The 64,878-nt window shown below is 42.3% G+C and overlaps 1 protein-coding gene across 1 annotated transcript; it reads left to right on the top strand.

The window, feature by feature from the left end:
• The first annotated feature begins 9,153 nt into the window (after positions 1-9,153).
• On the top strand, positions 9,154-55,405 carry PRDM15 (PR/SET domain 15). The gene is made up of 24 exons (XM_065409474.1): positions 9,154-9,228; positions 20,116-20,161; positions 23,526-23,619; positions 26,365-26,518; positions 28,990-29,242; positions 32,961-33,059; positions 34,039-34,263; positions 36,535-36,670; positions 37,921-38,099; positions 38,678-38,772; positions 39,695-39,782; positions 42,045-42,212; positions 43,655-43,749; positions 44,679-44,810; positions 46,099-46,233; positions 47,889-48,052; positions 48,714-48,793; positions 49,740-49,859; positions 50,576-50,707; positions 51,168-51,251; positions 51,428-51,603; positions 52,777-52,857; positions 54,271-54,480; positions 54,929-55,405. The coding sequence occupies exons 2-24, from the start codon at positions 20,125-20,127 to the stop codon at positions 55,403-55,405; spliced, it is 3,414 nt and encodes a 1,137-aa protein (XP_065265546.1). The 5' UTR covers positions 9,154-9,228; positions 20,116-20,124.
• Positions 55,406-64,878: the final 9,473 nt, after the last annotated feature.

Genomic DNA, 64,878 nt, shown 5'->3' with positions numbered 1-64,878 from the left:
ACATTCCTTTGCCATATATGCATTCCCTGTTGAGAACATAGCACCCAATCCTGCTGTCTTTACCCAGGCAAACACGCCTGTTGCACCAATATCACCACTGATCTAAACTGATGCAATTCCATTGAAGTGAACAGAGTTGTGCCTGTTTCTGTCACTAGTGAATTTGGCCCAAAGACTTCAGTAAGACATTTGACTGAGTAAGGATGGCAGTATTGGGCCTTAGCCTTAAAGGCATATTTTCCCAAAATGGAAACTTGAATAATTGAACTAAGAGCTTTCAATACTTGTGGTAGGCTCCAAATTCCTTAGCAAAGATGTACTGAAGGGTATAAAACTTGGGGGGGGGGGTGAAATCTTTAGCAAAAAATAAAATATCCAAAGAAATGAACCACCAAATGCTTTTAACTGAGCCTCTAGTTCCAAATACATTTTATTTGGCCTAGTAATAGGACTGTGACAGTGACAGTCAACAGTCTTGCTGTATTTGTTGTTATAAATACTTGAAGGCATTTTTAAACACTATTTTAAAAAAATCTTAAATTTGTTGCAGTTGCAATTTTTTGTAATATAACTATGCACTCTACAGCTTTTGTGGGGTTTTTCTGTTGTGGGTGGTTGTTTTTTTTTAAATCCGAAATCATTATGGCTTTGGGATTAGGTTAAAGTCCTACTTTAACATATTTGAGACTGTTTCTCCTTTTTACTGACTTGCAAAAAAACGAGATTAGGATTCCATATCTACTTTACAACAGTTTATGCATCAGCACCAAAAGGCTGACCCTGCACTCCTTTGGTGCACACACAATTCCCCTTGACTTTGTTAGGTGTTGTTTGCACGTAATGGTAGGTAAAAGAGAGATCCCTGCCCTATTTAAAGTTTTTGATCTGGTCTACACTACAGACTTATATTGGTATAACTACGTTGCTCAGGGGTGTTTAAAAATCCACACCCTTGAGCAATGTAGTTATGCCAACCTACCTCTCCCCCTCCATGAAAGGCAGATTAATTATGCCGATTGGAGAGCTCTCCTGTAGTTTAGAGTGTCTTTATTTAAAGCACTATAGTGGCACAACTCAGTGCTGCCCTGATGCAGCGTTTTAAGTGTAAACTTGCCCTTAGTGATGCTATTTGCTGAAAGGAGGAAAAACAAAATTAAACCCTGAATGTCGTGGCCTTTCTAAACTCAAGTTTTCCTAAGGTGCATAGATATCACCATAGTATACAAGAACCTAGGAAGTGCAGGATTAGGCCCTGATGAGTGAAAGGAATCACTGATAGTAAACCAAACATTTGACACTAAATATGTAAAGTCTGTTAAATTACTGAGTTGGGATTTTTGTGTACAAAACCTTGTGTGGTTCATTTTTTAAATTGGTGTGAGGGATTACATTCATCTTGGCAGAATGCAAGCAGGAGGCTCCCTCCTGCACCCCCCAGGAGACCAGTAACTCTTCATTTTTATGGAAGTCTTGGATGACTGCCAAAATTTGAGTTTTGGTGGTGGGGAACTAAGGTGGAGATTAGAGTAGCCTATTCTCAAGATGGAGGGGACAAAGGCATTTGGGATAAAAGGGGGTCTTAATTTTTGTTGTTAAATTAAAAGCTTCTCAACGGCCCCTCCAAAATAGCCCTGTTCAGATGGATAGTGATTTAAGATTTGCCACATGGGGCTAGGTCATTTCCCCCTCTTCTAGAAATCACTGTAGATAGTGTTGAGAACATGTTAGCCATAGTCACTAGTTGTGAACCCAAACTGACAGTTCAAATCCTCAGTATTTCAAATGTTCAAAATTATGATCCAGACCCCCCACCCCCCCCAAAAAATTATGAGATTAAAAATAAATGTGAAGGGGTTATATGCCCTCTGGTTTCTGAGCCTTCAGGATGAACTCTGTCATGTTTTTCAAGCTTTCCTCTGCAACCATGAGGGCTAGGAACTTACTCTTATTTTTAAATGAAAGCTGAGATTCTCATGTAATCATTTTATTTCCAAGCATTGGGGCTTTAAATAAAATCTCATATTGGAAAGCTCACTGTTAAAATTGCAAGAGCTAGCAACACTCAATCCTATGGAAATAGATGGGCACATACCAGTAGTTCACCTACAGCCTGCTCCCATCTACGTGAAGATGAGTTTTGCCACAGAGTTCAGCAAGATTGAGCACTTAACGTTAACACTGGGTCCAATCCTCTCAAGTGCTGAATGCCTCCTGCAATGATCTGTGAAGAATACCAATGGGCATGGGGGCAGCACAGCACCTTGCAAGATCAGATCCAGCATGGTTCCCTAACTTTGGGGAAGGGCAGGGGTTGTAATATACAGAAACACATACCTTAATGATTTTAGTAGTTCAGCATTTGAGAAGGAATATCACATCACGCACCAAAACCCTTGCATTGTGTTATAGTTTTTCCTCATAATCAAATTATTTCAAAGCTGTATTGTGGAAATAATTCATGAAATCTTTTTGTGGTGTTTTTTTAATTCTTATTTATCCGTGCATTCTGTAAGCCAAAGAAAGTATACAGGGGTTGGTTTATTTGGGGTTTTCCCCCGTGTGTTTTCTCTTTATTGTTATGTAGAAATTGTAGAAGGAAACAGTGAAACTAACTATACTTTGTGCATTTGACAGCACTTCACCTTCCCACCCTCACTCCAAATTAGGGTGACCAGACAGCAAATGTGAAAAATCGGGACGGGGGTGGGGGTAATAGGTGCCTATATAAGAAAAAGACCCAAAAATCGGGACTGTCCCTATAAAATCGGGACATCTGGTCACCCTACTCCAAATTGTCCTTTTTAGTTCTAGTGATCCCTTAGGTGTTAGAGCAATAGTACTATAGGGTTTGGGGGGGTAGAGGAGGAATCATATAAATGTGACTTCTTTTTTTATTGCTTGCATCTCATTGAATATAAAGCCGAAAGTTAAGATACATGTGAGCAGGGTACCATAAAAAACCCAAGTACACCATAGCATAGGATTAAATGATTACTCGAAGGGAACAGAGCCTGGTAATACAGTCCATATTTACATGTAGCTGCCCTACTGGAAAAGCTATGATATAAAGAGCAGAGTTATTAATTAAACTGCTTTTAGCAACCAATGGCCTCACATTTACTCCTTGACATCCACATTGACTTCTGTGGGCCGATTCATGTACTTAAAGTAAGGTATGTGTTTAGGTACCTTGCTGACTCAGGGCCTTAATGATAAGGAAACTCTGAATACATTCAGTTAATCTTCCCACCATTCAATTAAGGGTGAGCGATGTATTACTCAGGACAGCTATACTGCTGTTGTGCAAGCTACTAGCGAGCTGCAAAAGTAGCCGGCATATATGGAACTGGTTATCTTGCCAATCTTGTTATTTTAACAGCCCTATATAAAAAGTGTAGCTGTTTACCAAGGGTGTAATATGCTTGCATATTCCAAACAGGGTGAAACATTTGCTCTTAGCACTCAGCTGTGATAACTTTTTTTAAATTTGTACACTAAAATAACTTGGTGCAATTAAGAGGACTGTGCTGTACAGATTTATTAGACTATCACTAATAAGCATGAAAAGAGGATGTCTTTTCTTTTTTTAAAAGAAATAACTACTGCTGTACATAAAACAATAAACACCAATTGTCTCTGTATAGTATCCTGTCATATGTGCCCAGGTCTTCCAGGTGTACCAGATCGTCTGTCTGCTCATCTGCATTAATAACAAGACTCCATGTTTACAGGGCCTCTTTACCTGTTTTCTTTTAGCAGCAAGCTCCTCCTAGCTGTGCCTGACCCTGTGTTGCTCAGTTCTTATTGTGCCTGAACCCATCGAGGAAGGATCCCTTGCTGCTCTATTAGGATGCATAGTAAAGCTGTGTTGGGAGGCAGCCTATTGGAGGGGATTGAGGGACTAGTGAATAATTTGAGCCTAAACTTTGATGTTTGCATAGTTTGTCCAGGTTTATGAACATGCCCAGCTCTTAATGGACAATTTGTTATATCCCAAAACCAACTATCACTTCATCATTTTTTTTTTTGTCAGAAAAGGTCCTTTAGCAGAACAGAATGTCCAGAAGTCACCTTGTGTGGAATCCTACAAAAGTAGGGCTGGGTGGCACCTCGACAGGTAATGTAGTCCAGCCCCGTGCACTGAGGCAGGATTATGTATACATAGTAGTATAGCAGTATTGGTTGTCAAGATGCAATGGTGTTTAGATGAACTGAATGGAGCTGTTTGTTTGCCTAAAGGATACTTAGTGTTCTGTGTGTTTAGTTTTTGTGTGTGTTTTAAAAAAAAAAAAACTGGAATTTTTTGATGTTCATTTTCCAAACATTAAAACTGGGATGAAATTGGGGTTTTAAAAAATTGGGGAAAGGGGAAAAAAATGTTCATAATATACACATTTTACTACAGTATAATTGAAACATTTTTATGTACAAAGATATTTTTGTCTCACTCAGAGCTAATAGTTTTTCCAGAAATCCTGATTTGCGTACGCTCATATAATTTTCTTCACAGTATCCTCACTCTTGTTGAGTCTCTTGCTGTCTTGGAGGTAGTCCAACTTTGAAAATAAGCACCCTGCATCAAGACATCCAGGGGGTACACTCAGAGCTCACCATGTCACTTGGCTGAAGTTGGGAAGTGTGTCTTGATGACTTCCAAAAAGCCAGCACATCCAGTTTCACATCAGGGTTAGGCATGTTCAGGTAAGTCAGTACCGGGTTTACAATGGTGCCATGGAGTCAGGTGCTTGCTCAGAAGAGGCCCTGGCCTGCTCCGCTTGCACTGAGCCCCCGCCAGCCTCTGGTTCCCTCTCCCCCGCCCACCACTTGCTCCTCTCGGCCTGCCTGCCGGTCGGCCAAGGGCTCCTCTCCACCCCCTGGCCCCACCTGCCAGCTCCTCTCTGCCTCCTGGTTGGACCCCAGTGCATCTCTGTCTCCAGGCAGACTCTTCTTTCCGTCATCTATGGGGCCCCACCTGTCTTCCCAGAGCTGAGCCGCCTGGGACTCGTGCAGAAGCCTGGCCAGTCTTGGCCAGTTGTGGGGGAGAGCCCTGGCCTGCCTGATCACGCCACTCCCGAGGAGCTGGAGTGATTCCCTGCCCCGGGACCAGCCCTGGCTGCGCTGCCGGCTCAGCCTGGCAGACACAGTCACCTCCCAGCAGGGAGTTGGGGAGTGGGTCTCTGGGGGGACTGAAGGGGAGCTGGGCTGTGAGGGGGTGGGGAAGATCTGTGTGTGTTGGGGCACTAGGGAGTGGAGGTTCTGTGTGGGGTGCTGGGCAGTTGTGGGGCTGTGGGCAGGGGGGCACTGGGCAGGGGTACTGTTGTGCAGGGTGCAGTGCATTTGTGGCAGGATCTGGGGGGGCGCTGGGCGTAGGAAATCAGAGGGGTATTCCCGTATTGTGTGGGTGAGCTCTGTGGCGTGGCATGGGCTCACCCCCGAGGGGAAGGGGCACGCTGACAGCACAGGGCCAGGCGGGCCATTGTGCGTCTGGCAACTACCGCTTTGTAAATAGTGCTCTCACACTGGGCTGGGTAGAGCGGGTCCCTGCCATGCCATGTCATGCCCCTGGCCAGCCCCTCACTCCAGGGACCGACCTCCACATGCCATGCTCCATTGCCTCCATGATGGCCCACAAATATGTTTGGGGCCAGGCCCACAAAAGGTTAATCCTGCCCTGAGGTAAGTAGTAAATTCTCCTTTTCAGATTTGAAATTCCATCTTTAGTGGCAAATGGTTGAAACACTCTGGCATAAGGGTCATAGTTACTGCAAAATTCACCATGAGAAACAGGTGCAACACCTGGATGATGTTCTAAAATGAATCTTCAGCACCAAACACTTCAGGGTTCATTGTGTTGAAGGTTTTGAACGCGGTTTTTTGTTTTCTTGTGTTCTGGGGTCGGAAGGATTTCTAAAAACAGCTGGGTTTTCTTGACGTATGTTTCTCCTGCAGCGTTTGTACTCAATTCAGCTGAAATTTTGGTTGTCAGGATATGGTAAATGTGTGTATTGGCAAACATGTTGGCAGTAGTCAGAAAAAACTCCTGTGCTTTCTATGTGTCACACAGTGATACCAAGTTTTCAACAATGAACGTTACCTTGGTGTGCAGAATCTGGTGATCATTTTGGTTATTTGCCAGTCTCGTCAGAGTTTCTGCTTTAGAACCAACAAACTCAGGATGATCTAGGAGACACATTAGTACAGTCCATGCGTTATTTACATGACCGGCAGCGCAGTACAAGCTCATCCAACGATGTGGCACAAAGGGGTACGTAATTGGCAGCCAGTTCTGCACTCATCTCCTACTGTGTAAAACGGAGCCTTCAACTTGTTCACAAACAGCCCCGAATCCAATGATGCATAATTTCATGTCTTTTATTTCTTCTGTAGCAAAAAAATAGGCAAGCAGCATCTCCTTGTGAGTCAATCATAGTACAATATTAACATTGTTTGATTTTCGACTTCCATCAGGTGTGTGTTCTGCGTTTTACACTGCAGAACTGCTTCAGTCTCAGCACTGCAGGACACAACAATTGCATAAAGCGTTAGTGTTTAACAAAAATAAGTACCTGAAAAAAATATTAACGGGGTGTAAGTCAGTAAAAAACCAAACTCCCTTAATTAAAAAAAATCTGGTAATTTGTCAATGAAAATTGGTAAAAACTGAAAACCCGGAACACTAAGGGTACTCAAGACCCCAGTCCTCGAATGAGCTCTGTGTGGGTGCTGGGGGCCATCTGAATGGAGCCCTTTGTAGAATTGGAGCCTAAAGTATTATTTTTAGTTCACTGGCCAAAATGAAAAATAAAGTTCTGGGTTGACCTGAAATGAACCATTTCATTTTTTTACTTTTTTTAATTTATTTTTAAAAAAAAGTAAATTTTGAAACAAAGTAATTTCAAATGAAAAAAATCAAAATGTTTTGGTTCAACTTTTCTTTAAAACAATTTTGAATTTTTCAGAATTTTTTTCAATCAAAACACTTGGGCAAATTTGACCTGTTCACAAAACATTGGGGGTCAACCCAAATCTGCATTGTTTGGTGACTAAAAGTTTTGTTTGAAAAATTTCACCCAGCTCTACTTCTGGATAATCCTGCCAGCCTTTTAGCAGCTTGAACGCACACTTTAGCGCTATAATTATTCACTATCCTCTTCTCTCAAAAGGTATGTAAATAGAACTTGTTTCTGAAAAGGATAGTTTTTTGATTTGTGTGGGGGTATAAAGCCAGGGAGGGGTTGATTGTAATGATTTTTCTATTTCCCTCCCCCCCCCCCCCCCACACACACACACTTTTTTCTGTGGTGACTCTCTGCCTAAACTGACTTTTTTTTCTATGGGTTTGGCCATACTGAACTATAAATCTATTCAATGGCCCCCAAAAATGCAGAGTTAGTGTTGCTTGGTGGTATGTCGTCCCGTCCAGTATATTAAGTTGGGCAAAACTCAAACTTCTGAAACAGGGTCTGGTATTGGGAAGAGCCAGGCAACTTTAAGCATGGCCAGTGCTTCCAGCCTCACCTGTAATAGCATTGTGGAAATCATTTAACAGCTTAATTTATTAATTCTGTGTAATGTTTCAACAGTCATATTACAGTAGCCATCCTACCTCTTTGTGAATGTGCTTTGTAACACGTGGCATAGTGGCTGGGACATGTGAGGGTGTGAGTAATGCCCCATTGTTTACACTAACCGTGCACTGTGGGAAGGCTCCAGCCTGTTTAGTAATGCAGAAGATCTCATGTTTGTGTTAGCATCTGTGGGTTTAATTGTATGGTGCCGGCGTTTAAATCCAGAGTATCCCAGTTAAAGCATAAAAGTATGTTTACACTACAGTAGAGGGTAGATCTTTGCTACAGTGAGGGAAGTAACTCCTGATACTGTAGTAAAGCCAGGGTGTCCCTTATTTTAAGATGTATTAAAACCGATAGCTTCCATTTAATATTTAAAATGGTATTTAACTGCATTGTATACAATAGAGTGGTGGAAATGTACACTGGAAAGAAGAATATGATATCCTAAGGGCAATGGTGTTTCCCTGACATGTCCTTTAAAACACAGTGTTGTCCTGTATTTTTCATGAGGTTTTCCCTTATTTCCATACACCACAGGTGGGCACCCTAATCCACCCCGTGAGGCAGGAGTTGGTCAATGGAAAAATTCTTCTGTGGCCCAAGCTGTGCCTACAGCAGGGGTTAGGTCTACCTACCTGCATCATTTCCACAGCTCTGAGCGATGGAGCAGGTGGCTGTAAGTCAGGGGTTCTCAAACTAGGGGTCAGGACCCCTTAGGGGGTTGCCAGGTTATTACATGGGGGGGTTGCAAGCTGTCAGCCTCTACCCCAAACTCTGCTTTGCATCCAGCATTTATAATGTTAAATAAATATATAAAAAAAGTGTTTAATGTATAAGGGGGGGTCGCACTGAGAGGCTTGCTGTGTGAAAGGGGTCACCAGTAAAAAAGTTTGAGACCCACTGTTGTAAGTGCTAGGGGCAGAGCAAGGCCGGTGTGTGGCAGCCCGTAGCACATTGGTTTGAGCACTGGCTGGGCTGCCCCGTGTGGGTGCACAGGATCCCCAGGTGTGCAGTGAGTGGGGGGGCCAAGAATAAGGAGAATCGTTGCAAGGGGACGGGGAGCGCTACCAAACCAGCTACAAAGCACTGAAATAAGGGAGGAAGTATCAGAGGGGTAGCCGTGTTAGTCTGGATCTGTAAAAAGCAACAGAGAGTCCTGTGGCACCTTTAAGACTAACAGCTGTATTGGAGCATAAGCTTTCGTCTGACGAAGTGGGCATTCACCCCCGAAAGCTTATGCTCCAATACATCTGTTAGTCTTAAAGGTGCCCCAGGACTCTCTGTTGAAATAAGGGAGGGTCCCTTAAACTGGGGCAGGCACCCCCCACCGCCCTGTGCTGCAGGCGAGCTTGCAGGGGCGGTGGCTGAGCTCTGGCAGGCAGCCTCCCTCGCCGGTGCGTACAGCGCCCTGCACAGGGGCCCGGGCCCTGCCGGCTGCGGCGGCCTCGGGGGGCGACTGCAACAACGCTAATTTATAGCCCCGCCCCCACAGCCCGGCGCGGCGCGGCGCGAGAGTAGGCGGCCCCCTCCGCGAACTACGACTCCCATGGTGCTTTGCTGGCGGCCGGCCGGGCCGGCTTCCGGTGGCGGGTGGTTTCCGGAGCGGATCGGAACCTGGAGTCCGGATTCGATCCGGGTCGGAACATTCCAAAAACAGGTAACGCAAATCCCCGCATTCCAGCGCGGCAAGCGGCGCTGCCCGCCCCTGGCCGGCGACCCCTCCCCACTCCTACTGCCCCACCACCGCGCCCCGCGCGGCCCCCGCCCCCCTGGGGCTGCCCCTGGCGCGCGGGGCCCCCGGTCCGGCTGTGCCGGAGCCGCCGCCGCCTCCATCTCCATCTCCAGGCCGCCTGTTCTTTGTTACAGCGGCCGCGCCGCCGCCGCCGCCGGGGGGGCCGGGCGGGTCCGAGGCAAAACCCGGCGGAGCCGCTCCCGGATCCCGGCCCAGCCGCCCGCCCCCCCGGCGCCTTGGAGCTGCAGCCCGGAGCCGGGAGCGGCCGGGTCAGCCCCGAAAGGGGCCGCGCGGAGCCCGGCTGGGGCTCGGCAGGTGCCGGGAGCCTGCAGGCCCCATGTCGCGCTCTGATGGCTCGTGTGCAGCCCACCCCCATTTCCCCGGAGCGCGGGGTGTAAATGATCCGTCCTCTCCCCCCGCTGCACACCACCCCCCTTGGTTCCCAAGCCCTTCCCAGGGCTGCAGCCGCTGTGAGCCCGGGCAGGAGCTAAAAGCTACTAAGTCCGATTTTAACTATAGCCACCCCCTCTCGCCCCTCCTGGAGAGCCAGGCACAGGCTCGCTGCTGAGACCGGAGAGAGATTTTATCTGTTGTCGCAGGGGTGAAATCACCATAACTTAGGTGTTGATGAACAGACTCTTTGTGAGTCTTTCCAATCCATAAATGCGCAAACTGATTATTTAAACAGCGTATTAAAATACAACGTGGAAACACTTTGCACGTCCACAGAGAGGCAGGATTTATTGTATATTTCCAGAGAGGGTTGTTATTACTTCTCTGTCTGGATACACAAGCCCTTTATGAGCTCTGTGCAGAGGTGAGATGTTTTGACTTCCAATTTTAAGGGGTTTGTTCTTCTGTCTTTGGGCTACACATTACCTAGACCTGAAAGGATTTAGCTGTGACAAAGCATTATTCTGCCACATAAAGTGAAACCTGTGCTAAAGACCCCACCTCCAGTGAGGGAAACCACTGCTGTCAGAAGAAGCCACTTCAAAATCTTTCCAATTTTCTTCAATCTTTAAAGGCCACGTCTACCAGGCTGTGGGGCTTTTTCTGGTTGGTCCCTTATATATTTTTGAAGGATGACTCACTACTCTCTTGCACTTAATGTAAACAGGATCTTCGTTGGCAATGTTAACAGATTGCTTTGGGCCCAATCCTATCTTAAAGTTAAATTGGATCAGGCCCTTTGTAAGCAGGTTGGGAAGTGGTCTCATTTAGGAAATTATTATTAAGTATTATTTATATAATACAGGTATTACCATCATGGTATTGATATATAAATTTCTTAGTCTTTTTACATTTAAAATAGCCCAGCTCTATTGGCCTCCAGGGGAAATTTACTTTTCAGGCAGTGGTGAGGATGAAAGTGGTATGGTCCTCTCCACCCTGTAACTGTCATGGTTAGTTCTGTATTGTCATTCTGGCCTGTGGAAATGGAAGACACTTGAAAGTTTTGCAGTAACCTTATTTTATTTAGTAACAGTTAGATTTTAGCCAAAAATGTAATATTGTGGCCCTATTAGTATCCCATCTATATTTCTTCAAAAACATTTATCTGCTTAGTGGGGTGCATCAAATGGTATAAATGAATGTATGTGATACCTAGGTTTATTGCTAAAGTATGTGCTTTAAAGGCATGATGAAAAGTCAGGAAGACAGGACTAAGGGAGGGCAAGATAACCTTTCATGTTACTAGGAAGTACTTTGAGTTTTCTGATGGCAGTTAACAATGTAATGTTATGGTTTTTTATTTCAAGCCATTTAAATTATAAAACATATTGGTCCTATCATTTTGATTCTGCTTTGTAAGTGCTGGCCTATAATTTAAGAACAAGGTGTGATGCTGTAGGTTGAATTATAAAGGAAAAATGCCCTTTTCCATGGTGCATTCAGTGCTGTTTCCTATAAAACATTAATTCCTTGCTGATGCCTTTCATTAAATACACTTTGAAGTTTACTTTTTCTTAGTACACACGAGTGATTATCGTGTTCACAGAGGGGCTAAATAAAATATGCTGTTTTTAAAAGGTACAACACAAACTCAGTACTTTACATTGTGCTAATCTGCACTCTAAATGATTGGGGCATAAAAAATAAGACATCCTTTCCCCATCTCTCAGAAAAAAAATTAACAGTAGAATTGTATACTGAAGCCTTGTGTTACTAAAACTTTATTACTTGAGAAAATATACTGCAAGATATCTTTAGTATGGTAAGAAGTATTATAAGTAAACTACACCGTGAAATAAGTGAACAAAGTAAATTTCTGATGAATTTTTCTTGTTTTATGTGTGTATTTGCAACCTTCATTCAGTTGTAGTGTGTTCCAATTATTTGTGCAAATTAGTGAAGTTCTACTGTAATGTAGAAAGGGAAACCTGTATCATACACTCTCATCCTCGTTTGTTTTCATAATGACAGGTATCCTCATAAATTCAGACAGAATTAAAGGTTTGAGTCTATGCATCTTATGCTTGAGTTTTAAAAAATGATATTGTTTCCCTTTATATCTAGGTTACCAGTTCAGTTTGTGAAACCAAAATTGCGCATCTTGCCACTATGACTTACATTTTCCAACTCTGTGTTTTAAATATGTAACAATATGCACTCACTCTGGTATGCTCAGATAAATGGAAATATTTTTATAAGAGCAATTTAAATATGTAGGTCCTGATCCTGCAACTGGCACCATGTGCCTGTATAGACCCTCAGTGGGGCTGACTTCAATGAGGCTCCACATGGATTTTATAGTTCGTGCATATGGAAAAGCTTTCAGGATCGGAGCCTTAATACAATTGGAAAAAGGGAGTTTACCTGGTTATGTTCTTAGAGCTCTTGCTTACATACAAAATTGCTCAGGTATAAAATCAGAAAATAGGCATCACCTACATTTACAATCTGCTGATGATTATTAGATTATTACAGTAATGCTGCAAACTTTTGAGGGGTGAGTAAAATTCTCCCATTTACTTACAAAATCTTAACTGGTTTAACATATAACTATTTATAGGATGCTATCTATCACTTGGGTATAGTTATATATATTGGTAACTGAAGGGACAAACCAACAGATTCTCTTCACTAACTATTATATTAAAAGTATATCAAGCTGATGATAGCTTGCTGTTTGTGGGCTGACAGAACTCGAATGCTCCTTGGTGTAGATAATTTGCTAAAGAAACTTGGCTGTTCACACATCATTTCTTCAACCCTTGACCCCCAAAGCAAGCGCAGGTCGGTAAGTCAAAAATCACCTATCAAGCTGATGTGAGTTCCTCGTCCTTTCTACTTAAAGGGTATACTGTCCTGCCCTTCCCGCATTGCTGAGGGTACACTCTGCACCTGTGATCTAATGGCCATTGTCCGCTTAGCTGAAACGATATTTGCAGAACTCCTCATGCATAGTGATGGGAACATTGCTGTTCATTTGCTTAGTCACCACTGAACTATTCCTGTCAGTGTCGTTGGGCTTTGCAGAAGTTCATTATCATCTCTATAAGAAGATAACTATGTGCAGTGGAATGAGTAACTTAATAGATTTCTCCACTAGTACGAATTTTAGTATCTTAGGGAGGAAATGAACATGGTCTTAGGGTTAGAGCAGAAACTGGGAGTAACAACTACTGGGTTCTATCTTCAGCTGTGCCACACAGTGTGACTTTGTACAAGTTTTTCCACCTCTTCAGGCCTCATTTACCTATGTGTTAAAGGAACATAATAACACATTTCAAAAGGGTATTATGAAAACTTACTTCAGGTTTGCAAAGACCTTTGAGGTCCTTGCCTGAAAAGTTCTATGTGAATGCAAAGAATCATCATCAATCCAGTTGTAGGGTTACGCTTCCTTCTTCGAATTTGGACAAACCAAAGATGTAGAGACTAGACAGAAATCTGTATCATGAGTGCATATAGTAATGTACAGTAGTCTTTGAGATCTCTCTCTGCACCTGAGGTGTTTCCTTTAGCAAATTTTATTAGCTCAGTCCCAATGGATATATTTACACAGCAGTTTTGAGTCTACTTGATACATAATTATGGCTTCTGGTTTTCAGGATTTTTTAATTTATTTTTCAGGGCTTATTTTTAGCAAGTTTTGAGTTCCATGTAGATGTCCAAAATTGTTTTTTGGGAGGGGCTTTCTCTTTGTACATATATGTAGTACTGTTTCAAAAACACTACGTTAAAGCGCACTAGGGGAACCTTTAGTGCACCCCAGCAGTCTACACCAGTGGTGGACAACCTGCAGCCTGCATGCTGCCCATCAGGGGAATCTGATTGCGGGCTGCGAGACATTTTGCTCACATTGACCGTTTGGAGGCACGGCCCCCTGCAGCTCCCAGTGGCCGTGGTTCGCCGTTCCCAGCTACTGGGAGCTGCGGGGGGCTGTGCCTGCAGACGGTCAATGTCAGCAAAATGTCTCGCGCCCTGCAATCAGATTACCGTGATGGGCCACACGTAGCCCACCACTGCCTTAGATACAAGCTGGGGAGCAGGGACGTTGCCTGTATAAACAAACTGCACTTGGAAAGGGGTGATGTCAACATGAATTGAGTAACCATTTCTGGTGTTTTTCTGGTGTTCATGGGATAAACAGCAATTTATTTAAGTGTTTCATTGGTGTTTGTTGGTGAAACCCTAAAATCATCAGCCTTATACATATTGCATTATCTGTTCTGTCAACATAATACAGTAGGTCATTGTGCTAAACTTGCTGAAAAGACCTCTGATGCAACAGAAATCATTGTGCTGTGTAGGAAACAAAAACACTTGTTTAGAAAGGTGGACATTAAGTTGATGTAAAACATTTACTGAGAGTTAGTACCTTCTTATCAATTAATTAATGAAGTGTATTTGGGTGACCTCTTGTTTTCTATCCTCATCTCCTTAAAGGGTAGCATTATGATGTTACTGTGTTCTCCCCTTTCTCTGTTAAATCACTCGCACTTTCCCAAAGCAAATAGCAGTTTTGGTTCTTCCACAACAGTACACATCTGCATCCTCATTATTATCAAAAACATGTTTTGATTTAATCTGCTGTTTGTGAAAAATGCCATTCTGATAGTCCTGGAGCCAGAGTTGCTTGCCCAACAAGTCTGACACAGGCAGTGTGCCACACCAATGAGTCTCAGCCCAATTCTATAGGGATTACTTTAGGACCCATCCACATGACGTATGGAAACCATTGCAAGGGCACAGACTATGTATAACCTAGAATTCCACAAGTGTCACAGCCATAGTCAGCACTGAACACACTAGGGAGAAGCTGTATGGGCTCTTTTACTCTAGAACAGTAGTTCTCAACCTATTTACCATTGTGGGCTACATATGCAGCTCTCTGTGCGTTATGTGGGCTGCATCCACACAATATATATACTATCTGTATGGCCCTGAGGATGTCACATGGGCTGCAGCTGTGTGCTGATTGGACCGTGGGTTGAGAACCACTGCACTGGAAGCACATTTCATTAAAGCTTGAATGAGTGGCAATGGTTGGAAGTGGTGTCTGGTGGAATTCATAAGGAGACTGTGGATATTCAGATTATCGACCCAGGGGGATGTTCCCTGGAGGACAGATCCAGGAGGAGTCCGAGTGACTGGACAATAGCGGCCCACCTTGTCCTCTTTCTTGCTATGGAACTTGCCCAGTGGAGTGTTAGCTCAGATCCACTTGGTAAGGAAACAATGTTGTGCCTAATTGATCGGAAATAGCTTCTTGATTTCAGAAGGAGGAAGGTCAAGTGAAAAAATTCTCTAAGTTATCTCTGTGCAGAGCTGACCCTGTGTTTCAGTGATCATCAATACGGCTGAGAGCTGTAGGGGAAATATCAGATATTGCTTTCTGGTACATATATGTGATACTGGCAAGTCTGCAGCTTGGGCTATTGTGCTAGGAGTGTGAATTGCAGGGAAGTCTTAAAAATATCCCGGAGGCTCAATAGAAAGAGTTGAGCATGAGTTGACCTCACTTACATGGTAGGGCTGTTGATAAGAATGGCCATACTGGGTCAGACCAAAGGTCCATCCAGCCCAGTATCCTGTCTGCCGACAGTGGCCAATGCCAGGTGCCCCAAGAGGGAGTAAACCTAACAGATAATGATCGAGTAATCTCTCTCCTGCCATCCATCTCCACCCTCTGACAAACAGAGGCTAGGGACACCATTCCTTACCCATCCTGGCTAATAGCCATTACTGGACTTAACCTCCATGAATTTATCTAGTTCTCTTTTAAACCCTGTTATAGTCGTAGCCTTCACAACCTCCTCAGGCAAGGAGTTCCACAGGTTGACTGTGCGCTGTGTGAAGAAGAACTTCCTTTTATTTGTTTTAAACCTGCTGCCCATTAATTTCATTTGGTGGCCCCTAGTTCTTATATTATGAGAACAAATAAATAACTTTTCCTTATTCACTTTCTCCACACCACTCATGATTTTATATACCTCTATCATATCCTTCTTTAGTCTCCTCTTTTCCAAGCTGAAAAGTCCTAGCCTCTTTAATCTCTCCTCATATGGGACCCATTCCAAACCCCTGATCATTTTAGTTGCCCTTCTCTGAACCTTTTCTAATGCCAGTATATCTTTTTTGAGATGAGGAGACCACATCTGTACGCAGTATTCAAAATGTTGGCGTACCATGGATTTATATAAGGGCAATAAGATATTCTCTGTCTTATTCTCTATCCCGTTTTTAGTGATTCCTAACATCCTGTTCGCTTTTTTGACTGCTGCTGCACACTGCATGGACGTCTTCAGAGAACTATCCACAATGACTCCAAGATCTCTTTCCTGATTAGTTGTAGCTAAATTAGCCCCCATTATATTGTATGTATAGTTGGGGTTATTTTTTCCAATGTGCATTACTTTACATTTATCCACATTAAATTTCATTTGCCACTTTGTTGCCCAATCACTTAGTTTTGTGAGATCTTTTTGAAATTCTTCACAGTCTGCTTTGGTCTTAACTATCTTGAGCAGTTTAGTATCGTCTGCAAACTTTGCCACCTCACTGTTTACCCTTTCTCCAGATCATTTATGAATAAGTTGAATAGGATTGGTCCTAGGACTGACCCTTGGGGAACACCACTAGTTACCCCTCTCCATTCTGAAAATTTACCATTAATTCCTACCCTTTGTTCCCTGTCTTTTAACCAGTTCTCAATCCATGAAGGGATCTTCCCTCTTATCCCATGACAACTTAATTTACGTAAGACACGATTTCCCTTTACAGAAACCATGTTGACTTTTGCCCAACAATTTATGTTCTTCTATGTGTCTGACAATTTTATTCTTTACTATTGTTTCAATTAATTTGCCCGGTACTGACGCTAGACTTACCGGTCTGTAATTGCCAGGATCACCTCTAGAGCCCTTTTTAAATATTGGTGTTACATTAGCTATCTTCCTATCTATCTAGACTGAAGCAAAGAATTCATTTAGTTTCTCCGCAATGACTTTGTCGTCTTTAGGTGCTCCTTTTGTATCTTGATCGTCCAGGGGCACCACTGGTCATTTAGCAGGCTTCCTGCTTCTGATGTACTTAAAAAACATTTTGTTATTACCTTTTGAGCTTTTGGCAAGGTGTTCTTCAACCTCCTTTTTGGCTTTTCTTATTACATTTTTACACTTAATTTGGCAGTGTTTATGCTCCTTTCTATTTACCTCATTAGGATTTGACTTCCACTTTTTAAAAGATGCCTTTTTATCTCTCACTGCTTCTTTTACATGCTTGTTAAGCCATGGTGGCTCTTTTTAAATTCTTTTACTGTGTTTTTTAATTTGGGGCATACATTAAAGTTGGGCCTCTATTATGGTGTCTTTGAAAAGTGTCCATGCAGCTTGCAGGGATTTCACTCTAGTCACTGTACCTTTTAATTTCTGTTTAACTAACCTCCTAATTTTTGCATAGTTCCCCTTTCTGAAATTAAATGCCAGAGTGTTGGGCTGTTGAGATGTTTTTCCCACCACAGGAATGTTAAATGTTGTTATATTATGGTCACTATTTCCAAGCGGTCCTGTTATAGTTACCTCTTGGACCAGATCCTGCGCTCCACTCAGGACTAGATCGAGAATTGCCTCTCCCCTTGTGAGTTCCTGTACCAGCTGCTCCAAGAAGCAGTCATTTAAAGTATCAAGAAATTTTGTCTCTGCATTCCGTCCTGAGGTGACATATACCCAGTCAATATGGGGATAATTGAGATCTCCCACTATTATTGAGTTCTTTATTTTGATAGCTTCTCTAATCTCCCCTAGCATTTCATAGTCACTATCACTGTCCTGGTCAGATGGTCAATAATAGATCCCTACTATTATATTCTTATTAGAGCACGGAATTACTATCCATAGAGATTCTATGGAACATGTGGCTTCATTTAAGATTTTTACTTCATTTGATTCTACATTTTCTTTCACATATAGTGCCACTCCCCCCACCCCCACCCTGCACGACCTGTTCTGTCCTTCCGATATATTTTGTACTCCAGAATGATTGTGTCCCATTGATTGTCCTCACTCCACCAGGTTTCTGTGATGCCTATTATATCAATATCCTCCTTTAACACAAGGCACTCTAGTTTACCCATCTTATTATTTAGACTTCTAGCATTTGTGTACAAGCACTTAAAAAACTTGTCACTGTTTATTTGTCTGCCCTGATGGAGCTTGCATGCTTATCCTATGCGCATTTTAGGAGCCATCACCCAGAATGACTATTGCTCCATTCAGAAGCAAGTGCTGGTGACTGTGAGATGGTTCTTGGATATTTCTGTTTGCTGGACAGGCAAAGTGCATGAAGCATGAATTTTTAAGAAATCTGGTTTGTACAAGAAGGGACAGTGTTTCCATTGTCAAGGGGGGCCCAGTTATAACAACTGACCATTGACAGTTTAGGTTATTTAGACATCAGTGAGAAGCAATTATCCAATGATTTTCATCCGTTAACACTCAAAGTGCTTTAGAAGTGAGGGTACGGGTTCTTAGCCTCATTCACTGGTGAGGGGAAACTTGTTTGCATAGAGGTCAGGTGACTTGAGTAAGTACAATCACACAAGTCAGTGGCAGAGCTTGGACTAGATTGTACGTTTCCTAACTCCCAGTACTTCGATTGTAAGCTCTCTGAGGTAGGGACTGTCTTTTGTTCTGTGTTTGTACTGCGTCTACCACCGTGGGATCCTGATCCATGACTGGGGCTCCCAGTAATAATAATACTGCATCCTCTCCATCAAAGCACGCTACCTCTCTGGACCAGATGTGCAAAGGCATACATGATTTACAGCCACCAAAATTTAACCCAAGCTTGTGGTTGGTGCGTATCAAAGAAGTAACTCTCCTCTCTCAAATAGAGTTTTTCCTTTGTTGTTCTGTAATACCAAAAATAAATCAAATAAAATCAGTCTTCCACAGCTGGGGTTGCCGTTTTTAGAATCCCAGCTCCTTAGCTCTCTGACCCATGACCAAAAAACCCAGCATCATGACTTGAGCATTGGGATTCACATTGCAGCATTTCTCCATTCTGCTTGCTCTCTCCAATCTTCTTAGTGAACAGAGGATTGGCGCTACGGATTCTTGTCATTTTCAGAATGTCTTCTTGTCTTGTCTCAGAAGAACGGTATTTGCAGGTGGAGGGAGGAATGATGTGACGTGACTGTGCCCCACACCAAAGCTGGCAGACCTCATTTCAGGCTTGTGAAGCAAAGGCATTGATAAATGAGTCTTCTACTTCATGCTCAACTTGACACTTTATGGCTGAGAGTTGTGTGGGATCTGAGCTCATTGTGTGAGGTTATGTACCATGTGCTGTACTGTCTAGATCAGGGGTAGGCAACCTATGGCACGTGCGCCGAAGGCAGCACGCGAGCTGATTTTCAGTGGCACTCACACTGCCCGGGTCTTGGTCACCTGTCCAGGGGGCTCTGCATTTTAATTTAATTTTAAATGAAGCTTCTTAAACATTTTAAAAACCTTATTTACTTTACATACAACAATAGTTTAGTTATATATTATAGACTTATAGAAAGAGACCGTCTAAAAACATTAAAATGTATGACTGGCACGCAAAACCTTAAATTAGAGTGAATAAATGAAGACTCTGCACAACACTTCTGAAAGGTTGCCTACCCCGGTCTAGATGATAGAGGGTATGAGTTCCTGAATAGTTGGTGCACACTTAAAACATTTGTGCTCCCTTTTCTGTGAACCTTGCCTTAGCTGACACATTACTAACAGGTGCTGTTGTAATGTATAGTGGAATGCACTTAGAGTAAACTCAGAGAGAAGGTCAGTTTATAGTGAAATGGAATAAAAATCCCACATTGTTTAGTGGGTGTCTATTCGTAGTGAGCCGTTATGTGGAAGGGAAAAAATACTTGACAATAAAAGAAAAAGTTACATTGTATTTATGTGCCTGCTTGTAAAGGTGTAATAGTGCATGAACTGGTGTGAACTGTTTGTTCATAAATGATTGTGTAAGGATTAAGGATTGAAGTAATGTATTTCCGTTCTTTTCATTAAAAAAAAACCCTGCATGAACAGAGTGGTTAGGAAAAGCATGATATTTAGCATAGGAGGGGTCTTGCAAGGCACCTGACATCACCCTTAATATAGACATTAGTGGATCATTAACCACTTTAATTTGTGTTTTACGTTCTATGAATGATATACTCTGCTAGGGTTCAGTAGTCTCTTTGCACACACATTGGGTCAGTTAATATTATCACTCAGTAGGTAACTCTTTCATTAGATCTGCACATTAGAACTGTGTCAGGAAGGAGCATTTACATTATGCTCAGTTTTCTCCTTTGTATTTTGACAGGTTTCAGAAATGGCAGAAGATGGCAGCGATGAGACCATGTTTATTTGTAAGTACTAGAAGAATAATGATGGAGTCATGATGTGACGTGTATTTACAGAGCATTAATTTTAAAGCTCAAACCCACTTACTCTTGTATTGTTTTCCCAAAGGTGATTATTTAAGGGAAATCTAAATAGTTTATGGCAGTGTGGAGGGAATCGCACTAAAGTTAAGAATACAAATTCTCAATTTTTTGTTGGGAAATGCAAGAAATGGCTAGATATTAATTAGTAGCTCAGCTTATTAATTGCTAGCCTCCAAGAGACTAAGGGTATGTCTACATTGCAATTAGGCACCTGTGACTGGCTCATGCCAGCTGTCTCAGGCTCACGGGACTCAGGCTAAGGGCTCTTTAACTGCAGTACAGGTGTTCCGGCTCAGGTTTGGACCCAGGCTCTAGGACCCTGCAGAATGGGAGAGTCCCAGAGCTGTGGCTCAGCTGGAGCGTGAATGTCTACACCGCAACTAAACAGCCCCTTAGCCTGAGCCCCTCGAGCCCAAGTCAGCTGGCATGGGCCAACCGTGGGTGTCTAACTGCAGTGTAGACATATCCTAAAAGCCTAAAGGTCATCCGTGGCTGAATAGTTTCCTTTAGGTTAGGTGGCTGCTGCCACTTTGTCTGACACACTGGGGAAGGAACCGAGGAGCTCCAGAGTTAAAAGCTTGAGCTGCTACAGCTTGGGCTAAAGAGTCAAGACTCTCTAGTGGGGGCTGTGACAGTGTTGCATCCTCTGTGGATATGGCACAGAGGTGGAACTGGAACTGGAACACACACTCACCAATGAGCTGCACTTACATAAGTGGACGAGACCTTGATCTATCTGGCGTGGGGAGATCAAGAGCAGAGAGTGCTGCCTTGATGGTATGTGTCATAGTCTCTTCCCCTCGCAGTCCCTGTAGGTGCACTTCAGGGTTGGGGCTCCAAAGGTCAGGACGGGACTGACTGGGACATCTTCTCGCTTTTCAAAATTTGCTGGGGTTCCCCCCCCAAACAGTAATGCTGATTCAGTTGATATAGTCTTACTTGGATTGTTCAACTCCAGAGGGAGCCTTCTTCCCTTGCCCCTCCTCAGAAGAGCTGTAGAAACTGGAGAGGACTAGGAAGCAGAGAAAAAGGCTCTGATCTCTATGGGTTTCGGGGGGCCAGTTATCTTGCCAGTTCCACAGATGGTGTATGTCAAACAACCCCCCTCCCCCAACGGGACAAGATGGATGAATTCATGAAGTTTCTTGCCTCCTATGTGAGATTTTTCCACAGAATTTAAGGGCCGCTTCTGTTTCAGAAAAGTGAATTTCTAGACCTGACATTGTGGGCTTCCATAGTTACTGACCATCAGTGAGTTTCATATCCAGTTACCTCAGTTTATAAGCCAGACAACTTGTTTCTAAAATGCCAGTTCTTACTGCTCAGTCTGGGGCCTGAAAATTGTGGCTGTCTCTTTCTGTTCCATGCAGCATCACCAGAAATAAGGGTTGACAGTCGTGTTGGTAAACCTGAGGCCAAATATAACATGCTCTTCAGCAATTATGATGACTTTGCAGTGCCAACAGCAGTGACACTTTTTCCTTTCTGCCAGCAAACTAAGCATGTGTGTCTGAAAAGATGCACCTAAAGTCCCGTACTTCGACTTCAGTGGGAGCAGGGAATTCTGTCTTTGAATTCAGTGGGAGCAGGATTGAGCTGTCATTAGGGAATAGGAATATGCAGTGGAGGGAGTTGTAGTCTAGTGGTTAGAGCTGGGAATTGGAAGCAGACTTCATGTGTTCTGTTCATAACTCTCCCAGTGACTGTGCCAAAGTTTACCCAGTTGCAAAATGGATGTAATACCCACCTCATATGTTACTAAGACTTAGTTGTTTGCAGAGTGCTCTGAGATCCTTGAATAAAAAGCACTATATAAATGCAAAATATATTAAGGTTTGTACTTTTAAAATATGTATTGATTAGAGTTATTCTTTTACCATAAACTCAATTTTAAAAGGCTTCTTCACTGCTAAAGCCCAACTGCATACACTCCCCTTAGAGAAATCTACGGTTTATCTCTTTGTGTCTGACTTTGTATTTCTTCTGTGGTCGTAAGCCCTTAAGTATCACATATGGTGAGCACTCCGATTCAGGGGAGGGTCTGGTATGAGGCATCCTGTACAGATTCTGTAGACTTCAGAGACATATGTCAGAAAACGCTAGAGTTCCCCACTTTGATGATCTTTAATCCTCTAGTGGATGAACAAAAATGATATATGCTTCTTGTACTCCTCAATAGTGCTGGACAATAAGAAATGTGGAGAGCCCAGGCTGTACAGTGTGTGCTATCTTTGCACAAGTTTCAGGCACTCTTAATTCGAATGCTGAACATTGAGTGAAAGCTTCAGCTACAGCAAATCCTTTAAGGAAGTGCTATGTAAGTTTCACAGACATGAACACTGCTGGTGAGAGTTTAGTTTCCCATTGTAAAAGCAAGGTGTTCTTTCTCACTAGTTACAGTCTGGAATTAAATTCTGTATCACATTAATTTACAAACATGTATGTAATAATATACTTGTGCAACCTTACTGAAGTCCTCAAGGTTCCCCACGTTTGACTTGAAGCAGAATTTGGCAGCTGGGGAATATCCCCTCAGTGATGACTTCTTGTCCTTATCCAATCAACTGGCTTCACAGTAACATTTTGACAACTCTATGACAGAAATGTTTGTTTCAACTAGTCCTAAATTGACTCTTACTTTATCATTATCCAGGGCTAAAGGTTGTTTCTTGGGATCCCTTTATCCCTGGATAACTTACAGTATTTTAAAATAAAAGTCAGATTAGGGAACTGAAAGCTTGTATTATTTTGCCCTGTAATAAAGAATTGCCAGATTACATTGGAAAGGGACCAGAGGTCCAGAAGAGCTGTTGCCATTGTGCCAAATTTCCCCCCCAGCCATACACATGCAAGGGAGGGTTGCATAGGTACAACTGTGGGCAGAGCTTGCTACCCAGGGTCTCTGAGAGCCCATCAGATTTTGACTATGCGTTTTAAACCCCTGGCTCCAGTGAACAGAATAGTGATTTTTTTAGCCGAGAGAGAGTAGCGCAGTGGTTGTTTTAAATCCTCCTGCCTTTAGACAAAATATTTACTAGAGTTTTGTTTAGCAAATATTTTCTTTAGGAAAATATTTACATTTTTAAAGTATCTTCTGGTAGTCCTAGGTATATGTTGAATGATACCTTTGATTCAATTGTGTATATCCTTTGGGGGCGCAGTAAAATTTACTACTTTATTGTATGTCATTAGTTTGGTGTTCGAATTTTCTGTCTGGCTGTTGACGGAGAGAGCACGGCCCGAGGACAGCATTTACCTTGCAGCTCTATGTGCTGTTTACTTACAGGGTGCGAGGATTGTGGTCAGTACCATGATTCGGAGTGTCCTGAGCTGGGCCCAGTGGTGACAGTCAAAGACTCCTTTGTGTTGAGCAGGGCAAGGTAAGTAACTTTAGCATGACTATATGGCTTGTTTGTTTTTTAAAGAGAATTTCGTCTTTGTGAAAGGTGCCAGACTGACAACTGAAAAATGAAGTCCTCTCTCGACAAAATAGATACAGCCTCAAGTAAACAAAGAATCGAAGCACATGCTTAAATGATTTGCTGAAACAAGGCCTAAGAGAGTCTGTTTATGCATTCCTTGGCAACTCTCAGAGATTGCCAACAAAGGAGTCAGATAGTACCAGTTGTGGTGGTGACTTGTTTCCTATATTGGTTGAAAATCTTTGACATTTATCCCGTTCCTCCTCCTTACATGTGCTGCACTACATTTTCAAATTTCAAAATGGTTCATGGGAATTGCCCAGTGGCGTTAATAAGAGTTACGCAGCTTTGCACTGCCTCTGTAATTCCTCTACTGTGAGAAGCAAAACTTGCGGACTTTCCCATCTTTGTAAATCTTCTAAAGAGTGATCATCAATCCCAGTTTTGTCAGTAAATCTAGGTCTATAATACAATAGCAGAAATATTTATGCTCCCCAAAAGAAAATAACAAATTAAATATAGATGTAGGAATAGGATAAAACAAAATTGAGGAGTAAACTTTATATTGAAGCATTAAATGTTTCCATTTGGAATTATATTCTGATGTAGAATGTTTGATTTTTTGCTTATAATGGCTGTTGACACATGGTAGGAACACAGGAAATCAGAGAAGGATACTGATCTCTAACGTATAGCATGGGGGCAATGCAGTGAATGTTTGATCAGTACCAAACTGACTCATTGAGAGCTAAACTGTCCATATCAACTTTCTCTTCTTCATAGCGCCTCTGGTGGATGAACACCCCCCTCATATCACCAGCAATGACAGTAATGCTTAGATAACCCAACTGATGTCGCTGTACAAATGTATTATAAGAAGAGATGGTCCCTGTCCTGAAGAGCTTACAGTCTAAATAAACAAGATAGGCAACGGGTGGGAGAAATATTGCCATCCCTGGTTTACATTTGGGGAGCTGAGGCTGAGCGAGATTGACTTGCCTAAGGTCAAATGGGAAGTCTGCAGCAGAGCTGGGACTGGAACACAGATCTCTTAAGTACCAGTCCAGTGACTTAACCGCAAGATCACCATTCTAACAAATGTCCTTTCCTCTCTTATAACAACATGATCTCTTAGGATATTAAAACTGCTTTTAAAACTCTTCTTTGCTTTTCACTAAAAGTTTAATTGGTTTACTTTCTGTATTTCTCTCAGCCTTGACAGTGAAAATAGACTGGTCAGATTCACCTTTGTTTATAGTTGGTTTCTAGCCAATTTCATTCTCAGGTTCTCATGCACTAGAGCGGTGTTGAAAAGTTGCGTAACTAACAATGCAGGGGGACGTTTGTCTTTTTATAAACTTGACTTAATTAGAATTTTAAAAATGTTTGGAAACCATTTCCCTTGAGCATAGGCTTTGTAACAACTTGCTTTTATAAAACTTATATTTGGGCCAAATTTGACTAGCCAGCATAACTTTTTGAAGGTTAAAGTTCTATAAATGCACGGGGTCAGATCACTCCTCCAGTAGGAAAACACATGGGGGGAATCTATGGGGGGGGGGAGAAACTTTGAATTACCCCATGTATCCCATCCCTCCCTTCTGAGGTGAGTTATTGAGGAGGGAGAGGGGCATGGATTTTGGAGGCTCTGCCCCATGCCAACCCCACACATCTGGAGAACTTGGGAGCATGGAGGGAAAGGAACTCACTGGCTTTTCTTTCTTGTAACGCAGCTGTTACTGAAGCTGAGTTGTCATTGCCTCAGTCCCCCTGAGGTGAGGAGCGCCGCTCAGTGGGAAGCAATGACGGCACTAGCGGTATTATTTGCTGCCATGATTTGCATGAGGAAATCTGAGCCCAAAGGAAGGGATGGTATTGTGGAGAGCAGCCCTTCCCTGGTCTCTTTTCCTTACCCTTCTACAAAGCCCTTTCAGCGCAGCTCTCACTCGGGGCATTCATGAGGGGCTGGAAGGGGGATAGTATAGAAAAATATAGTCCCTCCTCCCCATTTCTATGCCTAAAGTTTGGGCCACAATAAGTTAAATAGGAAAACAGATTTACTGGGTGTGGCTGCAACACTTGAATATAAATGCATGCTTAGGCTTCTTACACCAACATATTTTTCTTCTGTTTGTTACACCAGTATTGAAGAACAATGGAGAATGGTTTACAATCTTTTACATCAAGTTCCCATACAACTATTACCTAAACTGCATGGTGGCTCTCGTCACAGGAAGTTATTTTCAAATGTGTGTCACATTTGGATACGGTTCCCCTTAAAAACAGATTTGGAAAAATGGTGAGGCACCAATGACCAAGGCACCTATAATCTGAAGGAAAGCTACTGCTAACCTCTGGATTTAGAAAGGAGACAGGATTTGACATCAGAGATGGGAAAGATTCTGATTAAAGAGGAAAATATCTTGAAAGCAAGTGATCTTTGAAAAGGGCTCAGATTTGGACCAAAAAATAAATTATTTTAAAAATCAGCTTTTATAGAATTGACGCTCAGTAGAAATGTTTCCATTGTTTGTTTGTTTGTTTTTTTAAATTCCAATGGAAACTAGTTTTATTCAGCATAACAACTTCCTGTCATTGCAGCATTGAGAAATGGGTGCTGATTTCTTTTGGACATTGCAAGAATTGTATTCTGCACAGCTACTTTACATGGTATTTAGATTCTCTCATTTTTGTTTTCAATAGGTCATCCCTTCCTTCCAATCTGGAGATCAGACAACTAGAAGATGGGACTGAAGGAGTATTTGCAGTGACGCAGCTTGTCAAACGTACCCAGTTTGGCCCATTTGAATCCAAGAGAGTTGCCAAATTGGAAAAGGAGTCAGCATTTCCACTGAAGGTACAGTATGGCACCAGCAAAATGATACTGACATGAAGTTAGTTTTAAGGTCATCACCTACAGATGATGTAAAGAAGCTGATAAGTAGAGACGGGTTCAAGCCACAAAACTTGGAGTCAGCTATTGAACTGTCGGGTGCTCCAGGTATTTTTAATGAAGGGTTCGATTTGATCCCACTTCTCTAATAGGTAGTCACAAAAGCCAGTACGCTTTTGCCTTGACAAGAACATAAGATGTGGTGGTGCTGTTTACATAACATCCAGAAGAAAACTTTGTTTCTTTCTCATTTTTGTTTCATTCTCTCCCCTTGAAAAGTTCCAGTGAAAAACTACTTCGGGTGTTTCAATCCAGTCTTCCCTTCGCAGTAATATCTGATTCAGCAATAAAGATCTAGAAACCAAATTCAAGGGTAATAAGTGTTCAGGATTTTTTCCCTTACCCTTAATAGGTAAACAAGTTAAATGACATTTCTGTTTTGAGGGAGGAATTGTGATCTAGAGGCTAAAGCAGCTTACTTTGAATCAGAACTCCTGGGATCTTCTCCCACTTTGCCACTAGCTTTCTGTGTGACCTTGTGCAAGTCTTTGTGCCTCAGTTTACACATCTGAAAGCATATGTGATGCGTACCTTGCAGGAGTGTTGAGGCTTGCTTTGTTTCTAAAGCGTTTTGAGACCCATGGATGAAAGGCACCATCAAGGCACTAAATACACACTTATTTATTATTAATAACAATAATGTGTTATAGGGCTGTCAATCACAGTTAACTCATGCAATTAACTCAAAAAAGTTAATCACGATTAATCGCAGTTTAGTCGCACTCTTAATAAATTTCAATTGGTATTCTATTGTTTAAGTATTTTGGATTTTTTCTACATTTTTAAATGTATTGATTTCAATTACAACACAGTATACAAAGTTGACAGTGCTCGCTTTATATTATTATTTTTTATTACAAATATTTGCATTGTAAAAATGATAAACAAAAGAAATAGTATTTTTCAATTCACCTCATACAAGTACTATAATGCGTTCCCTTCATTGTGAAAGTGAAACTTACAAATGTAGATTTCTTTTATTACATAACTGAGCTCAAAAACAAAACAATGTAAAACTTTAGAGCCTACAAGTCCACTCAGTCCTGCTTGTTATTCAGCCATGCTCAGAGACACAAGTTTGTTTACATTTACAGGAGATACTGCTGCCTGCTTCTTATTTACAATGTCACCAGAAAGTGAGAACAGGCATTCACATGGCACTTTTGAAGCTGGCGTTGCAAGGTATTTACATGCCAGTAATGCTAAACATTCGTATTCCCCTTCATGCTTCGGCCACCATTCCAGAGGACATGCTTCTATGCTGATGATGCTCGTTAAAAAAATGTGTTAATTAAATTAGTGAACTCCTTGGGGGAGAATTGTCTGTCTCCTGCTGTTTTACCTGCACTCTGCCATATATTTCATGTTATAGCAGTCTCGGATGATGACCCAGCACATGTTGTTCATTTTTAAGAGCACTTTCACTGCAGATTTGACAGAATGCAAAGAAGGTACCAATGTGAGATTTCTAAAGATAGTTACAGCTCTCGACCCAAAGTTTAAGAATCTGAAGTGCCTTCCAAAATCTGAGAGGGTCAAGGTGTGGAGCATGCTTCCAAAAGTCTTAAAAGACCAACACTCTGATGCAGAAACTACAGAATTTGAACCCCCAAAAAAGAAAACCAACCTTATGCTGGTGGCATCTGACTCAGATGATGAAAATGAACATGCGTCGGTCCGCACTGCTTTGCATCGTTATCAAGCAGAACCCGTCATCAGCATGGATGCATGTCCTCTGGAATGGTGGTTGAAGCATGAAGGGACATATGAATCTTTAGCGCATGTGGCACTGAATATCTTGCATCGCCAGCTACAGCAGTGCGATGCGAACGCCTGTTCTCACTTTCAAGTGACATTGTAAACAAGAAGAGGACAGCATTATCTCCTGCAAATATAAACAAACTTGTTTGTCTGAGCAATTGGCTGAACAAGAAGTAGGACTGAGTGGACTTGTAGGCTCTGAAGTTTTACATTGTTTTGTTTTTTTGAATGCAGTTATTTTTTGTACATAATTCTACATTTGTAAGTTCAACTTTCATGATAAAGAGAGATTGCACTACAGTACTTGTATTAGGTGAATTGAAAAATATTATTTTTTTTTACAGTGCAAATATTTGTAATCAAAAATAAATATAAAGTGAGCACTGTACACTTTGTGTGTTGTAATTGAAATCAATATATTTGGAAATGTAGAAAACATCACAAATATTTAAATAAATGGTATTCTATTATTGTTTAACAGTGCGATTAATTGCAATTAATTTTTTAATTGTGCAATTAATCGCAATTAATTTTTTTAATTGCTTCACAGCCCTAATTTTATTATTTATTGTGTTTGTATATATATGCATTCTGTTTGTATGGGTGGCTCACAGGTTTTCCAGAAGGATGGGCCCCTGGTTTATTTTGATACCTCTAACGAAGATGACTGTAATTGGATGATGATGGTGAGAGCAGCCACTGAATATGAACACCAGAACCTGACTGCCTTCCAGCATGACAATGATATTTACTTCACCACCTCCCGGGACATCCCACCAGGAACTGAGCTGCGAGTGTGGTATGCAGCTTTTTACGCCAAAAAAATGGAAAAGCCAGTGCTGAAGCAGGTCACTAGTATTGCCAATGGTACGTTTTGGGGGCCTTTTTCTTCTTCCCTAAGGGCCCAGTCCAACTAGGTGCTGATCATCTTCCTGAGCTCAGTGGCAGTTGAGGGTGCTCAGTACCTTGGAGGATCTGGCCCCGAATTTGTAAATTGTGTAAAAAATTGGACTCTCAGATGCATTTCTGCCCTACAAGAAAGAAGCCTAAGTTCTGCACCAAGAGGTATCTGAGTCTTTAAAAAAAGATGCATGTCCTAATTGGTTCTGCAGCAGTTTGAGACCCAAAACTGGAGGAATGGTCGTTAGTTGCAGAATCAGTAATTTCATCAAAACGTTTCTTCATGGAAGAGCTTTCCAGTCTCTTCCCAAAGAAATTCAAATGTCAGCACAGTGCAAACACATAAATAGATCACCTGAGAAGCAGTCTTCTTTTCTTTTAATTGCAATGAAGCTTTCTGTCCTTGCCACTGAGTGTTGTACAATTGGGAGCAATTACATACGCCTTCGGAAGTCTTGTGTAGAGCCCTGTGAAGCAAGGAGATGAGTTCAAACTGAGCTTTTGTTCCTCATGATTACTCGAGCTTCTGCAAAGGAAGGTAGACAGCTTTGTTAGAGTTCTTTAAATTGATGTTAAAGCTTCTATGCTTTGTGCTATGGTAATATAAATAATAATAATTTCCTCCTCAATTCTCTTCTACCTTTACATTTCTGCAGCCAAAAAAAAAACTTCTAACATTGCAGAAGTGTTATTGTTGCTGTTTAGTTGAGAATACTTTAATGTACAGTGTGGTTCCTGGGCTGAGAAAAATTTCCAGGATTATGAATGTAGCCATGATTGCTTAGTGATGTGCCAGCACCATCAGTGTGCTTGGTAACTTTGTGTTCTTGACAGTGCAGCAGGCAATCTGAAGTGCCGTAAAGCTGATTGGTATTTAGGTCATTCTGGCAAAGTAGTTTTGGTCCCCCAAGATGTTTCTCAGTAGTGTAAATTGAAAGCCTACCTTTTTGTTTGGTTGTTTTTTTCTGAGCAAAAGAGCACCAGGGTTGGTTAATCTTGTGAATGTGTTGCGAGATTAAATCAAATATCCTCTGTCCAAGTTTTCTGATTAGCTTAGATCAAGCTTCAAGTCTGTGCTAAATATTGGAATGAATATATACATTTGTAGGTTAATCCCTTCCAAATGACTTCAAAGCATTGGTGGCTTATATAGTGTTAGTGATCTTTGTTGTCGAATGAAAATATGGAGACCGTACATGCCTCTGTAAGGTAGTATATTCATACACAGTGAAATCCATATGTTTGCATCCTGAGTGCACACCTGTGCTGTGCGATGCCGCTGTATCCTGGATTCTAAACTGGAAGCTATTCTGCAGAATTCAGGCATACGTAATGTTTTGCCTTGATTAGGCTCTCTCGCAGAGTAAGTTGTCGAAGACCTGCTGGGTGGCATAGCCTGCAGCACCCACATATGTCACACTGGCACGACAGCAACGATACCAGTCAGATATTGGGAAAATAACAAAAAGGAACTATTTTTTCCTTCACCGCAGATATATGCTTAGTAGTGATGGAATGTGACAAGGAAGGGAACAAAATCTCTTCAAAGCCTCCCAGTGCAGTCTTCTCTCTTAAAAAAATCAAGAAGTCCAGTGTGCCTGTAGCTGACTTTGCAGGTAAATAAAATATTTCATCCTCTGTTCCTGTCTGTGCTGTATGGAGCCAATAGTGACAGTTTAAGGGCAGATCTGGATGGAGCAAAGGAGCTGCTCAGTGCACAGTGTTTCTGCGGTGATGGAAACATCATGATTATGTGACATACAGTAAATATGTAAGCGCTTAATCCATCTCTGATAGTTAATGGGGAGAGAATTTAAGTCTATGGATTTTCATTTTATTACCTTCCTGGGTGCTGTGCTTAAAAATCCACTGAAGATAAAAAAGGGAGTGAAGGGACATGGAAACTTTTTCAAGCAAATGTTTCTTATCCTAAATGCCACTGACTGTTTTTAATTTGTTTTTTTTCATATTACCTCTCTTTTTTTTTTTTTTTTTTTTTTTTTGGAAGACATAATATCTGAAATGTGGTAGAATACAGGAAGAAAACCAAAAAGATACAGCAGAGTGGGAGCAACGCCATTTTGGAGATGGCAAGAACACTGGTTACCCCTGAATCTTGTGTTGGCTAAAGTAGAAAGATGTAGTTAAAAATCTTAAATAAACTTGTAAGCCAGGTGGATAATATTGATAAAGAACAGATCATTTGGAAAACCTAAATGTGTTATAAAGATTGGCTCTCACTTCACATAGGCATGAAGCAGAAAAAAAAAATCTAATCTTTGGTAACTGGGGCAAAGAAAATTTTTAAAAAGCATTAAACTTTTAGAAATTGCCACACTAAAAACCCAAATCAGGGTACATTCATGATCCTGGAATCCAGATCAAAAAGAGATCATCTGGGATTGTTCTTTGAAAAGTAGTTACGCTAACTTTTGCATATTAACATTAAAGATGTCATTTTCTTGGTTGCAGAAGTGTAAAACATTCCACCAGAACATCCCCCCTTTGTTAGTTCCAGTACTGTTATTGCCAGAATGTAGAGCTGGACAGGAAACTGAAATTCAGTTCTGTGAGAAATTTTAAATTTTCAGAAAATTTTTCATCCACAATTGGGACAAAATATAAGACTTAAGACATTTTCATGGAATTAAGCTTCTGCAATATTCTGTGTTGGAAATGGGAATGTGTTTCCAAAATGAAATATGGCCCTTGGGATTCCTGGCTACCCACATGGCAGGCTGTGGGATTTCAATAGATTGTGAAATATTCAACTTTGGAGATCTTAAACAATCTGCAGAATGTTCTAGATTTCTCAGGTCCACCTGATGGATCCTTAGATGACCTGTTTAGAACTTAATCTCTGTTCACAGCGCACAGTTATTTAACAGTTTTCCTGATTCTGTTACCTTCCTTTTCCCTGAAAAATTCATAATAGCATTATGTGTCGCATGGTTACTTAAAATAACGTCCTACTTTTCTTTCTTTGTATGTAAGAGCTGGGAAGTTGCTTAAGCAAAACATCAATATGCTCGTCTGGCAAAATATCCAGCTCACTAAACTGTTCAAATATGTGATTTCCTTATCACCACCCTTATTTACTTTAACCCAAATGTTAGTGTTTCCATGATGCTTTTCAGACAGTACTTTGTTCAGTCTGTATCCCCAGTTTGTCCAGAGCTGGGTAACTCCGGTTTTGAAGGTGCCCAAGATTGGTTGCTCCAGGTGTGCTTTTTGTACTGTTTCTTTCATCTCCACTTAATTTAGGGAGAAGGAGATCCAATCTACAACTCAGATGAGACGTAGGAAGGCTCCCACCTCATAAATCTCTCCTGTTTTTTTTTCCAGTTTCTATTTTGTCTCCTTAAATGTTGGTATGAGAAAGTCCTGTTTGCAGCCTTCTCATGGAGTAAATGTTAGTCTTTGAGTGTCATTTCTGGCATTTTGTACATCTTAAAGTATCTGAGGAGGTGTGTTTTTTATCCCTCCTGTTCTTTACCAGACTATAATACTAGTGCCAAGATAGCAGCAGCCGCCTCCTGGGGTCTTTCATGACTGACTGGTTGTAATCTGCTCTTCTGGGGGCTTCCTTACAGGATAAACAAGATAGTAAATCCCAGAAAGTTGCTGAAGGGTTTGCTGTCATCATTTAAAAAACTTGTAATAATTTCTCCTTGGCATGTCCTAGTGAGCGCTCCAGAGAGTAGTGGGCCCCTTGAAGCGGAGTCCAGCCAGTGGACATGTAAAGTGTGTTCATCTGTTTTCCCGGAACCTCAGCTACTGACAGGTAAGGGGAATATGGAATTCGTATAAAAAATATACCCAGAAATATTCTGGAAGTTCTGTCCTTCCAAGCCAACAGATTATGGGCAGGGAAGTGGCTTCTCACAATACCATAAATTACACTTTTGTAGATTTCCTTCCCCAACCCCGATCCTAAGAAAAAAAGAGTAAAACTGCAGTAGCAACTGATATTGACTGTAGGTATCCTGTCTGATAAAATGTTTGTGTTACTGGATCTGGAATGAAAGAAACACTTGTATAACATATGGTAGATGAATATTAAGACTCTCAAAGGATAGGGAATTGTATACGCAAAACGGTGCAAAATTAGTGACAGGCTTATGCTCAGTGTTGTTATCAACAAAGCGATTGGAGCTGAAAGACACTATCAGTAAAAGCTAATGGAACTTGTCATTTTCATACTTTGTGTTTATAGCTATTGAGCATAATTTTTGAGCACCTAAAAGGCTTAGCAGTGGCGGTCCCATTGACTTTCAATGAAACTTAGGCTACTAAGTCATTTTTTAAAATGGCACGCTGTTAAATCATTGAGGTACATCAGTGGGCCGTAGATCTGTTCAATAAAATATAATGTAATCACCTTGGCTGATACACCAGGGATTGAACCAGGAACCTTCAGAGCAAAAAGTATGAACTGCTACAGCTTGAGCTAAAAAGGCAAGGCTCTGTAGTTGGGGTGTGTTACAATTCCTATCCTCTGCAGAGTGGCTCAGAAGGGGGACCTGAGCACGCACTCACCAATTTAATAACAAGTATTAAAACCTCTAAAATGTCAATCCATCTCAATGATCAATTTAGTTTATAATAGAGAGCGTGCTTTTAGTTAGAAAGGTGTTTTAACTGCAGTGAAATACTTGATCTAGGCAAGATTCCGTTCAATAAAGGAGATCTAATTATAAGTTTTGGTGCTGGAGCCGTCTACATGTTACATGACTGTGTTTCCCCCACATACACGCCTGCAGAACATCTGTTGAGTCACCTGGAACAAGCCAAAGGAGTCCCCCAGACAAGCCAAAATGATGCAACTCCAGAGAAGCCTGCAGAGGCTCCCATTGCTGATCAGCCTGTGACTGGCGAAGGTGCTGGTGCCAACGTAGACTCCAGGAGGACTCCACGAAGGGGAAGAAAGCCCAAAGCAGCAAAAGCAGAAACGCCTCTTGTCATCACTGAAGATAAAGACCCAGCAGGTGAGATGAGAGAGGTTTAACAAAAGTAGTTGCCAAACATGCTTCCACCTTAATGATCTATTCTCAGCAAAGTCTGCCGAGCTCAGAGTCTAAATGGGGAAACCTGGAGATTTTTTTAGTTCACATTGAAAACCCTAGTGACATTGCAGAAAATGATTGTCAGTCTTTTCTAGATGCCTCAGTGCTAAACACTGCAGCAGCTGCATTTAATCTGGTTGGCAGATTTACCACTGGGCAGCCAAAAGAAAGCCCAAACTTTCAAGTTCAGGTCCAAGTCCCTTTCTTTAGGGCTGGTTTTATTAAAGCAGAAGATGCAGAAAGACTCAAAGACACACAAAATACTGGGTAACGGAGGCCTAACTTGCTTTCCGCAAGCTGGGAAGGGAAAGGACACATCCTTCTTCCTAACCTCTCCTGGCTGTCCCCTAGGCCTTTTGCCTTGCTCCCATGAAGGGACTTCCCTTAGGGTCTTTCCTCGACCCTCATCTTCCCAAGATTGAGCCAGGAGCCTTCCTTTATATTGTCTCCAGTAGGGCGTCACATAATGCATGGTCAGCCAACCCTTCATTGACATGTGCCCTGTCTTGAAACCACTGTTCTTACAAGGCTGTGCCCCTGTGACAGACATGTTGGCTGTGCCTCAGCTACAGTCTGGCACTCTGTTACACGACACCTGTGTTATCAGTGAAGCTGTTGAATGTGCCAGTGCCACACAGGGCATAGCACCTGCTGTCCATGCCCTGCACACCAAACTGTGAACAGCTCTAGCTTTAGCACTCCCCTGAGGGAGTGGCTTGTGAACCTAAGTTTGCAAAATAAACTTGACTCCTCGTCCTTTGCAGTACACTATTCCGTGGGTGTAAAGTTTTTGTCTGAGGCGGTTATCTCAGCAGGAAAAAAAAACAGATTGGACATTTATGTGGCTAACAAGAATATCTACGGTTACATTAAATAGGATAAAAACAAAATTTGGAAAGGAGATAAACCCCCGTGCTTCTGGGAGAATAAGCCAACCTCTTACTTGAGTTTCTTGGCAGAAACATTTCTTATGGGCAGATTTTTCTGTAATTGCCTACTTCCAGCTAAACATCTGAATCCTGAACACTGCTGGTGCTGACTAGAGGCTGTGGCAATTCTCTTGTTTCTGTTCTTATTGTAGATCAAGGTGGGCAAACTTTTTGGCCCAAGGGCCACATCAGGGTTGTGCAACTGTATGGAGGGCCGGGTAGGGAAGGCTGTACCTCTCCAAACAGCCTGTCCCCCGCCCCCTATCTGCCCCCTCTCACTTCTCGCCCCCTGACTGCCCCCCTGAGAGCCTCCAGCCCCCCCGCTCCTTGTCCCCTGACCGCTCCCTAGGACCTTCTGCCCCTAACCAACCAACACCCCCCCCCCCCCAACCTCCGCTCCCTGACTGCCCCGACCCCTATCCACATCTCTGCCCCCTGACAGGCCCCCATGGGACTCCCATGGCTATCCAACCCCCCCTGTTCCCCCGACCACCCCCTCCCAGAACCTCCACCCCATCCAACTGCCCCCTGTCTCCTGACCGCTCCCCTGGGGCCCCCTGCCCCTTATCCAACCCCCCTCCGCTGCCCGCCCCCCTTACCATGCCGCTCAGAGCAGCAGGAGCTTGCAGCCATGCCACCGCGCTGCCCAGAAGGAGCAGTGGGCCAGAGCGCTGGCGGCGTGGCGAGGTGAGGCTGTGGGGGAGGGAGAACAGCAGGGGAGGGGCCGGGGGCTCAAGGGCCGGGCAGGATGGTCCCGTGGACCAGATGTGGCCTGCGGGCCATAGTTTGCCCACCTCTGTTGTAGATAGATCTGTCTGGAGACCTTGGTCTCTCTTATGTAAAGAAGGGTCCTGTGGAGAAAGAGAAATGTTTTCTTTTCTGTTCCTTCTTGAGGCTAAATTGTTCCAAAAGAGTCCTGCCCTCCCCACATAATCAGATGGTTTTGTTTGTCTTGGAGGTGGCTGTTGAGTTGGGTTCCCATTATGGACTTGAATTTGAATCTTCACTTTTGACTGTCCTATCTATTTTGAACTCAATCGGATGCCAAGAGTTGAAGCTTCATTTCAGTTTATTTCTGGATCAAGAGTGTGTCAAAGTAAATATAATGGTTAACGTCTGCCTCAGAAATATTCTGAGTTTTATTCGTGTGTGTGTGTGTGTGTGTGTGTGTGTGTGTGTGTGTGTGTGTGTGTGTGTGTGTGTGTGTGTGCGTGTTTAAAACTCTTCATGTAAATATTGTATTTTTATAATAATGTATTCACAGTGGATCGAGTAGCTGAAATTATAACAGAGATCCCACCTGATGAAGCAGCCCTTCCCTCTGCAGCGGAAGAGAGGATTATGGAACTGGTTTTAGGAAAGTTGCCAAGCACCACAAACAACATCAGTTCAGTAACAAAGTAAGTCAGAGTGGGTTGCAATCCTTCATAATGGGGTAGAACCTTCTCTCCTAACATCTGTAAAGCACCATTGTAGTTTCCCCCTGTTAGCATGGAGGAAGGGCTCATTTGGAGCAAGTGATGAGAGCCATATACACTTAGACAGACTTCTTCAGAGTATAATGACTCTGATGAGAACTTGGACACATAGCCACATGCATTCAAAGCCTTCTGTCTTGTATGTGCATGCGCACACATGCATGCTGCCAGTGGAACAGCTGGTCAAGGAGTCTGCACCCTTGTATGCCACAAAGGGGGATTCATGCAGGCCCAATGCACTGATGCTGGGTTGTAGCCATGGGTGATGGGAGATTGGTGATATGATTTTCACCCTTAGAGTGCAGTGCAATAGGATTATTTCTCTATCTCGCTACAGTTTTGTACCAAATGGGATATTTGAAACCCATAAGAGGCTGCAAAGTTAAATGTTACTCCCGCTGAATGTTGGTTGTAAAGATATGGATGTTTAAATAACATGCCTGGGAGAGATTTTGTCTCTCACTGATATTTGTAACTTGTGAATCGCGTCTCTTGCATCACTGCGAATTTCAGGGTTTGTAATAAACCTTGAGCAAAGGGGGAAAATGTCATGAAATTTACAGAACCTCATAGAGGCCTTTGTTGTTCATTTAATTACATATTTAAAAACTTGTTCCAGTGAAGCTAGCTTCTTGAGAGACTTGGAGGTGATCGATCCGTTGGTGTTTTAAGGTTCTAGTTCATAGTGCTATAAATAAATTGAAGTCCACAGCAAGTAGATGGCAATAAGAAAGTACACATTCAAAAACATGTGCCAAATGGCATTTAGACAGTGAAACAGAACAGTGCTGCCTGATGGTTCCACGCATGCTCATTTTGTACGGTTCTTGCATGAAGACTACAAAGCTTTTAAGTGAAAAATGACATTGAGATACCTTTGGAGGGTGAGAAGAGCAGTTCCTGTGAGAGCCCTGAACATACAATCTTTGACTGTGGTGGCCACTGTTTTTCTGCCTGAGAGAGACTGGAGCAAATTCTCTTCCGACAGATCAGCTACTCTTCATATATGGCCAGGAGGAGTCACTGTTGTCCAAACGAGAAGCTGACTTCCCCCTAAAGGCTGAGGTAGCCCTCCTAGCCTTTGTCAGCGGATGGAACTCTTAACTTTTTTTTAATTTTTTTTAACTATGGAATGCTGTTCACTCACTGCCTTTCTTTCTCTAATCCAGTAGGTTTGCTCATCACCAAAACACCATGTCCCTCAAAAGAAGTTTAATTCTCTCCAGTAGACATGGAATACGTCGAAAGCTCATAAAGCAACTTGGGGAACACAAACGGGTATATCAGTGCAACATCTGCAGTAAGATCTTCCAGAACAGCAGCAACCTCAGCAGGCACATTCGGTCTCATGGTGGGTTTCCCTTCAGCTCCCTACTATGCTGTGGTTCTCTCCAGTCAGTTCAGGGGTTCAGTAGAGGAACTGAGCTATTCGAGATGCAGATGTTTTTCACAGGTTCCATCATTAATTACTAGAGGGCTCCTTAATCAAACAGACAAAAGCATGATAAGATCCAATGGCTGGAAGTTGAAACTAGATAAATTGAGACTGGAAATAAGGTACAGACTTTCAACAGTGAGACGGTGTCGTGTGTTCTCCGTCACTCTGAGTCTTTAAATCAAGATTAGTTGTCTCTCTAAAATACATGGTCTAGTTCAAGCAGGGCATGTAGAACTAAATGCAGGAATTATGTTGGGGAAGTTCTATGTCCTGTGCTATACAGGAGGTCAGACTAGTTGATCACAATGGTCCCTTCTGACTTCAAACATCAATGAATTAATCCTTTTAATGATTGAAGCTGCTCACATTTCAGCTGATTGCTAGCCTATTTGTTTGGAGCAACCTATAGAATTGTTCAGATATCACACATGGAGTTCCCAGTTGGTTACATCAGTCGCTCACTCTTTGTTTTGTCTTGATGGATCCCTCAGGTGACAAACTGTTTAAATGTGAGGAATGTGCAAAGCTGTTCAGCCGAAAAGAGAGCTTGAAGCAGCATGTTTCATATAAACACAGCAGGAATGAGGTGAGTAGAAACAACCAGATGGTTCTTCATGAGGAGAGATGAAAATATGCTGAGAGTTCAGTGCTGATGATTGGGGTGTGTGAGTCAGTCCTGTGTGAATGGATCCCTGGTATGAATTGCCTATGGAAAAGTGCTCAGGCATTTCTTACCTCAAGGGGGAGTGTCACTGAATCAGAGCTAGCTGGAGACTCGGCAGGATCTAAAGGTGTGCTCTGACTGCTGTTCACTGTACTAAGTAGGATTGTTTCACTGTTGTCTTGTTTGCGTGTCCTCTCTGGTTATTGCCACCTGTTGTCTCTTGTTGTATGTTTAGACTGTGAGCTCCCTAGAGCAGAGATGGTCGTGTGTGTGTGTGTGTGTGTGTGTGTACAGTGTTACTTGCATTGGGGCTCTGATCTTTGATTGAGGCGTCTGAATGCTACTGCAATACAATTCATAATGCTAGTAAAACCCATTAATGGCAATGAGAGTCTTTCCACTAACTTTAGTGAGTTTTGGATCAGGCCCTAAACTCACAGATTACTGGCATCTGATGCCAAGAATATTGTGGAGCCTGACTATGAGTCAGAAAACATCTTGTTTTTCCTAAATCAAATTCTTCATTGCAGGGCTTAGAGTAGCCAAAAAGACACACTCTCTCTCACCTACACACGTACATATATGTCTTTTATAGATCAGTAAGTACAGCACCATATTTTTTGCAGCAAGTTTAGAATTAGGAGTCATTCTTTGAAATTTAAAATGTCAGAATTCTGCGCTGAAATGTACTCAAATGTTTTGAAGAAAAATATTTCTGTTGAAGAAAATGAAATGGCTGTCACAATAAAAAAGCAGCCTAGAATTTTTTGCAAGCTCTCTTTCCATTGTGTATGGTTTGTGTTTCTTCTCCCTCTTTTAAATGTTTACTGTTTACAATCCTCAGGTCGACAGCGACTACAGGTACAAGTGTGCTACATGTGAAAAGGCCTTTCGGATAGAAAGTGCATTGGAATTCCACAATTGCAGAACAGGTGATAACTGCTCACCAACGTTATCTAATCTTGAATCAGCTTTCATAATTTCCCATATATGATGGCATTTACAGATCCCTCACTTAAGACTAAATGAGCGATGGAGCAGTACTGGGCCAAGAGGGCCCTGCCCCTCAGCCACTGTAGAACTTGCTCCAGATGTAGGACTGGTTTAAAAGGGCAGTCTGGCACTCAAGCAGGCGGGAGAGTGAAGAAAAAACTGTCTGCAGGAACGAAGCCAATTGGTAGCTTCTGGGACAGGAATCCACAGGGGAAGGGCCTGGACTGTGGGTAAGACCTGACGTAGCAGCCAGAGGCTCGACCCCTTTTTCTCTCCCCTTCTCTCTGACAGGGGGAATCACTGGACCATGCGAAGGGAGCTGGGAAGCCCTGAATGACTATCTGAATTGTTGAGAGTGTCTGAGCAACTCTCCCCCGGGGAGGGAAGCAGCGTGCTGTGACCCTGCCCCAAACTGAAGAAAGAATAGGGAAGATAGGAAGTAGTCCAAGGGTGGCTGGTCTGGTGTACCAGCAAGAGGGGGGCTGAGACACTCCTCACCCTTTTCCCCCTTGGGCTGGGACCCAGTGGAGAGGGAGGGCCCAGGTTCCTGTACCCTTCGCTCCCCCCCTTTGTCCAGCTGGGAGAACCCAGGGAACACCGGAGGAAGACAGCTGTAACTCAGCTGCCAGGCCCTCAGATTGCCTGACAAGGCCATCCCATGATTTTGGGGACTGTTGAGCCATGGCCTATGGACCCCCAAGTGAAGTCTGCTACACCATAATTCATCTCTATAGCAACCAGGAGGGAAGAGTAGTCATTTCAGGCTTCACCTTCCTCACACTACAGCAGCACTGTAAAAACAAACATCTGTTACCGCATCATGGAAAACTATTTCAGGCAATCTGTACAGCAACAATTCCACCCATGCGTTGTATTTTATCTCTTTCCCTCTCTCGAATCTCACATCCCCGGCTGTGTCTCAGATATCTCCTCCCAGATATCCTACCACTTTCTCCAGCTTGCTTTTTCTAAAACTAAACTTCACACCTTTCCTCTCAGTCCATCTCTGCTTCCTCTTATCTTTATCACCGTTGAAGGCTCCAGACTTGCAGCCTCCAGTTTCCCAGACTTGCACTCTTCACCTGCTTTCTCATTCCTTATCCCAGTAAATCCAGTCTCCCACTAGGTCCTGTTGTTTCTTCCTCTGTGATATCACTAGAACCTATCCTTTCCTCTGCATCTCCTCCCTAGAGCCCTTAGTCGCTCCTTGGACACAAAATATCCATCAGCCTGGAATCCTCTGGGTAATTGTTCCTCCAAGCGCAACTGGAGGTAACCTTACTTAAGACTTTTCTTCCAAGGGGCAATGCTTGTATAAAAGGACAGATGGTGCCAAGACCTCCCAGTAATCTGCCTTCATCAGTGGCAGCTCTCTCTCTCTCTCTCACAGAGTTGATCCTTTCCAAAATTAAAAACATTTTGGACCTATTGTTAACTGGCCTAATACTTCTTTCTTCTGTCTTCTCCCTGTGGCATCTGCAGGACCATGCAACAACCCTCAGACTTTTGAACAGCCTCTGAGATAGGAAGAAACTTCCCCAGTAGGCCTGTTGTTGTATAACTGTCCATTATGGGGGTTTTACGCCTTCCTCTGAAGCACCTGGTACTGTCTGTTCTTGGAAATCAGGTGTGGACTAGGTGTGCCTTTGTTCGAAGCTGGGATAGCAATTCCTATGCTACTGTGTTCCTCAGACATTGCCGCTCCAAATAGGACGTCATATTTGGAAAACCTGTGACAACCCAGTTTGGATAGAATTAATAAGAGTATGCCAGACTGCAGGGTCGGGGGCCTATATGAGGAACTTATTTTGCTAGAATCAATGTACATGTTAACATCTTTAATATTTACCATTGCTGAATTAACTTTGGAAGCAATTTTGGTGTGTTTTGGTGACTTCTAGATTTTCATAGAGCAAGACAAACCTGAGGGAGCGAGGGTGGAATCTCTAGTAGAGTTGCCTATGATTGATTTTGAGGAGCAGATCTTAACCTGTCGAGATTCTAGATTGATTGATTTTATTTTATTTTTTGACAGAAGACAAATTGACAAGTAAGAACAAAAAACTCATGTTCTGCTTTCCCCAGATTCATGTGTGGTGCTTTGTAATGCCAGATCTAACTATAGAATAAATTTCTTATCGTATTTTAAAAAAAATACCATTTTTATCTTAAAATAATTGCTTTATTTTCATTACCTACAGATGACAAGACATTCCAGTGTGAGATGTGTTTCAGGTTCTTTTCCACGAATAGTAACCTCTCCAAACACAAGAAGAAGCACGGGGATAAGAAATTTGCATGTGAAATCTGCAATAAAATGTTCTACCGGAAGGACGTCATGTTGGATCATCAAAGAAGACACTTGGAAGGTAAGTACACTTGGCATGAACCTGATTGTTGCTTTTGAAGTGTCAGTTGGCTTGGGGAAATTAAGTAAATCATTCTGCATCAGTTTTCACTTGATGCTGGCTATCATTTCAAAACTAATTAGCTGATCTGGTGTAGCTTATCCTTGGGAAGGTTAGCAAATTTTTAACAATAAGGATAATGAACCATTGGAATTGATTACTGAGGGAAGTGGTAGATGCTCCATCATTTGGAGTCTTTAAATGAAGATTGGGTGTCTTTCTAGACTATATCCTGTAGTTCAGTCACCAGTTGTTGGGCTACATGCATTAACTGCCTAGTGAAAATTGTGTGGTTTGTGTTGAATAGGAGGTCAGACTAGATGATCACAATGATCTCTTGTGATGTTAAAAATCCAAGTCTTCTGAAATTTCTGTGGTAACTGAAAAGCTTGTTGGCAGAGTTGCTGTCTTTCATTGGGAATTGGACGGCAGTGAGTAAGCACAGATCCATTCCAGAGAATAATATGGGATTATGACTATCAGTTTAATAAATAAATTGAATGCGGCACAATATGTTGCCTTACAACATTTAGAGCACTTATGAAACCAGACCAGAAGAGCTGAGCACTCACAAATCTCACTGAAGTCAGTGGGCGTTGCAGGTGCCCAGCACCTTTGATAATTAAGCCATAGCCTCTGAAGGAAATGATAGTCACAAAGAAGAGGTTAAAAAATGAGAACATACAATGAAATCTGGGTATTTGTTTTAAACTGCCACTAGTAGTTTTTAGGGACAAGATTGAAAGTAGTTTAGAAGTAGGGCCAGATTAAACAATCTGGGCCCTAGGCACATGACAAGAGAGGCCCCTCCTTTTGTTCTGCCCCCCATACCACAGCCCCATCCCCCACTTTGAGTGGTGTTGGGGGCAGTGGGTCTCCCCTCACCTGTCACAGAGGCTGGGCCAGTGACCTGGGGCCCCCTTCTCCCCTCAAAAGCAGCAGGGGTGGAAATAGGGGTCTTTGTTAAACATGAAGTGCCTGGGGTTGAGCGGCTGTGCATCTACAGCACCCACTGACTGACTGGCTGGAAGAGTTTCTATGTTAAACTGCTCACCACCCTAGATAAAGCACCTCGCACCGGGTAGACTTTACTGAAACAAATAATGAAAGTGATTTGCTTACAATAGAAGTATCTTTTCTCGTACTTTAAGATTGGTACAAGGAACCAATAGGAAAACAAAAATATATCTTCAACACGCCTCTCTTGTATTTCTAAGATCCCTTTCACTGCTGTAACTAAGCATTGGTTCGTTCATTCAGAGACAAAATTACACATAGAGCGCTACTCCCCTATCTCACTGCGCTTTACAGGAACAGTGTGTATTCGACTGAAAAGGCATACAGGAGTGGAAAATGTGGTTTATTTTATTTTATTTTTTTTTGGTGGGGACTGTGACGTTAAGGGGTGAGGCGTGTGAAAAGAGAAGACTTTGAGCACAGCACGGAGAACATGGTGCGCTACAAGAAGGAACCCTCTGGATGCCCTGTGTGTGGGAAGGTAGGCTTTTTTTGCCAGTTCGTGTCAGATAGAGCTTTGCATTCAAGCTCCAGCAATCCTCCAGTCCTCACTACAGACGCACCAAGAAAAACTCTGTAGCCAGCATTCTGAGGAGCTTTTCACTTAAAGCAGCATTAAACAAAATCCTAGTCCAACCTCATATTTTCCGAGGACCAGTTATAAACTGTTACGCTCCAGATTTCTCTGTTAATACAGTCTCTTTATTTGGCTTAGGTTGGAGTGAAGGGTTTGTGTTGGAGTGAGAGGAACTGGATGTGGGCTTTGTGAGCAATTCTGCGTTAGAACTGAAAGTGAGTGTGTGGCGTAGTGATGGAGGCCACGAGTGCAATTGGGCAGTGTTGGGTGGTAAAATATGCAATCCAAGATTAGTGTGAATGTGAATGGCATGGACGAGAATGTGGGCTTAACTACTGTTTCCAAGATGTTTAGTGATTTGTGGTGGTGGAATTTGCACTCAAGCAACCTTATTTCTAAGTAAATGATGGGTTTTTTTACTTAGCTATTCCCAAGTGTCACTGCAGTGTCGCATATATAGAAGGGGACCACCCTTCTTAGGCAATCCTGTTTCAAGGGACCATCCCCAAATATCTCCAAATGTATTAATTGTAATTCTACTCCACCTATATTAGATGTCCACCTCTGTTACATAACAGATCTCTGCTAATCCTTTGAGTGATTATTGATGCATAAGTGACTATGTTAACAGCTTGTGTAGCCTGGTGTGGAGTGGATGATGGGAGCTCTTACTTCTCTGAAACACAAACAAATAGGTTGCCCTGCCCAGGAACAAGTAGAGCAGTATTAAATACCTCCTAAACCTAATTGCAAATTAAGTTATGAAGAGGAGTAGCTCAGATGCCTCTTGAGGCATGACAAGAAAAATATTCTTCAGTGTTTTTCTACCCTAGGTATTTTCATGCAGGAGCAATATGAACAAACACCTCCTGACACACGGAGACAAGAAATACACCTGTGAAATCTGTGGACGTAAATTTTTCAGAGTGGACGTTCTTAGAGATCATATTCACGTCCATTTTAAGGTATTCTGTTAATATTCTGATAACTTGCATTTTTTATTGGAAACCTGTTCGAGAATACTAAGGTGGTGTGATCGTGCTGGCCACGTAAGAGGGATCACATACATCTCCTTGCCCTGTACGTACTTCTCTATAAGGGCCTGTTACACCTGTTTCTCGATTCAAGCCAGAATTTGGTGTTTGGAATCTCAGAAACAAGAGTTTTGGGTTTTTTAAGGTAAATCCTTTGCAGCTTATCTTCAACACTGTGAGTGGTTAAGTATGAGAAAAAAACTATGAAATAGGAGAGTTGAGGGAACCATCACTTTAAACATTAATAGATAGGTTACATAGAGGAGGTGTTGTCTAATGGTTATGGCAAGCAACTAGAAGTTAGGAGGACAGCTTAGTTCAGGTCCCAAGATTGACCCCTGACACTCTGCCTGACCTTGGGCATGCCACTTAACCACAGTGCTTCAGTTCACCCACCTAAAGCAAAGAGAACACTTACTTCCTTTGCAAGGTGTGGCGGCTCAATTAACTAGTGTTGGTATGATCCCTTTTAGAGCTTTGGGTGGAAGGTGCTATGCGAGTGTTGGGTAGAAGTATTATTGATTATTATAGCAGTTGTCACACTGATCCACAGAGCACAGGCTGGTGGTCCGCAGACATGGTGCTGCTGCTCCTCCTCCTGGTTGCCAGCTGCTAAACTGCATTAAAAGGCAGCTATATACTGAATCTTTTCTTGATGTTACTTTTCCATATAAGCAATTGCTATAGTTGCTACAGGGCTGTTAAGCAGTTATGAATGGGAGGGGAGGCATGCCTGAAATAGTCTCTCTGCTATAATGTGGTCCATACTCTGAAAGTCTTTCAGAATCCCTGAGGTATTGCAGGATCCTCACGGGGAAACGTCTTGCCTGTTGAACTGTCTGGAGAACCCTTGTAATGCAGTTAAGAGTCAAGTGGTTTAGTGAAATGGTGCAATTTCTTTAACACAAACTGAAAGGTGTTACACTCTTCAATGGTTCCATTAAAATGGTGCTATGGATTTAACACTGCTGCGGTTTGGTCCCTGTTTATACTAATATTCATAAAATGTGCATATATTTGGCATTTAAAAAATAACAACATTGTGTCTGTCTACAAACTGGGGACCTTTTGCAGGGATTTCATTATATGGGAGAATGCCTTGAATCACATTATTGTTGCAGTTTATGTAGTCAATCAGTGTCGCAGAAGGGTTGGAGCTGTATTAACTTTTGACATTAGATCTGATTAAGATGGAATCTCCTTCCCCACCCTTGTATAGGACATTGCACTAATGGATGACCACCAGAGGGAAGAGTTCATTGGTAAAATCGGAATCTCATCAGAGGAAAACGATGACAACTCTGATGAAAGTGCAGATTCTGAGCCTCACAAGTATAGCTGCAAAAGGTGCCAGGTAGCTTTAAATTCTCCTTTCCAACTAAATGTGTGTGTTAGTTTCTTCTGTCAAAGAAAAAGTTGTTATAATCAGAATTTCACAGAACATTGAAAATAAGCTAAGAGAGGGCCAGACTGATGGTCTAGCAGCAGCACAATTTGGGGGATTCAAGACCACGACCTAATTCTGGTCCTGCACTCCCACATCAGCAATGAGAGGGTGCCACACTCCTCCCTGCATCCGACGCTAATGGAATGGCATTCATGGCCTCTGGAGCATACTTGATTGAGCCATCCACTGTGGGAGGAAGAGATGATCATCACAGGGCAGGGCTTTTGGGAGTTGGAAAGAAGTGTGTGGGGGTGGGAGTCGTGGCCAGGGGGAAAATGTCATCTTCAAGATTCTTAGAATTCTCTGTCAGAGAACTGATTGGTTGGGACAGCTAAACTGACTGAATTATTACTTATGTCAGAAAGGCAGAATGGCTTTGTGGTTAAGGCACTGGGCTGAGATTCAGGAGATCAGGGTTCAAGTCCTAGCTCTGCCACAGATTGTGTTACCTTGGGCAAGTTATTTAGTCTCTCTGTGCCTCATTTGTTCCCCATCTGTAAAACTGGGATAATAATACACCCCTTCTCCCAGCCTTCGTCTGCCTTGTCTATTTAGATTGTCATCCCTTTCAGACAGGAACTTACTATCTACACCACCTCACACAAAGGGGCCCTGATCTTATTTGGGGCCTCTAGATGCTACTGTCATACAAGTAATCATAATAAAGATGTGTGACCTCAGCAGTGACATGCCTCACTTTCAGCTCAGTACAGTTTAAACAGCTGAGAAGCAAAATCCCTGAGACGGTGCTTTGTGGTAACTCTTCAGGCTGCCTGTTGTGCCAGGCTGACCGTGATATAAACCATCCGATAACGTAGGTTTTAAAATAAGAGAACTCACGCAATTCAGGTTAGAAAGCTGTTCCTTTGTCAGCTCTGGTATCAAGCATCCCTGCAGTCCTAGGCAAACAGAACAATCCACTATCAGAGCTGACAGCAACAGCTGTGGAAGATGAGTAAGTGCTGGGAAGGGAAGGTTCTTCCCGCTGGAAATGTCTCTTCATGCATTCTGAAGGGAGAACAGAAAAGTAAATCTTAGCAAAGTAAGACTCCTGCATGAAGAGACAATTTCTCTTTATCCTCTCCGCTTCCCCTATGAGATGGGAAAGATCCTTAGAGTCCAAAAGCTACTCTCTCCCCTGCAGGTCTGCTGCATTGATGGCTAAGGGAGGTTGGCTGTAGCTCCCTTCAGGGCCAGAAATAATCAGAGGATTCCTAGCAGAGCAATGTGAGACATTTTTTTCCATCTCCAGCGGCTGAGTGAACTGCCTCTGCCGCATTCTTAGCCCCTGGGAGGGGAGCACCAACCTGCACTAGTATCCCAAACTACAGTCTCCCATGTGGAGGGACTGGTTTTGGATGTTCTTTATAGGTGTGCTTAGTTCTTCAGTGACAAAACAGGTTCCAGGAAGGAGTATAGATTTCCCTGTACTCTTTGTCTGATAGTGAGGACAGTATTTCTGATTATTGGCTATTTATGCTGTAGATCCCAGTACTACATTAACTGGTCACTATTTCCTGAGAGATTTTTTCCCGTGCGTTCACTATTGGTTCGTTCTGCAGTTAACCTTTGGCAGAGGGAAGGAGTACCTAAAACACATAATGGAGGTTCACAAGGAGAAAGGCTATGGCTGTAGCATCTGTAATCGACGATTCGCCTTGAAGGCAACTTACCATGCTCACATGGTCATTCACCGGGAGAATCTGCCTGATCCAAATGTGCAGAAGTAAGATGACATGTCTGACTAATATTGTATGAACTACTTTTTTTTTTTTTTTTTTTTTTTTTTTGAGATCATGGTGGCTGTGCCAAATAGGGGTGCTTGGTTAGTGAGAGATAGACACACATTGACATTCTTGAGGCTTTTCTCTTTAATGTCAAGGTACCAGGAGAAATCCCTTCTTTTTTCAGTTTCTTTTGTGATATGAGTAGCTGATGTTTTCTGACATTGTCTCAGGTTTATACAGTCCTGCAGTTCTTGTGTCCCATTGAGACCTCTTGCTTCATTAAGGGTTGTAAGATCAGGTCCTCATTTACTAAAGGGGTAAAACATACCCCCGACTGTCAATATGTCATGTCATATATAGCAGGTACACCATCGGGCAGATAATAGTTCTGGATTTTTAAAGTAAAGATTTTTAATCAAATCAAAAAATGACTGTATAATTTGAGAGAGCAATACTGCCTGGCCACACTTACTTTGTGATGCACTTGTATGTTTTTTTAAGGCTTATTTTATTTAACCCTATTTTACCATACACTTATATTTCAAGGAAACCTTTCCAGTAACAATCTTTTCAAACAAATTTCAGTTGCTGATTGAGATTACTGAAACCATAGTCCTGTCAAAAAGAGAATGGCAGAGTCTGCTTCTTTTTCTGTTTCAGATACATCCACCCATGTGAAATTTGTGGAAGGATTTTTAACAGCATCGGGAATTTGGAACGACATAAGCTTATACACACAGGTAACATGATGTTGCTGTTGTTCTTTTATTATTAATATCAAAGGTTTCCTTTTCTGGATGCTTTCTGAGGCCATACTTTTACTTGTCAGGAAGAAACTGGTTATGGTAGTTTACAGTAAGAACCCATACAGTTATTGCTATTTTTATGGCAGGCCAGTTTTATAAAGTGTGTGTGTGTGTGTGTGTATGTATGTATGTATGTATGTATGTATGTATAAAATTGATGAGGGTAAATGACACCAGAGCACGATTTAAGAGATTCCCTGATTATATAATTTAGCTTTCATCTAATAAAAAGGTTGACTCTCTACTTATCTCTGCTGAAATACTCATCCGGGCCTTCATTTCTTCTCACCTTGAGAACTGCAGTTCCTTCCAGCTCTTTGGCATCCCAAAGTGCCAGCTCTTTACTCCAGCACGTGCAGAAGGCTGCTCCCCATCTCCTCTGAGGTGGAGAGGAGCACGTCCACATCCCTTCATCCTTAAATGACTTTGCTGGCTCCCCACTGTGCATTTCAGAATGCAGTTCAATCTAGCGCTCTTTGGTTTTTAAAAATCTCCAGTCAGACTTCTGTCCCTTGTCTCCATCTACCCCCGCCCCCACCTGCTCACTTAGCACCACTCACTCTTCTGTCCCTTTACACAATCTCAGCACTGTTGATACAGAAACATAAGTCTCTACGGCTCATCATGAGATCCTTCTCTACAGCTTTCTTCCATCTCTCTCTGCCTCCGTCTTGTTTCAAAGCTCAGATGAAAACCTCTTCTCTCCCTTGCCTATTTCTCATAATTCATTTTGGGATTCAGTTTGTCTGAGAGGAGTTGTTCAGGAGACAGTTGGATTATTGCTCAGTGAATCTATTGCCAGAGGTTTGTCGGCTTTTAGCAACACACATTTTCCCCTAGAGATTCTGCTTATACTGCAATAACTTTTTTTTTTTTGAAGGTGTAAAAAGTCATGCGTGTGAGCAGTGTGGAAAGTCATTTGCCAGAAAGGACATGTTAAAAGAGCACATGAGAGTCCACGATAACATCCGAGAATACCTGTGTGCGGAATGTGGTAAAGGTACAGACATCGCCTTTGAATTAGACATTTTGTTGGTTACATTTCCCATATTAAAACCAATAGCGTCATTAAATACCAGGAAAGTCCTCAAAGTAATGAGAGTCTTGTATTTTGAATAGGAAGCCATGCTGATCAGGATGTATGGGGCCTGCCTTAATTTTACATCCATCAGTTCCCTGGCCTGCAGCAACCAAACCTGACTTCTAAAGTTCTTCATCTGTGCTGCTGCTAATTTCAGGAACGCTTGCCTGCCTGACTTCCATCGCATTTACATCCCTGAAAAGAGTCAGAAAGAACACAGTTTAACTGTGCATTCTAGGCTGAGTTTTTAGGACTTAGCAGTTAGAATAAACATTTTTCTTTACTTTGTTACTTGAACAACCTTGAACTGAAATCCCTGCAAGACACTAATATGGTGCCTTAGATTATGTTCTTGTCAAATTCCCTGTCTCTCCGTGCTTTTCTCTTACCCTCCTTAGTGATTGTTTAAATGTTTTTCATAGATTTTTTTTTTTTATTTAAAAAACCCAAACCCACTATTTCAAGAGCATTTCTAGATCACCTATGGGCATTCGTGGACATCTTCTATTAGGGATGAAGTTAGGATCATCTGTTTGAAACATGCTTATCTTGAATCCTTACTCAGGGTGGGGGGTGAAGGGTAATGCAGATGAATTTTCCCACCATGTCTTCAGTTACATCTTCATGGCTCACAGGAATGAAGACAAAACATGCTCTGCGTCACCACATGAAACTCCACAAAGGGATTAAGGAATATGAATGCAAGGAATGCCATCGTAAATTCGCACAGAAGGTCAACATGCTGAAGCACTACAAAAGGCACACAGGTGAGAGCTACCCAGAGGACCAGTCATCCTGCAGAAATCACACTTAATCAGTTAAATGGTTGTTTTGGAAATATATGACATTACCCTGCTCTGAATAGTCAAAGAGCATGAGCAACACATTTAAAAAGAATATGCATATACTGTATTTTAAAAGGTGTGAAGACTTTGGCCTCTCATGAGCAGAGACCTGCCCACTGTGTCATGGTTTGTTTTTTTAACATAGACCATTGGGTGTAGGATACGCTTTTTGTCTCGAATTAGGGTTTGAACTCTGATCCCCAGAGACAAACATCTCACCCACTGCACCAGCTCCCATTAGTGCCTGCATTTCCTACAGTACTTTTGCAAACAATGGAAAAAGTGGCTAGTGAAACTGATTTTTCATAACCTAAGATTTACTGTTGTACCAGGTACCTTAGTCTATTATCACTCCAGTTTTAAATGTAATCTCTCCATATAGGGATCAAAGATTTTATGTGTGAGCTCTGTGGGAAGACATTTAGTGAGAGAAACACAATGGAGACTCATAAACTGATTCATACAGGTAAGTGCACTAATGCAATGTATCAAAAGACAACAGCTTGACATTCTGCTTCAAGCAATCCTGAGTCCGCATTCTGCACTACGTAATTAAAAAAAAATGTGTTCCTCTTAATGCACTATTACAATATTCACCTTTAGGGATATCTACTAACTCCTTTTCATTTCATTTGCCACCAGTGGGGAAACAGTGGACGTGTTCAGTCTGTGATAAAAAGTACGTCACTGATTACATGCTTCAGAAGCACATCCAGCTAACTCACGATAAGGTAGAAGCTCAGAGTTGTCAGCTCTGTGGGACAAAGGTTTCTACCAGAGCTTCAATGAGTCGACACATGAGGCGCAAACATCCAGAGGTGAGATCTGTGGCAGATGGATTGTGGCTTATTATAAATTCACTTGGCGTAGCTATGACTTCAAGTGAGTCATCTACTTCCTCCTCCTTGCATTCTGGCAGGACTGATCTTGGTTATTTGTAGACCAAGTGTCTGTGTTAGGCTTGATTTTCTGCATTAATGGCAATTCCACAACCCCTTGCCCCTCTGTTTTTGTTCCTTCTAATTGCTGATTCATAAACATTTAATATTCTTTTTTCCTATTAATTCAGCTAATTTTTTCTGCTGCATCTTAACTCCGTATTTTTCTGTTTTGTCTTCATCAACTAGTGTGGATAATTGATCCCTGTTCCTTTTATGGCATCCCTTTCACAAGTTTGTTGACAGCTATCATGTCTTCCCACAGAATTCCTTTAATCTAGCTCAGCTATGACCTGCTCTACTAAGTTTTCCCTTGGAGATCTTACTTTATAAACCGTTTATCACTATTATTGCTCTTCCTTGATCTCTTTTATTTCCCAGTGAAGGCTGGGAAACAAAATAAGGGGCAAAACTCTTGCCCTCTCTCTTTTGCATTAAAACCAAGCTGAGTAATAAAGTACCTGAAATGTGGAGAGCTGGTTGTTTCTGATCTTCAGTGAACTGAGATTTATAGATCCTGTTATATACAGTGGAGCACGCCACACTCAGAGACTTGTAGTTCAGGGGCGCTGTAATTTTTGTTGCTCACTGAAGCATCAGGGCAGGTAAATGAGGGTTTGTCTTCTCCTGAAGTCCTTCAGTTTTAATGGGGTATTGTCTGCCTAGGAAGCAAGGATAAAAAGATGGACTGCAGTTGCTGTTATGTTTAAACTAAATTTCCAGCAGTGTGGTCACTTTGTTCATATGGCAGTATAGTGACCCATATATTATGCTTATTTTTTCCCACAGAAAGCAATGAGATTTTATGGAAACTAAATGTTATGGAATTGGTTGCTGTGGTGTCAGTGAGAGGAAGGAAGATTATATACCATAAGATTATTATTATCAATGAAAGTAAAACACATTAAACCTCTTATATTGATTAACCAAATCAATTAAAATGCGTTCGGTTGCATGATCCTGTCCTGTGTTGTTACTTGTCAATGGAGCTCTCCATTGCTGTTCTGTACTGGCCATAATTTATCAAGCTGACCAGGATCTGTTTATCTGTAGGTTCTTTCGGTTAGAATTGACGATTTAGAGCAGCTCCCAGAAGCTACCACCATTGATGCCTCCTCTATTGGGATTGTTCAGGTAAACTAACCATGGCAGAATCCTAAATTCTTCTGTGGCTTTGGGTCCTTGCCATTCACATGCTGTTTCCATGGCACTGAATGACATACACCATGGCATCCACCATCACTGGTGAGTGACCCCGGATAAAATTGGAACCTGCTCATGAATGCTGGGGTTGGATTCAGGATCCTGTATGCACTATGGGCAAGTGTTTTGCATTTGTCCCAGGCTTAGTCTTAACTGAGGATGAACAAACTTCTTTTTCTGAAGGTGGAAAAACAGGTTTGAAAACTTTACTCAAACACTGTAGCTTATTGTTACGGTAGTGCCTAGAGACTCCAGTGGGGTTTGGGTTTGTGCTCTGTTTATAGAGATAGTGAAAAAAGAAGCAGAGAGAAAATGCAGTGGAAAAATGGAGCAGAGAGTGGGAAGAGTTAACAAACATTATTATAAAGCGTTTCGGTACTGTCATTGTGTTTGGCTCTGTGCTGAATAGATCAGAGACAGGGGCCCTGCTCTCAAGGCTCAGACCTGTGGTGATCAGACTGTGAAAGAAGCATCACAGGGCAGATTTGAGCTGGGGCTTTATAGGCCTTGTGGAAGAAGTGTGTTTTATGGAGGGACAGTGAAGAGAAGAGATTGATCAGATCAGAAGCAGGATTCTGAAGAGGAAAACAGAAGGTGAAGCCCTGGTCTTACTGAAGTCAATGGAAAAACTCCCATTGACTTCAACTGAGCCAGGGTTTCAGAGAGGAGTAGGAGAAGGAAATGAAAGAGGGATGTTAAGTGCTCAGGTAGAGCAACAGGGAGCAAGGGAGCTTGAGTGGTAAAAGATGTGGTGGTCAGGGCGCAGTGCTAAGCAGAAGGTGAGGACAGGGAGTTTTAATGTTATGTTCAGTGAGTAGAAGGCAGTGGAGGGATTCAAAGAGGCAACAAACATGATCAGACTGTCTGAAAAATGGAGCAGTGAGGGGACCAGCAAAAACTCCAAGAAAAAAATAGAGTGACAAATAGAAGGGGGGAGTGGGCAGAGTGAAAAACAAATCCAGAATGAGTGTGAAAGACTATGTAGAGAGGAAGAAAAATTCTAAGGAAAACCAGATTCTGTGCCTACTGTAAATAAGGGTTATGTCCTTTGCAAATATCTTACCTGTGTTCAGCATGGTTGGTGGGGAATGCATTTTTCAGTGACTCAGCTCAGCTGGTGTAGGTCATCTACAGAGATGCTAATAACCTCTCTGCTTTGTGGTTTAGTGGGGGTACTGGTATTGTAAAGAGTTAATTACAGGGAGAAAAACCATTCCCTCAAATCTGGTCATCTTCACCTGGGGATGGACAGAAAACCAACCTCTGGTGACACACTCAGATCTATGCTGAGCTAAATGACTTGAGTAGCGACATTCAGTTGTACTGAAAACTCTCTTCTTGTAGCCGGAGTTAACCCTGGAACAGGGAGAGTTACCCGAAGGCAAGCATATGAAAGCTCCTAAACGTGGCCATAAGCGAAAGCAGAAGCCGGGTGAAGAGGAGGAAGTGCAAGTGCCTGAGGACCCTGCCTTCAATGAATACACAGAGAAAGAAGCTGAATTCACAGGGAATGTGGGAGATGAAACCAATTCAGCTGTACAGAGTATTCAGCAGGTGAGTTCCCATGAAAAGCTACTGGACAGACATTGCAACAGGGGTTGATGGTGTTGGAATCCTAAGGCCAAATGTGAATGAGCTAGAGATTTAAAGCTGAAGGTAGAAATCACAATTCAAAGAGATATAGAAAGATGGGGAAGGAAGAGGGGTCTATTTAATTCCCTCCACTTCCACTAAACTCCTTATCTTCATTTCAGCCCATTCGGTGCCACTGCCTCTTGCTGAAGCTGTGCTTGCAAGTTTGGAATTAATTCAGTGAATCGTTATCAATATTACATTTGTCTCTAGCTTGTTAGTTGCTTTCTTCCGCTTACAGCAGCAGATTCCCTTCAGCATGATATCCATGGCCAGCAGTAGGGGCACCAAAATGATCTGCATCCAGCTAACATGTTTTATTTCAGAGAGCCAAACAGAAGGTTGAGGTTTTATTTCTGTTTTTCCTTAGGTGGTGGTGACCCTTGGCGACCCAAACGTCACGGCCCCTTCTAGTTCTGTTGGGTTGACAAATATTACCGTCACCCCGATTACCACGGCAGCTGGAACCCAATTTACCAACCTCCAGCCAGTGGCTGTGGGCCACCTTACTGCTCCTGAACGCCAGTTACAGCTCGACAATTCAATCCTTACTGTGACATTTGATACTGTCAGTGGTTCTGCCATGCTGCACAATCGCCAAAACGATATTCAGATACAGCCACAGCCAGAGGCAGCCAATCCCCAGTCTGTGGCCCATTTTATAAACCTGACAACCCTGGTGAACTCCATTGCTCCTCTAGGGAACCAGATCGCAGAGCAGCATCCGTTGACATGGAGGGCAGTGCCTCAGACCGATGTCCTGCCGCCCCAGTCGCAGCAAACACAACAGCAGTCAGGACAGCAGCAAGTTCAAACAGAGCAGCAACAGCAGATGTACAGCTACTGATTTATACTTGAAAAGTCTTGAAATGGACTGGACTATGAGACAATTTTTTAAAAAGTGGGAAACTATAAGTGAATTGTTTGCTGGATACCAAACAGAGATGGAAAAATGTTTATACAATGAAATGTAAACTAAAATTGGCATAGCACCCTGCAACACTGTGGTCTTGAAATTCACACACTATTTCTAAACGCAGCACCATCTAGAAGTCTCATTCTAAATTCAGCACCCCAGTGTGGTGGTGTGTTTTGTGCAGTGATGGTTCTGGGTTTTGACCAGCGCATCACAATAGACCTTACACAAAGAGGGGAAATCACAAATAGTACATATGATTAACCCCTCAGCCATACAATTTAATTGTTTTCCAATCTGGAGGGAATGTATACACTGAGCTGGGGTTCACTGGTTGTCACCTTCTAGAGACTGAAATGTAAAGATATAATTGAGCCCCCAAAAAAGGATTGTCTTGCTTTTTCCATCCTTAGAAGGTCTTGTATCTCTGGTAAAGTAAGGGTGAGGGTTTGGGCCTGGAAGTGAGGGAAAGTCTATGGGGTAAAAGAAAATGTACCCAATTTCACAAAGTATTTCCATTGTGGTGATGGAAAAATCTTTTATCAGTAAAACATGTCAGTGCTACCTGAAGCAAATAGCCAGTCTAATGTTAAAACAACTTTACTAGAAGACCATAAAAGTTGTTTGAATCAAACCGGTTATGAGCTGAAACCATAATGTGATAAAATTTTATGTAATTTTGTCAAAATTGCTCTTTCAATATTGCTTTTAGCTAGGAGGCCTGAAGAGCAATCAGTCCCCTTTGATCAAGTTCAGGATGTGAATTTACCAATTAGTCTTCTTTCATCATGTAATAAACATTTGAGAAAGTAATTTTTTATATAGCCTTTGTATTTCACTGTGTGTTCTTGGTGGATATTTACGTATTAACGGCTGGTCTGACTTGGTTCCATGTATCTTTTCATCTCCTTATTCTTCTGCATGGCAGAACTAGTGTGTGGATTCTGCTTGTAGAACTTCCAAATCTCATAGCCACACACTGGCTGTCATGAAGTCATAAAGTGCAATGTCTAACATTCATGTATACTGCCACAAGGAGGCACTCTGAGCCAATGGATATAGGCCTGCCTGGATATATGACCCATCTATGCTGAGACTGTCATTTCCAATGCCTGATAAGCTGTATCCTCCATATCTTCTGTTTGTGCCAGTGCGCAGTCTGGATTGTTGCATATCAAAATGACGATGATATCCTCCCACACAAAGGACAAAGCACTGCTGTTGTCAAAGAGCAGTGAACAGTAAAAGTTGCTCTCTGCCACTGGACACCTGAAAGGCAAATTTTCCAAACCAGCAATGGATGAAGAAAAAGTTCCTTTGCTGCATTACAAACAGAGGCACTCAAACTTGCTAAGAGGGATATTCCTTCATACGGCAATTGCTGCACTTCACAATGGAGACAGACTGATGTTAATGAAAAGCCTATCTGTGCCTAACACATTAATGAAAATGTTCAATTTGTAAACAAAAACGTGATGAGGAATGAGTTAAACTTGAAAGTGTGTGTCAGCAAGATCTACCTCACCCTTAGAGAATGAATTATAGTATCCACAGAAGAATAATTCTACTTAGAAACAAAAACAGATCCCTCAGAAATATGAATGCCTGGAAATGAACAGTTAAGGGATGTGCAACCACTTTGCTCATTATTAATTATCTGTATTGTAGCATTGTCCAGAGGCCTGAAATAGGAGTGGGACCCTGTCGTGCCAAGCTCTGTACAAACATTCAACAAAGAGAGTCCCTGCCCCAAGGGGCTCACAACAAAAGTAAAATTCAGAACCATATAGTCTATTGCCCCATGCAAATTACACCTTCCCACGCAACCTACATTATGCACCCTTGTTGTGGTCTGAAATAATAACAGTGTTAGCAAGATAAAGAAGAAATAACATTCTGTTTAATTAGAACTAAAGATTTCAAAACTAACAAATCCTGCATCTTGGCAGGGTGTTAGACTAGATCAGCATTTCTCAAATGTGGCCACAGCCTCCTGGGCAATGATTGGGGGAGGGGGCAAAGCAGCAGCCTCCCCCCCCCCCCCCCCCCAGCAGGAGTTGGGCCCTGTCCTCCTCTGCCGACACAAATGCTGGAGGAGCAGGCAGCCAGTGAGTTCCCCACCTTGGGGGGGAGGGGGGAGGTCAGGTTTCAGCCCTGGAGTGGTGGACAGCAGCGGGGCTCCAGACTGCAGTGACAGGCTCCTTACCCCAGCTGCAGTGCTTCAGGCTCTGTCTCTGGGCCCCATCCCCTAGGCGCGGGGCTTCAGGCTCCATCCCCCACCCATATGATGACAGACTCCAGCCCCAGGCTCAGCACCCCTCCCTCATCACCCTTGTGTCCCACTGCCTTCTCTGGCTCAGGGCTTCAGCCACACCGGGGCAGGCTCCAGCCCTGGGCTTATCCCCTATCACCCCTGGCCTTCGCTGCCTCCTCCAGCCCTAGGCTTCAGCCACGCAGCAGTTGTCGGACACTGGCCCCTGCTGCCTTCCTATCCACCTCCCCATTCAGGGCTTAATTTGTCCCCAGGCTTACCAGGGTTGAATAATCTGCAGTTAAAGTGCTATTTGTATGTTTGTTAATATCACTTTTCACAGCAAAATTAGTAGCTAGCTGAGAGGCTGTGATATTAACATACAAGCATCACTTTTCATAGCAGCAGACTTACTAGACTTAAGTCTAAAATCAAAAAAGTAAAAGGGACAACAGAAAAGACAAGAATGTGCAAAGCACCTTATTTGTATTTCTATTCTGTTTAGACCCAGTAAAGAATAGAGACAACTGTACATTATTTTTATTATTGAGTCTGCAAAAAAAGCCAACCCTACATAAGTGAATTACATACACATGTGCAAATCAGTGTACATATTTGTTTTTCCAAAAGTTAATTAAGTATTTTAGGAAAAATTGACAAGAATGGCCACCAGCAAGAGTTGGTGGCTGCACTCTGAGGCCACCAAAAAAATCGTTATGAGAATCCCTGGACTAGATGACCCTTGCTGTCCCTTCTAACCCTTATGGTTCTGTGATTCTGTGCCCCAGGGTACATTTGCTTATGTTGGAACTCAGTTTTCTGCAAAAAGAACAGGAGTACTTGTGGCACCTTAGAGACTAACAAATTTATTTGAGCATAAGCTTTTGTGGGCTACAGCCCACTTCTTCGGAATGCATCCGAAGAAGTCCGAAGAAGTGGGCTGTAGCCCACGAAAGCTTATGCTCAAATAAATTTGTTAGTCTTTAAGGTGCCACAAGTACTCCTGTTCTTTTTGCGGATACAGACTAACACGGCTGTTACTCTGAAACCAGTTTTCTGCAAGTGTGTTGTGCTGATTGAAAGTGTTTTTGAGAGAGAGAGAGAGAGAGAGAGAGCGCGCACTGGCAAAAAAAAAACTTGTGGCTGAGAGAAATCATTATAGAGTTACAAAATGTGTTGCTATATGTTGGTGTAAAGTTAACTGGTACATTTTACCTAAATTTACTAACAAACATATGTATAGCTTTTAAAAAAGTGTACTATATGTTAGAGCCATATCAGACTGAAAATAGACCTCTTGATAAGGAAATGTTTGGGGTTTTTTTTTTCTTCTTTCATTTTCCTAGAAATATGTTTTCAACTTTATATGTATTTATGCAAACTGAAATTTGCCTGGGAGGTGTAAGTTCATCAGATGGCAGTAAGTAAAAGGAGTATGTGGCATGAGTGTGTATTTAGTTTCTTTCATTTCTCCAGAGCCTAGTAGATTGGTGTTTCTGCAATCTAATTAATGAGGAAAGTGGCTTCATCCCTTAACTGTTCATTCCCAGACTATCATATTTGAGGATTTTTGAAGCAGAAGCATTATAATACATGTGCAGTGGGACAGGATAGGCTCTATTGCTAAATGCTTTCAAAATCAACTCATTCCTACTGTAGTTTGTTGTTTGTGAATTTCCCTGCTTTTTTCTCCTTTAAGTGCCAAATGTTGAAAGAGGGTTGATGTTTATATGGTTTGCAATAGAGAGAGCCCTACTGAGACAGATTTTATGAGGACCAATGAAGCAGAGCTGCTTTCCTCTGGATGTTAGCAAGGCCATAGAAGGAGAGTCCAGGGTGTGGAAGAGTTCCCTGGGGGCGGGATCGAATGGGCACAGTGGAGAAGGAAAGGCTTTTATCTGTGTGATCATATCATGAATGTTTGCATGCCAACCATTTATTTGATCTACTGTAATCATATCAAAAGAAATGTGTCTCTTTTGATCCTCCAATAGCCTTCCCCTAACCCTAAAATACTAAAAGGCATTTCACCGCAGGAGAACAAAAAGAAAAACATTGAAGTTCCTTGACCAGGCCACTTTGAAGAGATTATGAGCTAAAAAAGTATTAGATAGTTTTTCAGAAATTAAACTTCAGCTACATTTTTCAGAGCACCACAACTTTAAAACTGTTCTACTTGGGTCAGTATACTGCAAACATCACATTTATCAGAGCATTTCTCTTAATTTTTTTCACTAAACTTCCCCCCAAAAAGCCATGTACCCAGGGTGAGATGCCACGTGTGGAACTGCAGCATAATTGATGTCTTTTTGGAGAAGTTGGGGGTGGAGGATCTTAAAAATGAGCTGATCTTGGAGAGCTAGTGAGTGCTGCAGCTTCACAACTGCTCTCCCTGTGAAAACATGGCCTTCGCAATGCTCCCTCACAATTGGCCTGCTTTTAACTTTTTTCCACAGAGTTTGTCAAGGATTTTTCTTTAATACTTTGGCCCAATATGAGGAACTTGCTTATCTGAGCAGTTTCTATATCTCCTATGCTCAAGAAATATTGTCTTTAGATAAAATGAATACCAAAGTTATGCCACTTTTGTTTCAAAGTAAAAGTAATCCAGCACAGAGACGTACATTTATTGAACAATATCTTTGCCAATACATCACCAGCCTTTTTTGACTAACGTTAAGTTATTCCCTGTCTTTTCAGCAATGATTTGGGAATTTTGCACATTGATAATAGCAAAATATTGAATTATTTGGAGCCAAAATGGCAACATTGTATAGCGATCCATGTACATACAATTGTCTATTGGTAAAATATTTATTTAGTTGAACGGTGCTTATGGCACATTGACACTCAAACAAAGGAGCCTCAAGCTGCAGAATCTTTACTAGCGCGATCATTCAAAACCAAAAAGGGATTAGTGTACCATAGGGCTTTGCCTACAAGTTACATAGACTTGCTGTAAAGGCAATAGGCTTACTCAATAGTTATGTCACGTTACATTTGTACATACCACAAGACAAAAACACAGGGTACAGTTTTCAAATAATTATACTATAGCAGTGCCATTGTAAGGAAGTGGGATGAGGAAGAGGTTAAGTCCTCCTCACTTGTAGTCTGAGTTCTCTCAGGAAAACGTACTGTATCAAGTGCTATTACACTGTCTACTATTAAACTTTTTTGAGACTTCTCAATATGGAAGGTGTATATTTTATGTAGAAACTTATATATCACTTTTCCATCTGTCTAAATAGCCAAGTTCTCTGTACCTTTTAATGTTCTGGAAATTTTGTCTGAAGTTGACAAGTGGGTAGGTATTCAAGAGTTAATTTTTCAGAAAAGATTTCCTATCACTGTGTAATAGAACAAGCCAGTAAATGGTGCTCTGTGTGTATGCAAAGGTAACTGAATTTCTCATCCTGAAACCCATGAGTAGAGCCATATACACAGCCTATATATACACAGACTATGGATGCCATAACATCTCTAATTCCTGGCTTCCTTAAAGAAGGGAAATTCAGTGTATCTGCTGTGGACTGGGCTTCCCATTGCCATTCAGGGGGCCGGAAGAATTTTGTAATTTTGCCTTCAGTTAACAAGTTGTGAGTCACTGACTTCATTCATAGCATTGTTGTCCTCACATAGAAGCCGAAGTAGCAATGGTAGAAAGCACAAGGAACAGCTGCAGCCTCTTCCAGATTCTGATGTTACTTTGAGAATCTATATGAATTTCAAGTTACAGCTGTTTGAATATTAGCTAGAAATGTACATGTGTTCATTCCCGATGTAACAAGTAAAGACTCTCCCTGGTGGGGTGTCACAGGTCTGAGGAAATACTAAGGGTAAAAGCGGGAAATCAAATTACTATTTTTATTCTTGGAGCAAAATAGCTACCTTATACCATTACAAGTATAAGATCTTACAAGAGGGCATTGGAGGACATCAGGAACTTAGTAAAGAAATGAAACTGAATTCCTTGTAAAAAGGCAGGGGACGGGGTTCAAAATACCATTGAGAATATCGAAAGTGAGGATACTTATTAGGCCACTGGAGCTGGTGAGCCTTGCAGGGGCGAAAGGGCAATGTGGAGGACACACTTCTCACAACAAACGTGGCATTTGTACTTTGCAACTCCATCACTCTGCAACCCCAAATAACAACAGACAAGCTCATGCCAGCTAATGTCCAAAAAAATTAAAAATCATTAGTTTCAAGAAAACAACTGAACATGGGGAAAGACACAGATGGTTGTTATCAGGTCTTCCAAAGGGTGTTTCCTCCAGCTCTGAGATGTTTTATTTTTCTGCCACTAACCCATTTGCACGGCAATAGGTAAGAAGCAGTTGCAGTTTTCTTGATTAAACCCCTGATTTGGAAACCTTTATAATGCTGCTGTAAAAATTTACTTCAGGCTCTGACTTACACAAAGTGTAGCATACAGCACATTTTAAAACAAACTTTGAGAACATTGTCTTGGATGTTTCCTTCGTACCTTTCTACACACACTACTTGTTTGAGCTACAGAACTCACATTTCCATTTCAAACTGAAATTCATCATGTGAAGCATCCATAATGTAATCAAACCACATTTGACGTTTTGGATTGTTTTCTGAAGAATCGAAGAAATCCCCCACTGCCCTTGTACAGGGCCCTGAGCTCTCCCCTGACACTCTGCTATCCTCGGTCCTGAGTGTTCTCATGCATGCTGTCTCAGCACCCACACACACAGTCCCCTACTGCTGCCCTGCATCCAGCTCGGAGCTCTTCCCCAGATAGATAGTCTGAAAAGCACCATCCTCACCAGGGGCCCAGCACTTCTGGGAACCCAAACTGCATTCTGTGTGTCTGCTTCTCCACGAAGAACCAAATAGCCAGATCCAGTCCTCCCACGTGCCTGTGCCTGGGGATTCCTGGTTAGGGTGACCAGATGTCCCGATTTTATAGGGACAGTCCCAATTTTGGGGTCTTTTTCTTATATAGGCTCCTATTACCCCACACCCCGTCCCGATTTTTCACACTTGCTGTCTGGTCACCCTATTCCTGGTGCTACCTGCTTTGCTTCTCCCAAGGGTTGGGAGTGCCCAGGGACACCAAGACTACAAAATGTAGTACATGGAATTGCAGTGCCTTTCAAATTTGGCCACGGAAGGGTCTGGACTGCTCCCTCATTGTGCCCCAGCCTAGCAGCGGGTCCTCTAGCCCCACGCACCACCAGAAAGCTCCTGGGCATGACTGTGCCAGTAGTCCTCCTAGAGCTGTGCTACACAAGCTGCAGGGCTTGACTCTGCAAGGTGCTCAGCACACTGGCCCCAATTCAGCAACTCACTTAAGCATGTGCTTAACCTTCAGAAGCATAGAAGTCCAGGGGAACTACTTCTGTCCTCAAAGTGAAGAATGTGCTTAAGTACTCTGCTGGCTGAGGACCAGAGTGCTCAGCACCTTGCAGGATCAAACCCACAGTGCATGGACTCCCTGCAGCCTGTCCCGTCCCGTCCCGTCCCTATCGCACTGGAAGTGCAATAGTTCTGCTGTGCTGGGTACCCTCTGCTTCCCTGCAGAAAGGTGAAGGCTTTGGGCTTTAGTTTTCTTCTGAATGTTCACAAGACTGAGGTTTTATCAAAGGTACCTGTGTTATTCGCCAGGAGCAAACACTCAGCAACCTGCAAAATGTCAAGTATGTGGGGAATACTATGAGAGTGGACGGGCTTTTGCCACCATAACAATAGATGGGAGGTGCATAGGGAGTGGGGCTGAATTGACATTTATCTTGTACCAGCCCTAACGAGATGAGCTGGTGTCCAGTTATGGAACTGCAGCAGACTGTGTTTTCTGTCTCATCATCCATCATCTTCTGGTACAAAAATAAGGAAACATGATTTTGATTAAACGACCCTAAAAACCACACCAAGGGAACACACAGGACTGAAACAGCCTTTGGCCTCCTGGCACACTACAAACTTCTCTCATGTGCTGCACTTAATATCCAATCAACTTTTGTCTTCTCTTCTGCTGTAGACAGTGGAGCTTAAGTTCACTTAAGATTATTTTAATTTATTTCTAATAATGTGTTCTGGGTTTTAATATTTAGTTTTGTTATAAATTTATTTAATGTTTCTAATTTTTCCATTAAAGGCCATTGGCATTTTGGGTGCAGAGGGAATGAAGGATCAGGCAGTCACTTAATAAACAGTTATCTGGTAAAAACACTTTTGTTTCAAGGTTCTTTAGAGAAGGAACTGAGGAAGACTGTCAGAACATTATTCTAGAAACACATGCCAGTCCTTGGTTGGGCAACCTCCTGTCCCACACAAAGCACTTCTTTATTATTATTTGTCCTACACTGTAGCACTAAAAGCCCCAAAACAGATCACAGACCATAGTACTAAGCACTATATCAACACATAGTGAAAGATAGTTTGTGCCCCAAGAAGCTTACACAGAAGGCCTGGTTTACATCTAAAACTTAGGCTGACCTAACTATATTGTTCAGGGCTGTGAAAATTTTCATGTGTGGTGCATATATCAACTCTCTCTCTCTCTGAATTTTTCATTTCAGTGTCTAAGGGACATAAGGCTTGAGAACAAAACTTGACTGTTTTGTATATAGCAGCAGAAGCCTATCATAACCAAGGAGTACAGCTCCTTGATTTTTTTCCTGACTGGTTACAGCACAAAATTCTTACCTGCCTTCGCAAAATTCACAGTGAAAAGGATGAGCATCAGAGTGGCTCAATTTGATGTGCATTTTCAAACCTGCCACTGAGTTGATCATTTCATACAATTAATATTTTACTCGATTAACTGAAAAGAAAAACATTCTTATTTCTAGTTGCAATGGTTCGATAGGAAAGGCAGATACGCAAAAAATACATGAACAGAAAAATATTCCATAAGTGCTCACAACCCAGGAAAAATGACATCACAGTCTCTAAATAGCCCACTAAAATCCCTAAATATTTAGGGGCAAATTTTGCACATCAGTTACACACTCGCAAATCCAACAAAAATCTTTTCTTAGGCCTTGTCTACACTACGAGAGTACTTCGATTTTAGTTAATTCGACTATGTGGAATCGATATTACTAAGTCGAACGTGTGTGTCCACACTAAGGACAGTAATTCGACTTTGTGAGACTTTGTGAGTCCACACTAACGG

This window comes from Emys orbicularis, chromosome 1, assembly GCF_028017835.1.
Source record: "Emys orbicularis isolate rEmyOrb1 chromosome 1, rEmyOrb1.hap1, whole genome shotgun sequence".
Taxonomy (NCBI): Eukaryota; Metazoa; Chordata; order Testudines; family Emydidae; genus Emys; species Emys orbicularis.
The sequence above is the reverse complement of the archived record's forward strand: the minus strand, read 5'-3'. Positions and strand labels throughout refer to the sequence as shown.

Bases quoted from the DNA above. Each gene is read 5' to 3' on its own strand.
- PRDM15 (XM_065409474.1), top strand. From the start codon at position 20,125: ATGGCAGAAGATGGCAGCGATGAGACCATGTTTATTT. The intron at 48,794-49,739 runs GTAACATGATGT...TTTTTTTTGAAG, and splicing joins ACATAAGCTTATACACACAG to GTGTAAAAAGTCATGCGTGT. The intron at 50,708-51,167 runs GTGAGAGCTACC...CTCTCCATATAG, and splicing joins GCACTACAAAAGGCACACAG to GGATCAAAGATTTTATGTGT.